The sequence below is a fragment of the Conger conger genome, chromosome 19 (assembly GCF_963514075.1).
Source record: "Conger conger chromosome 19, fConCon1.1, whole genome shotgun sequence".
In the NCBI taxonomy this organism is placed as follows: Eukaryota; Metazoa; Chordata; class Actinopteri; order Anguilliformes; family Congridae; genus Conger; species Conger conger.
The window spans coordinates 15,957,716-16,028,889 of NC_083778.1; the positions used below are offsets into that span (position 1 = coordinate 15,957,716).

At 45.7% G+C, this 71,174-nt stretch overlaps 5 protein-coding genes across 8 annotated transcripts in view; 2 read left to right on the forward strand and 3 right to left on the reverse strand.

Annotated features, from left to right (window-relative positions):
- Nucleotides 1-5,635: 5,635 nt before the first annotated feature.
- Nucleotides 5,636-24,523, reverse strand: ttll12 (tubulin tyrosine ligase-like family, member 12). The gene is made up of 14 exons (XM_061229548.1): nt 24,159-24,523; nt 23,570-23,736; nt 22,210-22,408; nt 21,430-21,589; nt 17,605-17,738; nt 16,341-16,417; nt 16,010-16,126; nt 15,439-15,633; nt 14,802-14,913; nt 13,225-13,376; nt 10,440-10,521; nt 7,422-7,490; nt 6,149-6,287; nt 5,636-5,852 (listed from the first exon to the last, which is right to left on the reverse strand). The coding sequence occupies exons 1-14, from the start codon at nt 24,312-24,314 to the stop codon at nt 5,701-5,703; spliced, it is 1,911 nt and encodes a 636-aa protein (XP_061085532.1). The 5' UTR covers nt 24,315-24,523; the 3' UTR covers nt 5,636-5,700.
- A 4,105-nt stretch (nt 24,524-28,628) lies between these two features.
- Nucleotides 28,629-40,600, reverse strand: lrrc10 (leucine rich repeat containing 10). The gene is made up of 3 exons (XM_061229088.1): nt 39,847-40,600; nt 37,520-37,621; nt 28,629-28,714 (listed from the first exon to the last, which is right to left on the reverse strand). The coding sequence occupies exons 1-3, from the start codon at nt 40,598-40,600 to the stop codon at nt 28,629-28,631; spliced, it is 942 nt and encodes a 313-aa protein (XP_061085072.1).
- Nucleotides 40,601-44,177: 3,577 nt separating this feature from the next.
- Nucleotides 44,178-53,271, forward strand: nots (nothepsin). Its single transcript, XM_061229089.1, has 9 exons — nt 44,178-44,236; nt 45,408-45,585; nt 47,110-47,227; nt 48,513-48,631; nt 49,052-49,251; nt 49,977-50,102; nt 50,479-50,623; nt 50,817-50,915; nt 52,983-53,271. Exons 1-9 carry the CDS (start codon nt 44,178-44,180, stop codon nt 53,142-53,144), a joined length of 1,206 nt encoding a protein of 401 aa, XP_061085073.1. The 3' UTR covers nt 53,145-53,271.
- A 496-nt stretch (nt 53,272-53,767) lies between these two features.
- LOC133118829 (bestrophin-3-like) lies at nt 53,768-62,491 on the reverse strand. The gene is made up of 10 exons (XM_061229090.1): nt 62,186-62,491; nt 61,841-62,001; nt 60,897-60,991; nt 59,793-60,026; nt 57,955-58,109; nt 57,383-57,460; nt 56,896-57,048; nt 55,276-55,356; nt 55,009-55,160; nt 53,768-54,524 (listed from the first exon to the last, which is right to left on the reverse strand). Exons 2-10 carry the CDS (start codon nt 61,990-61,992, stop codon nt 53,768-53,770), a joined length of 1,857 nt encoding a protein of 618 aa, XP_061085074.1. The 5' UTR covers nt 61,993-62,001; nt 62,186-62,491.
- Nucleotides 62,492-63,630: 1,139 nt separating this feature from the next.
- rab3ip (RAB3A interacting protein (rabin3)) overlaps nt 63,631-71,174 on the forward strand; it is a 30,582-nt gene continuing 23,038 nt past the window's right edge. For all 4 annotated transcript variants that reach the window (XR_009706503.1, XM_061229765.1, XM_061229767.1 and 1 more), the window contains exon 1: nt 63,631-63,873. The gene's annotated coding sequence lies outside the window, so the exon portion shown is untranslated. The remainder of the gene's footprint in view (nt 63,874-71,174) is intronic.

A 71,174-nucleotide genomic window follows, 5' to 3' on the forward strand; every position in this document is an offset into this window, starting at 1 on the left:
GACTGGAGTTAGTCTGCAGAGCAGCTGTCGTTCACATTTGCATCTGCAGATTTATATGCGGTGCCATTCGAGATTTTGACCGATTACAAAGGAGACTGAAACCCTACACATCAGTTTACACCAGACTCTGAAATCCACATTATTTATTGGTTGTTATGATCGCGCCCTCTTCACACATTTCAGACTATGCCCTGACAACATGGCAGTGTGTTTATCCTCAAGTCATGTTGTTGCATTAATAAATGTCAGCTTGGTGGCCATCATTATTTACTTGTACTTTGCCCATCCCTGAACTCTAGACAGCAGACTGCTCATGGCCTTCAAACAATATGCTAGTTTTTTAACAAGAATATATGAGACAACATTGAAATATAATTCATTCATTCATTCATTCATTATCCTAACCCACTTATCCTGAACAGAGTCGCAGGGGGCTGGAGCCTATCCCAGCATACATTGGGCGAAAGGCAGGAATACACCCTGGACAGGTCGCCAGTCCATCGCAGGGCACACACACCATTCACTCACACACTCATACCTATGGGCAATTTAGACTCTCCAATCAGCCTAACCTGCATGTCTTTAGACTGTGGGAGGAAACCAGAGTACCCGGAGGAAACCAACGCAAACACGGGGAGAACATGCAAACTCCACACAGAGAGGCCCCGGCCGACAGGGATTTGAACCCAGGACCTCCTTGCTGTGAGGCGGCAGTGCTACCCACTGCACCATCCGTGCCGCCCTGAAATATCATTGTTTGTGAATATATATGCAATTATGACTACAGATTTCAACCACACCTGTAAATATTTTTCAGAAAGGGCCTGAAAAACACCTCCAGGGCTGAATTTTGTGTAGGTATAGGTACTTGTATAGGTATTGTTGTTTTTATTGGCTGTTGTTGTATTCTAGCTGCCAACAGTGGTATGCTAGTTTGAATGTTGATTGTACTCTTCAAGGGTTCTGAATTTCTGTATGTTTACACTAGGACTCGGAACTGTACTGTCCTCTCAGGTCTACTTTTGCACTTGTTCTTGTGATTGATTTGCACTTTGTTGTACGTCGCTCTGGATAAGAGCGTCTGCTAAATACAACGTAATGTAATGTAATGCTAAAAACATGCGTCATTACCATGTCCACGGATGCTCGCGAGTTCTATTGATCGGAGCAATATCAACCGCGATCGCTGTCGCCGATATGAGTTGTCCGTAATGCATATCGGCGATATCGCTGCAGCCAACTGTGGAAGTTTAATTTCTTAGAATAACTCTGTATTAGTAATTCACTTATTATAAGTAAGGCAAGACGCTATGCCTTGTTCCACGTCGTTCATGCATTCATTGATAAGCACAGAGGTCAGCACTCGCACTCACCTCTCAGTGAGGTTAAAGTCAGCAAAGCTTTCCAATGGCCAGTGTGCAAATTTACTGCAAAGTGTTTATGTGGTGAGCTCCTATATTTCATTTGACTTCATGGCAAGAAGCTTGGATTGCTAACACTATTAAAAGAAAAAAAAAACTTTTGTGGATTGTACCTTCTGCTGAACCTGCATTTGACAAAGGGATTTAACAGTTTGACACCTTTTTTTTTTTTTTTGCAATGGCCAACAATTGGGGACTATTTGTGAGGAATTTCCTCGGTCTTGCACCGTTTTACAAGCTGATGGCCTTTCTAAAGAACAAGCGACTCCAACAATGGGATAATCTACGCCACAGGCTGTGTACTACACAAGTTAGTACTTGAAGATCAGAGTACCCTACCCAATATACATCTATTATGTGGTGGTTTTCACTTCCCACATAGTACATTCCTGTTAAATCTATTCCCCCTCCTTCACAGTTTAATTTTAGTCCTAGGGCCAGAATTGTAGAAGGCTTACGGGGGAATTTTTGCACACCACCACCTCTAATTTTGCTTCTTTTGCACCTATTTTTGTTAATACCGGTTTTGTGGTCGGGCTTAACATTGTTTTCCCCGAGAACCCTACTGTTATATAACGTCCCCCGACAGCGGTAGATGGGAGGCATATTCTTTCCGAATGCAAGTGCATGTTGCTCCAGTATTATCATCATGGGCACAATTATTCCTCTGATTTGTACATTTATTTTAGGTTCTTGTTCTGGCCTGTTTGTCTTGGTTCTCTGGGCACCCCTATTGGGCACCTTGGTAATTTACAGGTTCCCCCAGCCCGATATGGGGGCTGAGCTTGGGGAGGTGGGGCCAAGTGGGGGTAGCTTGGCAGTTGCTGGGGCTGAATCGAAACCCAGGTCCCCTGGTTACCTGGGTATATCCCTTGTGCGTTCGGACACTGTCTTTTTATGTGACCCTCCTGACCACATCCATAACAAACTATGGGACCCTGCCTCAGCTTTCTATTTTGCATGTTATTACTCTGATTCTGTTGTCCTTTCCACTGATTCTTTTGACTACCATTCCCTGGCCCTCCCTTCATTTGGTTCCCACCCATTTGTGGTCCCCCCCCTTGTATATTACCTTGCAGGGCCACTGGGTGAGGGATGCCGGAGAAGTTGTAGATCACTGTCGGCTGGGGCGCCATCGGGCTGCTCCATGGTTCGGGCGTGGGGGGGCGTTCAAAGTCAAAGAAACCATTGTCCATATTCTGTATTTCCACAGAAGCCACTTTTGCCTCTTTCTCTTTATCCTGCTCTTTTGTTTCTCACCTTTTTTCTTTGGCTTTCAGCTCCTCCAGCTGCAACTGCAGTAGTTTTCTTTGAATGCCTTTTGCTTGATCTTCCAGCTTTTTCCCCTCTTTTCGCTGCCTTTCTACAGCGTGCACCACATGATCCACAAACTCTCTGTGTGTCATGGTGTTCAGTCCCACCACCTCATCGAGGCGGCGCCCCACTTCTGGTGGCATCCCCTCCCGTATGGCTTTGCGGAAGAGGGCAGTCAATATGGGATCTGTCTGTACGTCTCTTTCGGTCATCAGCCTCCACCTGCCCAACTGCGTGGGGCGCACCTTCCCTAATCAATAATGGCGCTACGAATTTGGGAGGTTTCATTATTATCGCGATACCGTTTGGGTTTATATCTTATTCTTTTAGTCGTATCCAGCCCAGCTATGTCTGCCTTTACCCATGCTGACTCTGCCTTCTCTTGCAGTCGGAGGGTTGCCGGTTCGATCCCCCACCCGGGCTGTGTCGAAGTGTCCTTGAGCAGGACACCTAACCTGCTCAAGGTGCTAATGCTCCTGACGAGCTGGTTGGCGCCTTGCATGGCAGCCAATCGCCGTTGGTGTGTGAGTGTGTGAGTGTGTGTATGAATGGGTGAATGAGAAGCATCAATTGTACAGCGCTTTGGATAAAGGCGTGATATAAATGCCTGCCATTTACCATTTACCATTCTCCTCTGACCCCCCTCCTCCATGCTCTTCTCCTTCTTGGTCGCAACCACTTGCCTCTCACTGCCACTTCCCTTGCTTTTTTTTTTCTACTTGGAGGATCTCCTCCTCCCCTTCTTCATTACATTCCGATTGAGGGATTTGTCTGTTATTTTGCAGTGCTTTTTACTGAACTCGATTCATACTCATCCCGGCACTCTGTTTCCTTGGTACTTTTTGGCTCGGCCCTCTCCAACGGTTCCCACGTGTTAAACGGGAGTCTCTCCCATCCAGTGCTTCCTCGCCCCGTAGTCTCGCGTTTTTTTTAAACGTTTCCCCTTCCCTCTTTTTTGAACTGTTGGCACATTCTAAACGCTCTCTGTTTTCTCTCAGTGTCCTTAATCTCATTCACCTTTTTTTTACTAACCTACTATGGTAGTTATCATTCTGTTCACATTTTTCCTTTATCAATCTTTCCAACTCATCCGCCTCTTCGTATTCTTCCCTTAGCTCTTTCACCCTGCGTTCCATCTCCTCCTTTTTTCGATTGAGACGCTCTTTTTCTGCCCCCCACCTGTTCTTCACCCCCTTCAAGTTCTACCCACCCACTTATTTCAACCTGCCCTTTCACTACTGGACCATACCATCGTTGCAAGTGGCGCTTCAGATATTACTGGGCATTTTGGATACAAGCCCCTCTCCTTTACCTCCGCATGTCCCGGCGACTGTGGGGCATACGGAGGAATCATCATCATTTCGCTGTGGATCTCTACCCACCCCTATACCCTTTCCGAGGGAAAAGGATCTGAACCACCCTAGGATCGCTTTTTCCTGTTCCCGTTTTTGTTTTCTCATTTGCGTTTTTGTCTCCTGTTCTATCATTTGCGATTACTCCTCCCATCTGGTCACGTATTTCTCGATCAAATGTACCACCTTTAGGCCATTTTGTCGCCATTCTCTTAGTCTTTTTTGTCCATTTATCTGAGATAGTTTCTATCTCCTGTTTACATTTAGGATATACTCCCGTGATTATCTCAACCGGCGTTTTCTCTCCCCTTTCCATTATTTTATGCTTCCCTTAATACTTTTATATTTTTATCTATATTATTATATATTTAACCTTTATTTTCCGCTGGGGCCTGTATTTTCTCCCGTTTATACTTTATACACACTTTGCGTTTCTTAACTTAATGTAGTCTATGGTTGTACACATACATAAATCACGATTTTAGCGATTTTTTGCTTTGCCCCAATACAACTCTGCAGAATTGAACCTCCATTGTCAGTTTTGCACCCATTTTATACACCGTGTTCAACACAACTCCTCCTAAAACATTCTTAAAAACACCAGCTGGTCTCTGTTGCGCCACAATGATTTATCATCCTTGGGTGCCAACACCATTGTGGAAATTACCCAAATGACCTCTAAAAAATAAATGTTTTAATGACATTGTACAGGCATACAAGTAAAAGAGGAGTCATGCAAGATATGGTACTTTTCTGAACTTTCCAACTTCCCTCTGTCCGCGTGCAAGTCATTTTATTCAGCTCAGGTTACACATGGGTCACTGTATACTTCTAGCACAAATTTCTTGGTAGCGAATCAGTTTGAGAATGTACAGGCATACTAAATATTTGATTAATGTTCTCTTCTGAGTGAATAAGTGTGTCTTTTCAGCTTGATGCATTCCTTGGCCTTTTTCTACAGTTGACACTGTGGTTTCTTGCGTTTCCATAAGCTCAGCTGTAATGAATGATATAGGTTAATTGGATTACATATTCTACAGTTGACACTGTGGTTTCTTGCGTTTCCATAAGCTTAGCTGTAATTTATGATATAGGTTCATTGCATTATGTATTGAATAACAATCAGCATACATGTGATATATTGATTATAGGCCGCATATATATTGGTATACTTTTGGCATGAAGTGTTAGAGTTTGGAGGAACCAGCTTGCTCAACTCTAACATTTTGACAGTTTAGTCTGCTTTTGACGTGATTATCATGAACAGGAGGAAGAGCGTCTTGTTCTGTGAACTTTTCCTACAGTACTCAAAAACCACGCGTTGGTTAATGTTCGTTTTTCAGTAATAAACTCGATCGGCCCAGAGGCCTGGCCCCAGTCATGTGCGTTTTTTGTGACAATATTGCCGGATCAAAAACAATATAACCCACTATCAACCACTGTCATCCAAGACCCAGTGTCCTGGCAGCAAGTAATCGCTGCCACAAGCGGGATCCTCACAGTCTGTTTTGCTTTCAGACTCAAATCATCTTCACTGTGAAACAAAGAAATTGCAAAATGCATTTTATTTTCTTGCATTTTTTTTTTTCAGAATGCCCAGTGCGTCAGTGGGTTTATACCAGGCGGGTGATGGGGCAGCCCTCCGTCTGGTCCAAAAACAGGGTCTGGAACATGTGGTCGTAAAATTGGGGGTGGTACTTGCAGGCCCTGTTGCAGTCTGGGCTAAAATTTACTTCTAGAATCTGAGGCCTCATGACCCTCTGACCTGCAAGACAAGATAACATCAACAAGCCATCCTGGCCACCGGGTTTCTCATATTTCACACACAGTACTTGACGCATATTATCAGTTTATCCTAAATTAGTCAGAACGAGCGTAAATAAGCCAAAAAATATTTAGTCTACATAATCCACAAATATTGACAATGTGCTCTTACGAGCTGATATTTAATAGCATATATATTTTTTCCCCATAATCCCCCTCAGGAACACTTCACAGACCCCAATTTTGTATCCGACCTTATAGATTTGTGTTTTACAGATATGACATTTGAAATCTGACCGTGGTTGTCGGTGTCCCACTTGAGCATGAGGTCGATGGCGTAAATGGCTCTGGAAGAGGGGTACGCACAGACGCCGTAGGGAGCGGGGCGGGACGAGGCTGCCTGGAACAGCTCCGCGAAAGACCTGAACACCTCCGCCTGTAAAAGCACGGCAACCCACCCACACGCGCACGCACACACATATACACGCACGCATGTACACACACGCACACAAACACACGCACGCACTCACACAAACACACGCACAAACACACGCATGGACGCACGCACACACGCACAAACACACAGGCGCACGCACACACATGCACGCACGCACACACGCACACACACATACACACACGCACGCACACACACACACACGCACACACGCACACAAACACACGCACGCACACACGCACACGCACACACACACAAACACACACACAGGCGCACATACACACATACATACATACATACATACATACACACACACACACACAAACACACACAGGCGCACATACATACACGCATACACATACACACACACGCACACACGCATGGGCACACCCACAGACAAACGCATACACACATAAATACACATACACACACATACTTTATAAATGTTGATGTTATTAAGCGGGGTCATGGTTGAGCAGAGTCATCACAAGGGGACCACAACATAAGAGCGTCTGCCAAATGCCAATAATGTAATGTATATGTATATACTTAACATTACATTACAGTCCTGTCATTTGGCAGACGCTCTTATCCAATGTGCAAACTGCATACCCATAACCAGGGATAAGTGCCCTGAAAGACCCTCGAGGGAAGTGCAGTTCCAAGTGCTAAGAGTAGCCTAGAACAAAGATAAGGACTAGGGATTTCATAAATCTGACAATGGATACTATCTAAATCTAACACAGCACAGCAATGCAATAGAACGATAGGCCTGCTGCTATGAATAAATGCTGCTTGTGCTAATGAGGGACAGCAGCACTGAGAGCAATGAAAACCTTACAATTAGCCGCAAAGATTTGAACGTGTTTAATGTATTCACATGGCAAATATTTCCCTGGCAGGTTTAATGGGCAATGTTGGAATGCATCCACAGCAACCTGACAGCAACCAATGAAGCTTCACTTGACTTTGTTCTACAGAATCGACAGTAAGGAATTGTTTTTTCCTCATACAAAATACGAACAAACCGAACATCTAAAAAAATCAATGTACGGTCAGGTTTGCGTGGTTGGGCAGATGAACACGAGTGGCTTTGGTGCAGCGGCTTTGCTTTACCTGGACTTCTGCCCATGGGAACTGGGGATGTTGTTTCTCAAACATGGGGATGAACTCGTCGTAATGAACCTGGTGAGGAGGAGGGGGAAGAGAGAACCACATCCTTCCTTTTAGACTGGGCCCTTATTACATTACATTACATTATTGGCATTTGGCAGACGCTCTTATCCAGAGCGACGTACAACAAAGTGCATACCCATAACCAGGGATAAGTGCGCTGAAAGACCCTAGAGGGAAGTACAATTTCAATTGCTACCCGTACAACAAAGATAAGATAGACCAGGGCCTATCTTTTTATTATTATTATTATTATTTTATAACAAACAAACAAACAAACAAACTACAAAGCAAAAGTGACCAAACTTAACTATCCAAATACTGCTTACCTAGCCAACTAAAAATACCGAAACACAAAGTAAATCACAAAGACAACAATTAAGGTTCCCAGGGAGGTAGGGAGGGATGGGGAGAGGTGCTGCTTGAAGAGGTGCGTCTTCAGTTTGCGCTTGAAGGTGGGGAGAGATCATACATCACACACATGCACACAAACATGTACACACAAAGGTAGAATTTTGTTTTGTTTTGTTTTGTTTTGTTTCAATCACGGAAGCTGGTGCTGCCCAGACCACCGCTTCAACGTGGTAAATGGTACACGGTTGGCATTTATAGAGCGCCCATTCATACAAATGTCTTCGCGCTTAGCCCTGCGCCAAGTGCGAGTTTTGTACAGAGAATCTCAGTTCAAAATGTAATCCAGCCAAGGACCCAGCTCAATCGGCCCCCGGTGTTTACGGCCCTGCAGGCTGGAGACGGTCTTTATTATGGTTACAATACGCACAGTATGGACTTCCACCGCTGCGCCTCTGCCTCTCCAGACACCAAGCATTCCCAAGGGCAACAAGAGGTTGTTTTGTATGATGGGAGAGATATACACGTTTCTCTCTTTCACCCTTTCTGTCTCTCTCTTTCTCTCTCTCTCTCCCTCCCTCTCTCTCTCCCTTTCTGTCTCTCCCTCTCCCTTTCTGTCTCTCCCTTTCTCTCTCTTTAGTCCAGATGAGGGGGGGGGGGGTCTCCTTGAGCCTCCCACCCCATTGCCATATTGAGGAGGAACCTATTTTGTTCTCACTAGTTTAGAGCACTGATGTGCTATATATGGAAAAAAATAATAATAATCCCCGCCCAGAGTCAAAACAAGTCGAAAAACAAGAGCATCACACGCAGTTAGAAACAGCACAGGGGGTTAAGCATGGGCGGATAAGCAACAGAAGTTTCACTTATTTCTAAGAACACACACACACACGCACACATCTTTATTCGCTGTTCATCGAAAAGGACAGTGCTTTCTCTCCTCACCAACATTCAAGGGGTTAAAAAAGAAGAAAATATTTTTTTTCTCCCAAATCGTACGTAAGACAAAGACGGAATACTTTAGCATGTTTATATGGACCTAGAAAAGGTCAGAGGTCATTGGGGGGGTTTACTCAGTCTTCACGGTGTGTGTCAGACACGGTCCTGCCTCTGATAGATGATGTCTGAAGCACACTTGCATGCAAAACACGAAAAATCGCCAGTCTCGTTGTTTCGCCATTATATACATGAAAAATCTTTTGGTAAGATTCCAACGAATCTTGAGAATCGCATAAAAATATGTTTGGTAGTTTTTATTAAAAAGATGAGTGAAAATGTCCGCATTTTCGTAAGAGTTTTCTTTGCGCTCTTCTGCAAACTTTTAAAAGCATTTTACGGTTTCTCAGCCAATTTGCACACGTCCTACTTTTAAACGAACTAGTGCCTTTTCCTAAAAGCAGGTTTTCATGCGCTATGGTTGTTGTTAAAATTGACATTTCCCGAACAAGGCCCAAGATAATGGTCAAGATAATGTTCTCGGTGTTTCTGTGAATTTCCTGGCTCTTGCCAATCATTATCACTTCTTTAAAACGTAGTTTTCGGGTTGAATTTCCTGGCTTTTTCGGCTTTTGTAAACCATTATGACATTATCTCTCACTTCAAACACAGTTTTTGTGTTGAATAGCCAACTATTAGCTTGTTGAATTTATAATATGCTTATATAAACCACTTACTAATACGATTTATAATTATGCATATTATTGGTAAAACCGGTAAAGCTGTGACGCTCCGCTGCTCTCCCTGGTCACTACAAGGGGATAATTATCTCAGCCTAACAGTTATAACAGATGGCTTTTGGTCAAACAGGGCTTGGATCACATTAGTAAAGGCTTCAAAGGTAATGCCTTGTAATGTAATGTAATGTAATGCGCATTTGAATATACTCAAAAAGAACAACTGAAAGTAGTGCAAACTTCCCTAAAGCTACGAGTTCTGACGACGCGTTTGGTTAACTGCTTGTATGGTCCAAAAGGTGCTGATTGCCATGTGATGTTTTTATTGTTTATTGTTGTTATTGTTTAAGAGGGACATTTTCCAGATGGTGCTGGTATTTGCTTGTTGCCTTTTGCTCAAATGGGAGGGAAGGAAAAACGCAGGGAGGGATTTCAAAAGGGCGTAAAACAGGAATATTTAACCAAACTCACTGCTATGGGTTTTTTCAGAATTAAAAGACCTGTCGACCAGGTCGTGTGGAGGGGTGTTTAAAGGGGAAAGAAAATCTGTTTTGAAATCAGTTGAATAGAAAACAATTTTTTTTTTTTAACCGCAGGTTTAAACCTCTAGACCACAGATCTGCATTTCAACTGGAACAGCTAAATCTTAATCCACAGCTTTCGACACCTGAGGTTGAATCTCCACACTTCAATTGACCCAACGAGACCACAAAAAAATGAAGACAAAAGGGACGAGACTACCATTCCGGGGGACTAATATGTGGGCTCAGCAGGCTGCTTGAGAAGGTGTTTTGGGGGCGGGTCAAACAGATCACTGTGAGGAGGTGAGAATACAGGCTGTGTTTGTGCTCGTGTTTGCCCTCCGTTAACCAGTGAGCCCCCAGACGGGCAGGCGCAACGAGCCCACAGTCCCCAGCGTGTCCGCGGCTCTGCCCACCTGCTTCAGCTGCACTCCTGGCGCGTAGTTCATCACGGTGAAGTGCTTCTGGTAGTCATCAAAGTGGTCCAGAGAGAACGGCCTGCAGGAGGGAGGAGGAGACCGCTGAGGGCGTGGCAACCCCAACCCTCAACCCCACATCGCCTCCGACACCAACCCTCGACCCCACATCGCCCTCAACCCCACATCACCCTCAACCCCAACCCTCAACCCCACATCGCCCTCAACCCCAACCCTCAACCCCACATCGCCCTCAACCCCACATCACCCTCAACCCCAACCCTCAACCCCACATCGCCCTCAACCCCAACCCTCAACCCCACATCGCCCTCAACCTACAACCCTCAACCCCACATCGGCCTCAACCCCAACCCTCAACCCCACATCACCCTCAACCCCAACCCTCAACCACAACCCTCAACCCCACATTGCCAGGGGGGTTGAGGGGGGGTTGCCCCTGCTTAGTCGAATCGACTGTAAGTCTCTTTGGATTGAAACGCATGTAATGTAAATGTAATGTCATACGGTTTGCTGTCATAACCAACTGTCACTTCTGGGGAATGTAACTACAAGTCGACGGTCAGAAAAACTCATAATCAACTCATTATTTGCTGATGTGCTGTTTTAATGTGTTGTGTGGCCTGTAGCCTAATGGTTAAGGTACGTGACTGGGACCCGGTTTAGGCCTGATACGATCCGCAAAGCTGTCATAACCAACTTTCACTTCCGGAAATATTTAATTTCGTAAAAATGTGTCTCTTTCAGAGTTCTGCACATTTCAGTCTTTCAGGGACCTTCACTCCCGATGTGTTCGGCTCCCCAAGGTTATACTGTCGCAGCAAATACATTAATAGCCCGAGACAAGCTGGTCTGCACTCAAGGCGGCACAAGCAATGACCCGGCCTTGAATTCCCTGGGATAGCAGCACAGAAGCAGCTCCAAGGAGGTCAGAGATAGCCCCCCTGTGACTGCAGGGTGGCAGCCAAAATATCCTTTATTTTATTTTTTATTTTAAATTTTATTTTCTTTTCTTTTATTTTATTTTATTATTTTTTTTAAACCTCTTGCTCGGGGGTTGGGGGTTTAGGCCAGTGGTTCTGAAGCCCAGTCCTGGGGGACCCCTGTGTATGCAGGTTTTTTTGTTCCAACCACAGTTGAAATGCCAGGAATTTTTCTTAATTAAATGCTTTTCATGCATCAAGAGATCTTTTGCCACATAAAAAAAAAAAAATGCCGATGCATGCCATGAAGAATAAACAGCCCTTGTTCATATTGTGCTTATTGTGTTATTTTGCAAACGGCTGCATGAAAAGAGGTAAAAAATCGAATTAAAGACTTTAGGTGAATCAATAGGCTTCTAATTGATGAAAGTGTGGACACAAACAAACAATAATTTGTTTGATAATGAAGAATTAAAATATAAATTCAATGACAATGAGTCAAACCTGCATTGTGTTAATGAAGCGAAAGAAAGAAATACGAAAGCACCTAAACAGCTGGGTTCAGCAGCCTTATTGAGCGAGACATTGGCTGTACCAAAAGTCAGTGTACACAGAGGGGTTCCCCAGGATCGAGTTTGAGAACCACAGGTTTAGGATTCTCACCTACTACATTGGGACAATCTGTATCTTGCAGTTACACTTGAACTGAACTGCATACTCTACATCCCATCCACGTGGACTTTCTAGACTACCTTCTCGTCAGTGTTTGAGGGTTCTTCCTCCTACGAGGGGAGTCGTTTACCTCGTGCAATTTTGAGGGCTTAGGGCCGATATTTCCCCATTTTTCTTCCCTTCTGTTACCGTGTAAAGCGTCTTTGGGAACTGAATTGAATTACTGACACAGCAAACCAAAGAATTCAAAGGGTCGCACGTAAATCACGTTCCGTAATTCGTAAGCTCGACGGAAGCCACGTCCTCACCGTACCAGCGCTGTTGCTGTGCTTTATTATTTATATTAATTGTAGAAAAGATTTCTGTGTTAATCTTTTATTACTTGCTTTAAAAAACATATTGGCAAAGCTATTCTTATATATATATTACTTCAAGGCATCTAATGCCTTTGTATGACCCTGGAAACTGGTAGTAACCCCACAACCCACTTCCTGCCGAGCATTGGACCAGTCTAACCGCAGACCAAGGCATAAGCCTGTTAAAACCACTTTCCTAGCAGAACTGAGAATACTGTGCAGAAGTCTTAGGCACCTGCATGACTGCATTCTGTGCAGATAAGATTCTTTCAAAAACAAAAACCAGCGCACCGCACGGTGGAAACCTCTAGCTCATGTGGCAGATCAAAAAAATGATAAACAGAGGAGAAACGCGCCACTTTTGGTGACCGTTGCTAGGCGACCGTTGACCTTTGGAACAGTGGAATGTCGTTGGACGAAAGGCTGCAGCAAACTTTGGAAGAGTGTTTGGAAATAATTGTGTAATGCGCGTAGCTTACGATAGGACAAATTAGTGTTGTAAAAGTGGAGGGGAGAGAGAGTGCCTCCCTCTAGAAGAACAGGTATAAAGCCCTCTGTAGCCTTGTATTCAGCAAACTCTCTTGCTACTCTCCGAGGTGCGAAGAGATTTCCCAGGAATCTGCGCTCATCATCTCGGAACTCACCTCAAAAGAACCAGAGGATGAGAATTTATCCTCACCAGGGCCTTGGCTCGAGGGCCCGACAGCCCAGATGTTATCGTGGCTCCACCAGGAATTGAACCACCGGCCTTTTACGGGGTCCCAGTTATGCACCTTCACCACTACGCTGTTTTATTATGATGATTATTATTATTACCTGTTGGCAAAGCGAAGCCAGAACACGTTGTAGGCGTAGAGCTGCAGAGGACTGACGGAGCGCAGGAGCACCATGTAGCGGATGTCAAACTTCACCAGGCCCAGCTCCTCCCTCTGAAAGAGCACTGGGTCCTCCAGATACTTACACACCACCTGCAGGGAGGGGAGCCGGGTACATCACATTACATCTGGCAGACGCTCTTATCCAGAGCGACTTACAGTTGATTTAGACTAAGCAGGAGACAATCCTTCCCTGGAGCAATGCAGGGTTAAGGGCCTTGCTCGAGGGCCCGACGGCTGTGCGGATCTTATTGTGACTACACTGGGGATCAAACCACCGATCTTGCGGGTCCCAGTCATGTACCTTAACCACTACGCTACAGGCCACTACAGGGTAGAGGACAGGGGAACAGGTGGTGGTGGTGGTGGTGGTGGTGGTGGTGGTGGTGGGGGGGTGGTAAGGGTTGTGGGATGGGATAAAATGGGATGGGATGGGATGAGAGGAACAACCCATCCTTTGTTCTGTTCTGTTCTGTTCCTGCCCTCCTCCCCCTGCGCCGGGCTCAGGCCTGGAGCTGGAGCTGAAGCACTGACCACTGACCCCTGACCCCTGACCCCGGCATCGTAAGCGGACTCCCCCCTCTGAGCTTGGGTTCTGCTCAAGGTTAAAGGTACAATCGGTAAGATTTTTGTGTCAAAACATTGTTACAAGACAACTGTAACTCCCTTCCTATCATTGGAAAAGGCTCACTGACATGTTGACTCACCCTCTGTCCGTGTTTAAATTTGGGTTTGAAAATCAGAAAATTGGTTCCAATTGCCACAATCAATTGCTTTTCAACATCAGCGCGTTCACAGAGAAGGGGGAGGGATAAACAGTGGTTTGCAGGTGTTTGTTGTATTCCTCTCTTAGACCGTTAGAAGTCCGAAATGACCTATTGTACCTTAATATTTCCTTGCTACTGTTGCCCTAGACTTACTCTGACGGGAGTTCAGGCGTGGTTGTATTTGTGAAGCTGCTTTCGACAGTTTTACATCATAAAAATATTATAGCACCCCCCCACACACACACACACACTCCTTGAATACCATAGCACAGTTTGTGACTGTAGAAGGTAAGACAGGATGTATTTAGATTCCCTTACTTAAAGTTAACTCAACAATGGCTGAAAGCTGAAACAGTCCCAACAACTGAATTATGTTGAGGTAGACCAAGTCTTCGTAAGAGTCCTTGGCCCAACACTCCCAACCGATCCCATGTGTCCCCCATACCTGGGCAAGGGAAACCCTGGAGTGGGTAAACGGTAAACGGTTGGCATTTATATAGCGCCTTCATCCAAAGCGCTGTACAATTGACCCTTCTCATTCACCCATTCATACGCACACTCACACACCAACGGCGATTGGCTGCCATGCAAGGCGCCGACCAGCTCACCAGGAGCATTTGGGGGTTAGGTGTCTTGCTCAGGGACACTTTGACACAGCCCGGGCGGGGGATCGAACCGGCAACCCTCCGACTGCCAGACGACGGCTCTTACTGCCTGAGCCATGTCGCCCCTAGTGGGGGGGAGAGGTTACCTTCGGCGTGCTCTCCCTCTGTCTGATAATGTAGTTGAGGTTGTCGGTGATGTGGGTGTCCAGTCCGCGGGCCAGGTTCCAGGGTTTGCAGATCCAGAGATTATCACGTCCGCTGAGGAAGCACACACAGCCAGTGAGACCGAGCCGACTGTTCTGCACAATGGAAAATGCCGTCACAGGTCAACTTTTAACTTTTATACTCTTACCACCTCTTTATGTTGTGCTATGTCTTAACAGTTTTTTTACAGAATATACAGAATGTGTCCTGAAAGTCCTCCTGAGGGGCCTTTTTCCCAAACGATAATGTCTAGATTTTCATTAATCTCGCAATCTTTTGTTGATCATGCCTAGATTTTCATTCACGTCACTTAGTCCTGTTGGTCATGCCTAGACTTTCATTCACGTCTCTTAGTTCTGTTGGTCATGCCTAGACTTTCATTCATGTCTCTGAGTTCTGTTGGTCATGCCTAGTTCATTCACGTCTCTTAGTTCTGTTGGTCATGCCTAGACTTTCATTCACGTCTCTTAGTTCTGTTGGTCATGCCTAGACTTTCATTCACGTCTCTTACTTCTGTTGGTCATGCCTAGTCTTTCATTCACGCCTCTTAGTTCTGTTGGTCATGCCTGGTTCATTCACCTCTCCTTGTTCTCGTGGTAGTGGCTGATGAACTGGGGAAGCTCCGTCTGCAGGTTGAAGGTCCTGGGCAGCCAGGCCGCGGCCAGACCCCCGGCCCCTCTCCGGGCCAGAGCGGCCAGGCAGTCCTTCACCGTGAGGAGACACTCACTGGGGAACTGGTTCAACAGGACATGAGGACGCTCCTCACTCAGCTTCCTACAGGCAGGTCAATCAATCAGTTAATCGATCGATCGATCGATCAATCAGTCAATCGATCGATGGCATTAATTCTCTTAAGCTCCTGAAGTGCTGTCTGAGTCGTGACTCCAACCGGCCATTAGAGGCGGCCGTCCAATGGACTGAAATGAAATGCGGCATGAATGTGCCAGCAGAACCGGGCCCTGGGCTGAGCGCAGAACCGGGCCCTGGGCTGAGAGCAGAACCGGGCCCTGGGCCGAGAGCAGAACCGGGCCCTGGGCCGAGAGCAGAACCGGGCCCTGGGCCGAGAGCAGAACCGGGCCCTGGGCCGAGAGCAGAACCGGGCCCTGGGCTTAGAGCAGAACCGGGCCGTGGGCTGAGAGGGGGTGCTGACCTGAAGTCATGGATATGGGAGAACATCCACAGGATGTCTGCCTCCTCCTCGGTCTCCACAAACTCAAACCTGGGGTGTTTCAGGTGGCTCAGTACCTGCCGTACGTCAGTGTACACCCTGTGAGGGAGGGAAGGGGGGGAAAGGGAGGGGGGAGAAAGAACGTGTTCACCATGCCAACAAACCGAAATGTAAAAAAAAAAAAAAAAAAAGCACACTTGTGAAAGCCGACTGTCCAATTCCTTGTTACTGGTACTTGTGAAGCGCGTTTCGGAAATGAGGCATACCCAGAGGAAGCAGCAGGACAGGAAGCAACTTGAACAACTTGACTCACTTGAACACCTTATCTTCAGGATACACGTGGGGCTGGATTTCACAGGGAGGAATTTCTTTGCCTTCTTGTGAAATTACCTGATGAGGAGCGGACGTGCAGGAGAGGAGGAGCGGGGGGGGGGTTGAGCGAAAGTGAGAAAACGGAAAAATGTTACACAATCGTACTTTAAATTCAAATTTTATTTGTCACATACACAATATACAGGTACAATGTGCAGTGAAATGCTTACTGATGGAGTACTGGCCAAAGTATTTCCTTTCTACCAATGAATTCACATTTTTATAACACAGTGCTTTGTAAAGCTGTAGTTAAATTATCTTAATAAAATGAAGCCACAGTACCAGCTTAGGTGTATTACGTTATTTGAATTTAACGTAGTTTGTTTAAAATTTATTTGGAATCCATGAAAGGATCCATATACATATAGCGCTTAATAATATGCATACTTTTGCACTCAAAAGGAGGCTTTGGGAGAGCAGTCAAAAACCGAGGTCAGTCGGAGTGGAATTATATTTAATCGAAAGTAAGATAAAGAGTTAGAACAGACTTCTTTAAGAGAGTTAAGAGAGTCAGAGTGACTTCCTCACGGGATCAAGGACAGCAGAAGGCCCCCCTCACCCCTCATAACACCCCTCACGCTCTTCTGACAAACAGCTGTAAAATTTCAGCTGGAAGCACAAGGGAGACTCCCCTGCATGGAACTAAATTACCCCAAGGGCAACAGAACGGGGCTGTTAGTGCTTAGAAGTGGTCTTATCAATGGCACGTCGCATCTGTCCGCTTGCCACAGGAAGAAAGTAAAACAGGGAGAAGAAAAAAAAACAAACAAAAAAAAAAACAAAGGAAAAACAGGAATAACAACACAACCCTTTTCCAAACAAAAAGAGATATGGTTGATTTCAAACGTTGTGCACCGGGCTCGTAGCCAGCTGCAAGCTGCTTTAAAATAAATGAAACCATGGAAAGAGCAATCTGACAAGTCTCCCTGTCTTTCCCATTATTTTCCCCAACTGTACGAGTGTGTGTGCGTGCGTGTTTGTGTATGTGCGTGTGCGTGTGTGTGCGCGTGTATGTGTGTGTGTGCGTGCGCATGTGTGCATGCGTGTTTGTGTGTGTGTGCGTGTGTGTGCGCGTGTATGTGTGTGTGTGCGTGCGCATGTGTGTATGTGTGTGTGTGTGCGCGTGTGTGTGCGTGTGTGTGTATGTGTGTGTGAGTGTGTGAGTGTGTGCGTGTGCGTGTGTGTGTGTGTAGTTCCCCCTGTACCTCATAGTACTGATCAGAAGGCTCTGGCGTGAAAGAAGGCGTTCCCCGAATCTCAAACGGTTCCCAAGGTAACAGTCGACATTTCCTGACCAAGGGGTTCGTCTCGCCATACGCATAGTCCCGCGTCACCTCCTCTGTTTACAAAAAGGAGATTTACGGCAGTCTAGTGTTAATGCAATCATCCCACGGCGCAGTTCTGAAACGGTTTCATGTTCGGCAGATATCAGGAATAAGATAAGACTGACGGGGAACAATGGTCACAGTGATGCGGTGTGCTTGCCTTCCTGTTCGAGTGCTGAGGCACAGTTGCGTTACATTACATTACATTAATGCCATTTGGCAGACGCTCTTATCCAGAGCGACGTGCAGTTGATTAGACTAAGCAGCCGACAATCCTCCCCCGGAGCAATGCAGGGTTAGGGGCCTTGCTCAAGGGCCCAACGGCTGTCTTATTGTGGCTACACCGGGAATCGAACCAATGACCTTGCGGGTCCCAGTCCCATGTACTTTAACCTCAACGCTACAGGCCGCCCTAGTTGCTTATCAGTCATGTGAAGGTGAACCTTCACAAAACCATAAATCTGGCGTACCCCCAAGGAGCATCTGTCTTTTCTCTCAGGCATTGCATTCTTCACCCAACCCCCTTAAGTGTTATCTTACTCCTGACATCTGCTGTCTGATGAAAACACAATTGCACCCCAGGTGCTTAATAGCTTAATGCATTTTCTATCACACCAATTCGTTCGGCAAACAGAACACAACCTGAAGAATCTCCTCTAGTTCACTTTGTTAATCCCAATTATGAATTTAACAAATCACCCCTTAGCATCTTAAGCATCCTGCTTTTATCTTTTACAACGGGAATCTATCGATCCCGTTCCCCTTTGGGCCTTCTCCAGCAGCTCTGTGGCTTTCTTCTAGAAGCATTCTTAACTTTATTACCCTTTATACTCTGTAAGAGGGACTGTGCAAAAGTGTGCGCGTACCAATTCCAAGGACACCTTTTGTCCCTCTTGGCGCGCACAGTTGTCATCCACAACCGAGGGGCCAGAACAAACAGCAGTCATGACCGAGAAGTGCAAGTGTGGCGAGGATAAGGTGCCAGGCGTACCGAAGTAGCGGAACAGAGGGGTCTTGCTGGTGTATACGTCTTGATAAGTGATTGAATATATACGGGGGCTGATCCCTTAACTGCCTGGTACGCGAGCACCAAGGTTTTAAATTTGATGCGAGCCATAACAGGCAGCCAGTGGAGGTTGCTGAGCAGGGGGGTTACATTTTAAATCCAATGTGCTGGGAGTACAGAGAACATACTTTTGGAGTCAAAAGAACATACTTTTTTTTCCATTGTCCAAATACTTACAGACTACACGGTCTATTGGTGTTATATCACCTTGTTTCCTGTATCATCTGGTATTTCTCCAGTTTCTAGGCTGCCTAAAACAGATGATTTACAAATGATTTACAGATGATGCCATCAAGACCTGCTGCCTTTTTTCTTCACTTTATTTAATTGATCTAGTACTTCCTTATCCTCTATTTCAATAGCTGCTAAAACAGACTATAAAGCAATAAATCAGTAACTTCCTCTCTGGTAAAACTCAACAAAGTAGATAAGCAAGGCATCTGCAATACGCAAGTTTATGGACTTTACCTCTTCTTCAACTATCCCCTTTTCCCTACTGCAGTATTGAAAGGAAATGTTTAGGATCACTTTTCACATCTTCGGAAATTTTAGAGTCAAACGGGAAATGCCAGGTTAATGGTGAGTGCAGTGGAAAGGCCACATGCAAATGGCGCACAGAAGATTGTGCCGGTTGAGTCTCCTCAAACCACTCCACTCTTCCCCTTATAGACCCAAAGATCAAGGAAAGACACAGCCATAAAACAACAGTGACAACAATGACCCCTGTTAAAGTCTCCGTTTACCGCATTCAGGGGTGGCCTGACATGACTGGGACCTGCATTTCACCCAATTATTCGTGTGAGCATTTTGCATTTGCAGCAGAATGATCGTACCAGGGCAATAGAATCTCCTCTTTATCCATTTTTAGCCATGCTGGTTCCTGACACTGAGCAGGTTTGTGTTCTGGTGGCAATAAAACACTGACAGCTAATAAAACCCCCCAACCAAGGAGCCACCAGAGCCTTCCCCCGAGGCTTACATTTTACATTTCTGTCATTTAGCAGAAGCTTTTAATCCAAAGCGTTTTAAAGCACATAGGTTCTTCAGAAAGTTAAACTTCACATCCATAAATATTTTTTTTTTCCAGTTTGTGCTCATCGGTAAGCGTGCCCTGTAATTGCCTGTCGGAGACAGAGACAATTCATTTGCAATCTTGTTTCCACACAATATTACATTATTAAAGTAGCCAGCTCTGGTTGACCTGACAGTACAAATGCTGGCTGTTTCTCTCTCTCTCTCTCCCCTCCATAAGCATCAAGGGGAAGCCCTATGCACACAAATCCGGGGCGCCATGGTTTCTACTCTCCAAGAGAGTTTAATTACCTCTCAAGAGACACCAAAACACAAAGCTATTTATGGTGACCCGGAGGGTCCACGAAATACTGTGAGGACCATGGTTTCCTTTCTGATTTTATATTCGAAAGCCAATCTGTGACATTGAATTGAAACCATCAGTAGAAAGTCCAGTTTTCTGCGGTCACTGTGGTACGACTGGCCTTGCTACAAAGATAATATTTTGCCTAAAGGTAGCGATAACGATATTGGCTAGACTTAACAATTCTTGCCGACTACTGGAAAAGGCAGGAACTTCGTGTTTGGTCACGATGAAAAGAGTTTATTTTGATAATAACAGCACGGAGATTAGGCCTGCTTTCAACAATGAAGGGTCACTTTTTTAATTCTTAAGTATACAGATTTTAGATCGGTCAGTCCTTGTTATAAATGAACCAAATGAACCAAACACACCCCACCCCCCCCCCCCCCCCCCCCCCGCCCTCAGAATTAACTTGGCATCACCTTATCAGGACAAGCATCGGCAGGCCCTGCCAAAGGTATTGATTCCAGGGAAATTCCTGGAAAATTTCTGGAAAATTCACGGCCAAGTTAACCAGAGCATGGCCCTTGGGGGGGCAAAAAAAAATGGAACGTGGCAATTCCAAGGTTCCACTGAACTACTCTGAGTTTGGAGTGTGTGGGTCAGAGGTCACTCATCCCTGCACACATGAGACTTCTAATAACAAACAAAGTGACATTTTTGACTTAAATTCCGTGACATGGTCACATGACATAACGGTGAGAACATTCAGCCCAGCGATGCTTGCCTTTTCCATCGACTAAAGTGTACCTACTGCTTAGTTTGCCTCAAAGCTAAATGGTATCTAGCACCGTATCAAGCCTGGTCTTGACACCACTACTTTTTACCTCCACTACATGTCCTGGCAAGCTCCACACAGTGACCACTCTCTGTGAAAAAAATAATTGAATTTTTTATCCTTCGCTTTCCATTTATGCCCCTCGTTCTGCAAATCTAATTCACCTTGAAGAATCGGCTGTAGTTCACTTTGTTAATCCCTTTAATGGATTTAAAAGCCTCATCCCTGAATCTCCTTTTACCGAGCTTAAAGAGATTAAGCATCTTAAATATTTCCTTTTACACATGGAAAAAATGTGGTTGCCCTTCTTTGAACCTTCTCCAGCACTTCTCATTCACCCATTCATACACACACTCACACACCGACGGTGATTGGCTGCCATGCAAGGCACTGACCAGCTCGTCAGGAGCATTTAGGGGCTAGGTATAATAGGAATAGGAAGAATAGGAACCCAGGGGGTCAGGGAATGAAGCGATGGGTCCATACCTCCGCTGTCCAGGTCCTGCAGGGGCCACAGGACCGTGTAGGCTATCTGCTGGGGCCCGTAGAAGAAGGGGGCCATGCAGCAGGTCGGCAGGTCAGAGTGCTGCACCTGGGAGCCGAACTCGTCCATGATGTACCAGACTGGCACCTTCTCCTCCGCAGACTGTGGATTCAAAGCAGAATTTTTACTCAACTCCAGGCGTGGCGTGGATAGAATGATCAATTTCTAAGAAGAAATCACCAAAATAAGCCACATAACCAACTCCCGGCTTCTTTCTCTTTGAGGCAACCATTAGCTTAATCACACAAAGATGATTCATAATTAATTACACAGGTAAATTATTCATCGTGGTGCCATTTATTCAGTAGTTAAAGGTACAATAGGTAATTTCGGACTGCTAACGGACAAGAGAGGAATAGCAGCAACAAACACCTTCAAACTACAAGCACTGTTTCGTCCTCCCCCGTCTCTGTAAACACGCTGACATTGAAACGCCATTGGCTGTGACAATTACAATCAATTTTCAACCAATGAGTTTGAATTATTGTACAGCTATATGTAATGTTTTGGTACAGTGCCGGCCGCCAACTGTATATTTTGAAACCCGAATTTAAGGACTACAAACACAGGCAAGAGGGTAAGTCAACAGTAGTTGACGTGAGCTTTTTTTTCAAGGATAGGAAGGGATGTACAATGGTCCAATGTTTTAACACAAAAACCTGGCCTATTGTACCTTTAAAGGCAACTGCAGAGCGGTAGGACTCGGTGGACCGTGGACTCACCCCCTGAGAGAGCTGGTAGGTTTGGTTGTACCTCCACATCTCGGCGAGCACCTCCTCCACGGTCTCCTCGTCGGGCACCTCCCCATGGAACGGCACGCCCATGAGGTTGGCCATGCGGTGCAGGAGGCCTGGGATCTCCTCCAGCTGCTGCCGGGCGTTCTCCGCACGGTACGTCCACGCGTGGTCCACCAGGAACACGCTGGGCACGCAACCAGAGCGGGGAGGACCAGCAGGTTACGTCAGGGACGTCAAACTCAATTCCCAGGGGGCCGGCAGTGTCTGCAGGCTTTTGTGGTCATCAATGACTTCAATGAACCACAGGTGCTCAGAACACCCCGCCCTGGGTGTGTCAAAGTCTCCCTGAGCAGGACACATAACCCCTATGCTCCTGACGAGCCAATCACCGTTGGTGTGTGTGTGTGTGTGTGAATGAGAAGCATCAACTGTACAGCGCTTTGGATAAAGGTGCTATATAAATGCCATTTACCATTTACCATTTACATTACATGATAGTCATTTGGCACAGATGCTCTTACCAGGAACTGTGTACAATCAAGTGCAAATCATAACCAGGGGCAAGTGCGTGGGGCAGGACAGGGTAGGAGGGCAGTACGGTTCCAAGTGCTAGAGCAGGGGTGTCAATCTCCAGTCCTGGAGGGCCACAGTTTCTGCTTGTATTTCTGGTTTCCTTTCAATCAGCAGCCAATTAAGGCCTTGAACACAAGGTGTGTGGACTCTTTAGCCAATAAAAGACTTTGAAATGTATCTCTTGTGCTGAAACACACCAAAAGCCCGCCGGGACTTGAGCCCTTGTGGAATAATCGGATAAACTGACCAAGACGTAGCAGTACCACAGTTTTGGCAACTCGAATGCTAAGAATAGTGAAATAATTAATGTTGTAGCCATACGTTAAGGGTACAAAAATGTATCAAGAGTACCTCAAGTTTTCAGTGATGATAATTACATTCCATTTTATTTTATTTTGCAGACGCTTTTATTCTGAAGCGACGTACAGAAAAGTGCGTGTCGAGGTCATCAGAACAACCTACCGAACAGGTCACATGAGGTACAATTCGCAAAGAATCAAGGGTACAGCCATGCAAGTTAAGTCTTGTACACGTGGCAAATAGGCCAAGTCGGGATGTACCAAGATAAATACAAATGCAAATACAATATGAATACAAATACAACTAGTCCTGAAATACAAAGGCACTATACAAACTTTTCAGGTGATTGAACAGTTCTTGTGCGGCAATCTTATGAGTATGCCTGTGTCCTATATGTGCAGCGTGCAGACTGAAGACCGAAATCCCTAACACAGGAAAGGATTGTGGTGTTTTAGGTACAATAAATTATCACCTGGTGGGCTCGCTGGCCTGCAGACCACTCTCTGAAGTCACCACGACCTTGCTGGTGATCCCGGCCCCTGGGTTCTTCCTCTTGGACTCATCCACCTGCTCTTCCTCCTCCTGCTCTTCCTCCTCCTCCACCTGCATGATACCGAAAACCTCCCCTGCATCAAACACCTGGGAGTGGGAGAGATGGAGGAGAGAATATCATTTTTGGGTCTATCTAACCAGGTGTGTGGTGGGGGGGGGGGGGCTGCTACTTAGCAAAAAACCCTGGGCCAGTCATCAGTTGTCAGACCAAATGGGCTAAACTGAGATCTCACAAATGCAATACATCGTTAGAATTATAACCAATATGCCAATTTTACTACTGTCCAGTAGCCTTTTCTTGCACTGGACATATACTCCGGGACTGATGACCTAAGCTGCGCAAAACTAGTGACATGGAGGCGATAATCTATTTTCCACACCTAACTAGAGAGAACATTGTTGAAAAACGGAATCAAACAAATCGTGTTTTCAGCCTTTTATATATTCTTAAAAGTCCAGCTGTCAGAATTGCGTTAAATGCATGATCAATTCAACAGTATTGTCCGCACCTCATTGGCAAGTTTGTAAAACAGGCTCTTCCAATATAACGGTGGTATTTTCGAAGACTTTAAAGCAGCAGAGTGCAAAGAAATAAAGCCTTCAAACTCTTCCTCGTACTTCAGAGATGTGTCATTCCTGCCTATTTCCTGATCCGTATGCTCCATAACTAAACACGTGTGTCACGTTTTCCTGCTCCAACCGTTTCCAAATGGTGCTTTCTAGCTCTTATCAGTTCAACTTGTGACTCCGGAGTCTGTAATCTACGGACACGGCGTATTTTCAAGAACAAATGCGTTATAACGTATTTGTGTAAAGTTACTGTTGTGCTGCCAGGTTGCAGAACAGGCTCAAAAATACCATCGAGGTGCAAGGCTATGACGACTTCCGGTGTAAGATAACGTCAGTGTCTGTGACCACTGGGGAAAAATAATTCAAAATAAAAGCAAAGGCTTGGAGTTTATGGTGTTTAGTTATTCGGTTGTTCTCATTATTTCTGCGAAAGACATTACATTACATTATTGCCATTTGGCAGTCGCTCTTATCCAGAGCGACGTACAGTTGAACAGACAAAGCAGGAGACAATCCTCCCCTGGAGCAATGCAGGGTTAAGGGCCTTGCTCAAGGGCCCAACGTCTGTGCATGCCAGGCTGGTTGAAGATGACAGAGCCTGCGGTTAAAGCAGGGAGAATGGCAATCGTCAAAGCAAATTAGATTATTATTTATTTATTTTATTTATTTATTATTATTATTATAATTAGGCATTATAGGATCCCAACAGTTACTATGCACATACACTACACATGGAAGGATTGACTAAAGAATTATGTAAATGACTTCATCATTTATAGTAAGTCAGGGGCGAACAGTGTCCCTACAGTGGTGAGTAATGTCCCTATACTAATACGGTGATGAGGAGTGTCCTGAAAGTAACACTGTGGTGAGCAATGTCCCTGTAGTAATACAGTGGTGAGTAGTGTCCCTGTCGTAACACGCTTGGTGGCACAGTTCACAAATACAACTGGAATGAAAGGTAAGCTGCCTTTGCTGGGATATCGTTTAATTCTGAATACATACGAATAAATGCAACTGAAGAAATGAAATAAAACAGTTGGTCACAAATCTTTTTTTCATATATTCAATTTTGAAGTTAGGCAACTTAAAATACATAGCGCGGATAAACAGTAAAGCGAATATAAAATTTAATAATTCCACCCCCGTTTACTGCAATTAAAATGGTTCGGCCAACCGTGACTCAATGTTTATGTTTTTGAATCATGTGTGGGATATGTCAATAAAGAGACGCGATTGCTGAAGCTTATGAGACTTGAGAACTACATTTCCCAAATAAACCCTTGTCGAAAAGCCATGTGGTGCTCACCTGAAACTCGTAAATAATCACACAGCGACAGTGCGACAGAAAGGTAAATGCATGTTTTAGCGGTTGTGCACCATATGTCACATTAAGGTAATGGCTGTTCGCTAACTTCGGCTTTATTTCGAAAATAGCACTTAGTGTTGTTATCTGACGATGCAGTTTAAATCCCGTTTACGAGACACCGTTTGCATAAATACACGAAAAAGCTTTCTTGTGAACTAGCCGGCTAACGTTAGCGAGATTATTGTAAGCAAGGATGTAACATGACATTTGCGGTAGAATAATTTCCCGAGTTAGGTCCTGTCTTCTCTACACTTTTCTCCAGACTTCTTCTTAAAACCTTAAATCATACATAACTGGAACAGAGTCTAGTGCAATTGGGTTTATTGTATATGACTCAAGAGTAACACACAAGAACTCGGTCTGGTCTGCATACATGCTTACATACAAACCGTTTCTTATGTATTCACAAGACAGACAAGGCAGACTGAGATCAAAAACAAATCCGTCTTTTATCCTATTTCTGTACCATCTTTATTTCTTCATAAAAAATGAACAGTTCACTATCACTGTTCACCCCCCCCCCCCCCCCCCCCCAGCCTCTGTTGGCAGTCGTGTATTACATAATATACACTCAGTGAGCACTTTCATAGGTATTTATTAGCCTGTCAACTTAGTTATGATGTGTTGTGTGATTCAAAGATGCTCTTCTGCATACCACTGTTGTAATGTGTGGTTATTTGCATTACTGTCACCTTCCTGTCAGCTTTGACAAGTCTGGCCATTCTCCTCTGATGTCTCATTAACAAGGCTTTTCTGTCTGTAGAACAGTTGCTCACTGTGTTTTTTCGTTTGTTTTGTTTTTTTGCACCATTGTTTGCAAACTCTAGAGACTAGTGTGTGTGGAAATCCCAGGAGATCAGCAGTTTCTGAGATACTCAAACCACCAAACAATCATTCCACGGTCAAAGATCGGTCACTTAGGTCACATTTTTCCCCCATTCTGATGGTTGATCTGAACATTAACTGAAGCTCCTGACCCGTATCTACATGATTGTATGCATTGCACTGCTGCCACACAATTGACTGATTAGATAATCGAAGAAGTAGGTGCAATAAAGTAAAAGTGTTCCTATTAAAGTGCTCGGTGAGTGTATGTTTTACCTATAGCATACATTTGCTTGACAACTATAATTCGGTTATTATAGAATGGACTTGTTTTGACTGCAGTAGTTTAATAAGTGACTGTTATTATCGTGATAAGACGAACCTCACCTTTCTTACCCAACTCCCACATCTGGCTTTCTTTAAACAGAAATGTACTACTCTTTATTATATATATGTTTCTTTTTTTGTGTGTGTTAGTACAAAAGAACACATTTGAGATTTCCAAATACTAATTTTCCAAAAGATTTAATTTTACAGAGACATTTTTGTATTTAATTTTAAAAAGTAACATAGTACTGTAAGCAATTGACTACTTTTTACATAAAAACTTGATCAAGGCTGTCTGAGATCAGAAGCAAGTAGCCAACCAAAGTCTGCAGAAGAACTGTGGCAAGTTCTCCAACATGCTTGGAACAACCTCCCTGCAGATGGTCTATAGAACTGCAGGACAGCATTGGCTCAGAAAAGTGATGCAGTTTTAACGCCGAAGGGTGGTCACAAAAAATATAGATTTGATTCAGTTTTTAACTATTCTGCCAAATGACTGAAATGTAATGTAAAATGTATAGTATGTTAATTTAGAACCTTTCATTGAATTATTTTTGAAAGAATCTTATCTGTACAGAATGTTATACAGGTGCCTAATGTACAACCCCACGCTAACCCAACCACAGAATTTAGCGAGGGCCGAAGGTATCAGCATGCTTGTCCTTCTGGTGTTGCTGAAAGAATAGTAGTTTGGTTAAATATTAATGGCCCCTATGCGGAGAGTCTAGATCAGCCAATAAATAAACCGCGATACGAAGACAGTAGTACCACTCTGCCTTCCGCTCTTTACTGGTCCGGGCTGACCAAGAATCTCCACAATAGGGCCAATACATTCACCTTCGTTATATCTGACTCCATTTAGAATAATAATTTTGATTAGTTTTCTACCTTTGGTAGATGTCTTATTTATAATTTTGACTTGATCGCTATAGGAATCCTGTTCTGAGATTTACTCTTCTGAACAGTCCTCTGCTGGTTTCACCGCATGTCACATCGGCCGCTATGTGCACGTCTCACGAGCTGGCAAGACATCTGCAGTCATTTCAGAGGTCGCAGGAATAGCTACTTTTGGGTATATCTGTTTACAGCCTAGGGACCCAAGAAGGCCAACATTAGCTACGGCTGTTCTCGACATGATTTAACTACCACGTGGAGGCGAGTGATTTACCATCAGAGGTCTACGGGTGCTATACGCCGTGATGCATTCAGCGTAAATTTACCTCAACCTCGAGTCGAGGTCGAGTGGGTAACCAAGCATTCCCTGTGTAACATTGAGTGTCAGTAAGTGAAACCACACAGATCAAGTCTTAACAATTTATTTTACCAGGCAGGTTACATACGTGATTACACTCTAGTTCCAAATAAAATATACATAAAAGTATTACAAAGGAAACCAAATTACGGAGTCTTAAAAGTCATACCTGGTAATAAAAGCTACATACGGGAGTCTGGCTACAGACACCCTGTACGTAGAAGTGACGTGCACGGTGTGCACGGGAGTCTGATTGCATCCTCCCCGATTGCTTGGTTTGGTTTCCTTAAATCCCAAATCAGGTCTTTGATGTTGACCACTCAAATAGGTCTGCAATGAACCATCTGGCATTTATAACCCTTTGGAATTTGGAGCCAGGCTTCCCCAGGAAACGAGATTTGATCAGGGGGGTTGAGGCACATGGCTTTCACTGGGGCAGAGCTCCATACAGTTTCTCCTTGGTTCCTGGTTGGTTATGATGTTGCAGAAATGAAACCATTGCACCGGTCGCACTGAAACAATCAGAATAATACCAAACATGAATATTATCTAAACTGACTTTGTCATGAAACATCCAATGCTTTACGCATACATTCAGGGAAACTGAGGAATGGGGGAGATGTGAGAGGGAGGGAGTCAGGAAGGGGGGTCCAAGAGAATAGTCTGGAGCCCAGCAGGCGGTGCTTGCTGAAACCTTCCCGTGCCGTAAAGGATGTCGTACCCTGATCGAAATGTACGAGGAGGGGGATTTACAGGGGGTTCAGGAAGACAGCTGCTTTCCCCCACAGGCTCCCGCCCGTATGGGTGCAGAGAAGATAGGGGCTAACGGTGTATGCTCCTGGGGTTAAATTACTTTACATATTGCCACCGTACCAGAGGAAGCCAGCAAGCTGACCAGCACACTGCCAGAGTGACAATGCCAGATTTTAATCATTTCCGCCTCACACTAAGACTTTTGCACAGTACTGTATAAACTGTGTGTAGGAAAAATTCACAGAACAAGATGTTCTTCCCCCGTTTTATGACAATCGATCGCAAGTCAAAATCAGACTAAAACATCAAACTGTTAGAGTTGAGCAAGCTGGTTCCTCCAAAACTCTCAAAGCTTCATGCCAAAAAATATACCAATATGTATGCAGCCTATAATCAATGTATATCACATGTATGCTGCCTATTTATTCATATAATCAAGATGTAATCCAATGAACCTATATCATTAAAGCTTATGGAAACGCAAGAAACCACAGTGTCAACTGTAGAAAATGTAATCCAATGAACCTATGTCATTCATTACAGATGAGCTTATAAATCAAATGTTAAAGTACGATTAAGTATGCCTATATATTTATAACTGATTAACTGCTAATTTGTGCTGGAAGTATAGTGACCCATATGTAACCTGAATTGAATAAAATAATGTGTATGCTTCAGAAAAGTTGGAAAATACCGAATAACACCATGTTTTGCATGATTCACTTTTTATGATTCCTCTGTGTTAGAAAACTGCTTGCAGGGCAGGATGCTTGGACAAATTAGAGATTGGACTTAGAATTCTGTCGTTTCCTAGACATGACGTGTTCCTGGTACATTGAGGCATTGTGCAAACCTGCTGTGATAAGTTCCTGCTCGGGAAGGGGAGACGTCTGTGAGTCTTCCCCTTTCACACTGCTGCATCTGTCCCGAACACACGATACGCTGAGTTTCGAGTTTCGAAATACAATTAGAAGCGAGGTATTGCTGACTGAGAAAGAGAGATATTGAAATGGGGAATAACATGTGTACAAGAAAGATAAGATATGATATTAAGTCCTGGCTTTTTTTTGTTCACTGTCACCTTTGACCAGTCTGGCCATTTTCCTCTGGCATCTGTCAATCACAGACAGGCGTTTCGGTCTGCAGAACTGCTGCTCACTGGATTTTTTGTTTTTGTTTTTTTTTGCACCATTCTTTGTAAACTAGCGTGCGTGAAAATCCCAGGAGAGCAGCAGTTTCTGAGATACTCAAATCACCCTGTCTGTGTCCACATGACTTGGTCATTGCAAAACTAATAATGCTTAACAACTTGACACCCTCTGCTGAAGTAGGAATAAAGGATATTTTCCATGACAACTTCCACACATTTGTACTGGTAAGACGTGAGCTGATGCTTGTATAGCTTCTTGGATCTTGTTGCGTTGTAACTGCCCTAGTCTGGGCCAGAAGGGCTCCACATTAAATGAAAACTTCTTCAAAATAAAACTCAAAGAGAACCGAGTCTGATGCAAGTGGGTTTATTGTATACGACTCGTAAGTGACATAAAATAACCTGAGCTGGTCTGCACTGAACAATTACGTATGAACAGTTTCTCATCCATTCCTAAGACGGACAAGGCAGACTGAGATCTTCCCAAAACAAATCCGTCTTTTATCCTATTTCTGTAGCATCTTTATTTCTTGATTCCATAACAAATGAACAGTTCACTACTTGTTTTTTTTTTTTTCCATGCACAACACATGATTGTTTTCTGACAATGCTCAGCGCTTGGCACATTGCCTACAACACTGTCTGGGACGCAGTCTGGGACGCCAATATGGCCACGGCTTGGCCTTGTTCAGGCCACAGTTAGTTCAGTGACTGCTGCTTCAATGGATATTTTTGGGCTGTGTCGAAGTGTCCCTGAGCAAGACACCTGACCCCCCAAATGCTCCTGACGAGCTGGCTTGTTGTTGAGTTTGCTGGCAAAAGGTAGTATCTGGGGGGCCGCAGTGGCACTAAGACGCAGCGGACCTGCTCACTGCAGTTGCACACCGGGGACCGGGGTTCGATTCCCGGTCCTGCCAAAAAGCCAAGCTTGGCCGGCTCACGTGGAGCAGCATAATTGGCTCGCTGCTCCAGAGGGAGGGACTTGGCAGGGTTAGTAGATCGCCGCACAAACAAGCACCTCGGGCGCCTCGGAATCACGGAAGACGAGCATGAGACGAGACGGCTTGAAGAAGGCGTGTCGCTCTCCCTCGGGACACTACCAAATTGGGAGAAAAAGGGAAAACATTTGAAAATAAAACTTTAGTAGTATCTGCAATATGTGGTGTTAGGTCATCATAATGTTCCAGACTTTCAAAAATCTAAACAACTCAGAGAATTACATATAATGTGTAATATATTATATACATATACATGTATGCACCCCCCTGAAAGGTGGTGGAGTCTCCTACAGTCAGGACAGGAGTGGGTTCAGTCACAGTGGGCTCCAGAATTATTGGCACCCCTGACGGGCAATGCCCAAAAAAATAAATGGAATTAAAACTGCCCAAAAACACCACTGACCCACCAGCATATTTCACTGTGGGTATGAGGTGTTTCTCCTTTTATGCATCTATGTTTTGATGCCAATGAACCACCATGAAATTGTATGGTGACAATTAATACACGGCACTCTTCAAGTCATTCCATAGATGTTCAATAGGGTTTAGGTCTGGGCTCTAATTGGGCCACTCAAGGACTTCAGCTTTTTTGTTTTTGAGTCACTCCTACTTGCTTTGGCTGTGTGCATTGGGTTGTTATGCTACAACGTGGACTTTTCTTCTTTGTTTAAGTTTTCTTGCAGAGCGCAGCTGGTTTTTATCAATGTTTTTTTGTGTTTCTCCATTCATTCGTCTGGTCTTCAACCTTCAACACTCACACGTCACCCCCCTGCTTACTTCCCTCCACTGGCTGCCTGTCATGGCTCGCATCAAATTCAAAACATTGGTGCTAGCCTTCCAAGCAGTTCAGAGGCCGGCCCCAGCTTACCTCCAAAAAATCATCAGACCCTACACCCCTGCCAGACCTCTTCGTTCAGCCTCCACAGGCCGCTTGGCGCCTCCCCCTCTCCGAACCTCCACCTCCTGCTCACAACTACTGTCTGTTCTGGCTCCACGGTGGTGGCCCCGTTGAGGTCAGAACTGTAGAATCTCTTCCCATCTTCAAGCGCAGACTGAAGACGCACCTCTTCAAGCAGCACCTCTCCCTGTCCCTCCCTACCTCCCTGTGAACCTTAATTGTTGTATTTCTGTGATTTACTTTCTGTGTATCAGCATGTTTTAGTTTGGCTAGGTAAGCAGTGTTTGGCTAGGTAAGGGGTTTGTTCATACATTTGTGTGTTGCAGTATTACGATAAACCTTTGTTTTTTATTTTTTTATAAAATCAAATCAAATAGGCCCTGGTCCTTATCTTTGTTGTGCAGGTAGCAGTTGAAATTGTACTTCCCTCCAGGGTCTTTCAACGCACTTATCCCTGGTTATGGGTATGCACTTTGCACTTTGTTTTACGTCGCTCTGGATAAGACCGTCTGCCAAATGCCATTAATGTAATGTAATGTAATGTTAATACAGTGCTACAGTACCTGTTGTAATAGTGGTGGACAGTGTCCCGATAGTAACACAGTGGTGAGTATTGTCCTTGTAGTAAAACAGTGGTGAGGAGTGTCCCAATAGTAACACAATGGTCAACAATGTCCCTGTAATAACGCAGAGGTGAGTATTGTCCTTGTAGTAACACAGTGATGAGGAGTGTCCCTATAGTAACAGTGGTCAACAATGTCCTTGTAGTAACAGAGGTGAGGAGTGTCCTTGTAGTAACACAGTGGTGAGGAGTGTCCTTTGGGAAGCAGAAGTGTCCCTGTAATAACTCAAGGATTGTGTCGCTCTGCTGTAATGACACTGATTGTCCAGGAGAGGGAGGCATATGCCTCACTGAATTTTTATTTATTTTATTTCATTGAGATTTGGATTTTATTTCATTTATTACCTTGAAAGTTGTATTGTGCTGTCATTGCTCAATAAAATTCATATTCAATAAAAACAGTTTTAGTCTTTATTAAACGACAGAGTGTAATTATTATCCGACTGCTGTTAACTGCAGTAGTCACATATTATTTCCAGCAGAGGGAGGCAAATTTCATTTGAAGCGACTATAGTTAAATTATTGTCAAAACAAGCAAACAGGACACGTTTTACTCGTTTTTAGGATTTGCAAACAAACACGTCAAATGAAAAACACGACCAATAATCATGAAAAACACGAGTATCAAACACAATTAGTTTTTGAAAAGACAAAACGTGCATATGAAACAAACAACCGTTTATCAATGCAAGACGTGTGTACTGTACGTGTGGAAAGCAGGCCTACGAAACATGTTTTACAAGCACGAAGTACGTCTTTCACATTTGCGAATCTTCACTGTGAAAAAAATCACACAAAAGTCACATGATTCGCAAATGTGAAGAACATTTTCATACGCGCTTTCCTTCCACAACAGCAGGTGGGCGCCATCGGTCCATTTAAAAGACCCATGAGTATCCCTCTGATGCGTTCAACTCGGAAGTGACAAGGAGGAGAATTACTGCTCTGGTTCTGAAACACCGACATTTACAGCTACAGCCCTTTCATCATGCTATAACACCAGTACAATAGTCATTCCCATATTGATATATTATGTGAATAGACATGTAAAATATTAATTCCCATATTGTTATAATCTGAACACCTGTAACACATTCCCATATCTTACGAGACAGTGGAGTCCATCCATCCATAATCTTAAAAGATACATTTTCAACTAAATATTATAGGAATATGAACTGCAACACTGCGTATCTTGTCAGTTCATTGACTTTGTTCATTGTGTCCTACGTGTGTTTTGAGCATCTATCCTCTCTGTCTTCAAATAAATGTTCCTTCATACACTCACACAACATTGTGTAAAATGAGATGTAGTTTGTTGGGATAGTCCTTCAGGACTAATTTCCTGAGTGTTATAAGGGCAGGGGCGTGGCCTTCCTCCATCCACCAATCACAGCATTTTCCCCCTCCCCTCATGGTTACTTCTCAAATTCCGTGCAGCGATACTTTAGGAATTTTTTCCATTCTTGATCACCACTGTCCCCCTTCACGGAAATGATAATGCCAAATGATGAAGTGGAATGAAGCTCTGTCACATAACAGCATAATTCCAAGTGTTAAATCAACTCTGAGGGTGTTAATATGGTGCCAGAATGGAGCAATTGTACATTAGAGTTAAACGTACTGTGTTAGTGTTGATATCATGGCCTCTTCCATCCACTCTCTTCTGTACGGAATTTTGCCCGGGAATGCTGCTGCTCGCTCCGGAGAAAAGAGACGGGATCAGAAGCTCCACCGCGGAGAGACAGGGTGGGGAGAAATCATTTTTACACACTTTCCAGGAAACCTGGAGAAAAAGTGCACCACGGCCAATTGTTCCGTTGAAGTGCAAATTAACTCGAGCCGTCCACATCAACTCGCAATCGCGCTTTACTGCAGGTTTCCCAAACCGCACATAAAGACTTTTCTAACAAAGGTTAGAACTTTAGCTTCTAAAGTTCTCACTTGCATTGGATTTTCTTGTTTAAGATTTGACATTAAGGTAGAATTTTACTGCTTTTCTACAATTCTGTTATAGATGCAAATATTATGGGCAAAGTGTTAGAAAAGGGAAACCGAATTATTTTGGCAGAAAACATCTTTGTTATTGAGCAGGGAAAGCTTATGTTAATAACGCTCTTTTGCATATACATTATGCATATCCTTTTTTCCTTTCAAATGTGTGTTTGGGGTTGTGTAATGAATCTGTTCTGCAGGAAGTGTTGCCTGATTTCAGCTCTGATCCTTTTCCTGTCTGCAGGGAGCTCCGCCCCTCCTCTCTCAGCTTAATCTACTGGTTTGTCAGAGTCGATGTTGAGCTCATCTCTTTGGCCACAACAGCTCTCTCAGCCCCTCAATCCGCCTGGCCTCTCTCCTGCTCCCCGCCTGCCTGCGTGCGTGTGCGTGTGTATGAGTATGAGTATGAGTGTGTGTGTGTATGTGTGTGCGTGTATGAGTGTGTGTGTGTGTGTATGTGCGTGTAGGTGTGTGTGTATGAGTATGTGTGTATGTGTGTGTGTGTGCATGTATGAGTGTGTATGTGTGTGTGTGTGTGCGTGTATGAGTGTGTGTGTGTGTATGCGTGCGTGTATGAGTGTGTGTGTGTGTGTGAGTGTGTATATGAGTATGTGTGTGTGTGTATGTGTGCGCATGAGTATGTGCGTGTGTGTATGAGTGTGTGTGCGCATGAGTATATGTGTGTGTGTGTGTGTGTGTGTATGAGTGTGTGTGTGCGCTTATGGGCTGAGTGATGCAGGGGGAGGCTGTGGGTGTGTGCGTGTATGAGTGTGTGTGCGTGTATGAGAGTGTGTGTATGCGCATGCGTGCGTGTATGAGTGTGTGTGTGTGCGTGCGTGTGTGAGTGTGTGTGTGTGCTTATGGGCTGAGTGATGCAGGGGGAGGCTGTGGGTGTTACGGCTGGGAGCCTCTTCTGAACCCATAAAAACAACCCAGATCCCAGCTACTGTTATTTTTCTTCAGCGTAAAAACGTCCTCTGAACACAATAAAGGGCTTGTGGAGTTCCTGTTGAGAGGCAGTCTGACTCATCAGTCAGCTCACATTACCTCTGGCCATCACAACAACAAAATGTGAGAAATTCACATGATAAACACATAAGCAGGGACCTTAACCAGTGAACCACACATCAGATACTGCCCACAACTCCACAGCTTGGCCTTAACTCTGACATGCAAAGCATTGTGGGTGAAGTTTTGTATTGGCTGGAGCAGTGTTTGTGAAGGGAGAGACACTGCACTTGTCATTTAACGAGACCAAACAACCCTACCGTTTCCAACTGTTTTTGGTTACAAAATTAAAAACAGGTCAGAAAATCGTATGAATGCTGAAACGGGGGCGGCCTGTAGCGTAGTGGTTAAGGTAAATGACTGGGACACGCAAGGTCGGTGGTTCTAATCCCGGTCTAAGATCCGCACAGCCGTTGGGCCCTTGAGCAAGGCCCTTAACCCTGCATTGCTCCAGGGGAGGATTGTCTCCTGCTTAGTCTAATCAACTGTACGTCGCTCTGGCTAAGAGCGTCTGCCAAATGCCAATAATGTAATGTAATGTAATGAAACGTGGAATATAATCCACAAAGCACAAAAACCTGGAGTATAATAAAACAGAATGGCAATGTGGAGCAGTTTCCATTTTGAACAGGAGAGGGCAGCATTTACCAATAAATTTAAACCCTCGACAGCATAGACCAGCGATATGTGTTGTTCTACACTTTCCCCACTAGATGGAGTCCGAGTATAACGTCCAACGACTCGTTCCCATCGACCGCGTGCCTATTGTATTTCCTATTTTATGCCACTAGAGGGTGCGCTCGACCACACAGGTTCAGCCTACAGTTGGATCTGCAAGTGCACACCACAAACCTGGAGCAAGCAATGTCCTAAGCACACCTCGTCCATCGACATCGACCCTTGGGTGATCTGTTAAATTGATAAAATTGTGGCTCCCTTGAAAAAAAAAAAAAAAAACTCCCACAAATTTCCGATCTGTTTAGCTAAATTATTTCTGTTATTTCCCAGACCGTACAGTATGCTAATAAGTGGTATTATTTTTCGTGAATATTAAGACGAACACAGAGAGAAGTTGCAATACAGCACACGTATTTACCAATATGATCGTAACAAATACACTTACTTGGTCTGTTTAGCTACGTTATTTTTTCAGCTATTCTGCTACTCTACCACACATCACGTACGTATTATTTTGAGATGCAATGGTAAGAGTGTTGGAATTTAAAAACATGCAGTTCGTCCTCTGCAGGGTCCTCAGCTGGATCCTTTCGCAGTTCGAAATGGCACCGCTCTTCGTCAGTGTTCCCTTCAGTGTCGGTACCAGATGAGTTGTTCGCGTCTTCTTCATCTCCGCTCTCCCACAAGGCATGCAAAACCTGAAATCCAGTCATTCGTGCCATTTTCCGTAATGACATGTGTTCCGTGATGAAAAATGTTTACCTCAAATGAAGTGAATAGCCTATGCTTCTGTATGTAATTTTAGTTATTAAACGGCCTACTGACATCAGAGTTCATTCCCGTAATCACCTTTTATTTTCCGATGCTGCACCTCGGGGGCTCAGCTTTTTGTTTCCTGTTCGTGTGTTGCTCTGAGGTGCCATTTTGTTTTTTCTTTTGTATGTTTGTCGCTACGTTTTGTAATTAAAGGCTCGACGGTTTTTGTGTTTTTCTTTGTTGTATCTGCACGTCAGAACCATGGGTTTTTGTTTTTTTTATATTTATGTTTTGTACTCCGTAACCACAGAAAGCATCCCTTTAAAGATAGGAAAAATACACATAATGTTAGGTCAGTGGTGTCCAATCTTATCCATAAAGGGCCGGCGTGGGTGCAGTTTTTTTGTTTTAACCCAGCAGTAACACACCTGATTATACTAATGAACTAATCGTGGTCTTTAATCAAGACCTTGATGAGTAGAATCAGCTGTCTTAATTGTCCTGTGCTAAAACAACAACCTGCCCACACACCGGCCCTTTCTGGATAAGATTGGACACCCCTGTGTTTGGTCTTACCTCGTGCTTCGACGCCAACTTGTGGAGAAGGTGCTAGAACACAGTTCACGATCCACATTTTGTATTGATGCAGTAATTTTATAATTGCGTTGCCGTTGCTCTGCTGGTGTCTAGCAAATATACAGGACATTTTATGTGATCTTGGGATGCCAGTTCGTAAACTACTTCTGCCGTTTGCTGAAATTACTTTAGCATTGAGCAAATAGGAAAGGTCGTTCGAAGAAAAAAAATGTCAACACAAATGAGTTATTCGCGTAAATACACTTGCTAAGATATGTTTGCCTACCCAGTTCGCTGAGAAGGTCCAGCTGGGTTGTATTTGGGATTTTTAGGACGAAACGTTGTTTTAATGATTTTAATTTGAAAGAGGAAAGTGCTGTCTGCTTGAAAACGAATAGCTTTGAGCGTAGTTTCATCTTGGAAGTTGTCCAAATTCGATTTCCGGTTTAGAAAATAGTTATGCAAATAATGCAGCCAGTTGACAAACATTTTGACCCACCTTGAACAGAAAACGACATAATAACCGCGCTTACTAAACACGAATAACAGCACAAACAAACCCGAGACTGATTTTCTCATTTAAAAACAAACGGATACGGTGAAAATTCTCTTGAATTGCTGCATTTTGTATTCATTTTATATTTTCTTCTGCAATGAGAGAGGCAGTGCAGTCATTTATGTGTACATAGGCAAGGCATTTATATAGCCTACTCTCTGTAGACAGATTGGAGGTCAGTAGATAAAATATGAGTAGACAGATTTGCTTTGGTTCTCTATAGTATTTTTCCATATAGTTTATTATATTACAATATTCCAAGTCCAGGAAAACAATATGCTGTCAAAATTAGTACATTTGATTTGTTGATTGTAGTGTGCAGTTTGAAAAACATTGCAAAAACACTTTGTGCCCACATGTTTAACTATGTATTCATTTACAGATTCTGTTTTTAAAAAAAACGGTTTCTTTTATATGATACAGTTCTGAAAGAATTCACTTGAATATTCTGAATATGAAACTGAATATTCATAACATTGTAACAAAAGGCAGGGGAGACTTTTCAAATTGCAGTCCATTTCCAAGGGGGTGCTTTAAACAAGAGAAACAAGGAAATGTGTTCATTTTGAACACACACTCAACAAACCCCCTCCTTATTTTCTCAAGTCTACATTTCTTGAGGTTTTACCAAACAATTGTTTTGGCTGCAGAAAGTATTTCAGCCATTTTCAGGAACTGCATTAGCTAATACAGAATGCTAAAATAACCATGGAGGCCTACTGTACTTACAAAGCAGAATCAAACCATAACACGTGTGTGTGTGTGTGTGTGTGTGTGTGTGTGTGTGTGTTTGTAGACCAAGCTCACCTGCATTTCACACACCCCAGGGCAAAGATCCCCCTCCACCTGTATTCTGTTGAGTCATATCTTTCTTAACAGTAGAACTAGCAACATTAAGCGGTCTCCATTCTTCACTCACAGTAGATATAATAATTATGAAAACTAGCTATAAATGAACACGTTGTCATAATGACACTAGACCTCATTACAGCCTCTCATTAGCTCCGAAAGACCCCAGAAGGATTATACATAATTCAGTGCAGGAGGTGAGACGGTGGAATTTTGCACATCTATCAAAAGCTTTTACCACCGCGCTGAATTAAAACAGCCTCTCCGGGTGGGAACAGTCTGCCCCCGACGGAGAGAGCCCCGAACGCGCCTTATCGCTGCCCGTGGGTGCGTGGCCTGCTCAACCCCGAAAGCGTCTGGTGTCGCCCTCCTCCCGCTGACAGGGAGGTCGTGCAGCCATGACAACACGACTCCTTCTCACCCTGCAGTGCCGACATTCCCACTCTAATCTCTCCCTGCTTTTTCCATCTGGAAAACACACAGTCAGGAGCAGCAACATTCCCCGTTACCCCGTCGACAGTCCGCTGTCGTCCCTGTGCGGCACCTCGCTCTGCTGGCAGTAAGGAAGGGAGTCACTAAAGCATTTTTCAGCGCTAGTCTGCTCTGGGTTGGGACACTGGAATCAATAGATTTATCTGGAGATTTATCTACCTTATAAACTCTCAGAAATAAAGAGACAGTGGAGGTACACTTTTGTTGTTCAAGGATCACATTTCCCAGATGTACACTGAAAGTACAGTGCAAGCTCTTTTTGGGTACAAATGAGGACATTCTCCAAGCAAAAAAAAAAAGAGATACAAACTATTTATATATCGCTGGATAGGGGTACAATTCTACCCTACTGTATAGGGTACCACCCCAGCGACAAGCACTTGTACCGTTTTAGGCCCTTTCCCGTACCTCTATGTCTGACACCACCACCCCTACTCTCCCTCTCCACACCGCTCTCCCTTCCTCTCCTCCTCCTCCTCCTCCTCCGCCCGCTCCTCCCTGTTCTTCCTCCTCTCCCGCAGCTCCTCCTCCTCCTCCTCCTCGTCGGGGCAGTCGGCCCAGCGGCCCACGCGGCGGACCCCGGGGCCCACGGCGGGCGCGTTGACGCAGGGGTTGTGGTCGTACACCACCAGCCTCAGGCCGCGCAGGTGCGTGAGCGGGGGGAACCGCCGGATGCGGTTGCGGTCCACGTCGACCACGCCCAGCTGGTGCATCTCCAGCAGCACCGGCGGGAAGTCCGCCAGCTGGTTCCCGGCGAGCCACAGGCTGTGCAGCTCCCCCAGCCCGGCCAGCTCGGGGGGCAGGGCGCGCAGCTGGTTGTAGCCCGCGTGCAGGGTGCGCAGGGCGGGCAGGCGGCACAGCACCGGGGGGAAGTCGGAGAAGCAGTTGGTCTCCAGCCACAGCGTGCGGAGCTCGGTGAGCAGGGCCAGCTCCGGGGGCAGCCGGTGCAGCCGGTTGTTGCTGAGGTACAGGGTGTTGAGCTGGGGCAGGCCGCAGACGCACACGGGCAGCTCCTCCAGGCTGTTGAAGTCCAGGGCCAGGAGCTGCAGGCTGGCCAGGCCGCCCAGCTCGGGGGGCAGGCTGCCCAGACGGTTGTTGCTGAGGTAGAGCTTGACCAGCTGGCCGAAGGCGCAGGCCGCCAGCGGGAGCCTGCGCAGGTGGAGGCCGCTCAGGTCCAGCGTGCGGTCCAGAGGCATCTCGCTCAGGTCCCCCACCAGGAGGCGCTGGCAGCGCTCCGACGGGATGAAGGCCACCAGGCTACGCAGCACGTTCCCCATCCTCCCCCCTCCACCCTCTCTCCTGCCCTCACCTCCTTTTCTCCTCCCCCCTCCTCCCTCTCTCCTGCCCTCACCTCCCTCTCTCCTGCCTTCACCTCCCTCTCTCCTGCCCTCACCTCCCTCTCTCCTGCCTTCACCTCCCTCTCTCCTGCCCTCACCTCCCTCTCTCCTGCCTTCACCTCCCTGTCTCCTCCCCCCTCCTCCCGCGCTCCTCCTCGCACCCCCCTCTCTCTGCTCCTCTGTCCCACAGCCCAGTGGTCCAGCCAAAATCATGCAGCTGTGGATGAAGCCCCTGTCTATCAGGTCATCATCACACCAACTCACTCTCTCTGTCTCTCCCTCTCTCAGTCTCTCTCTCCCTCTCTCCCTCTCTCAGTCTCTCCCTCCCTCACTCTCTCAGTCTCTCACTCTCTCCCACTCTCTCTCTCTCTCTCACTCCCTCACACTTGCCCTCGCTCAGTCTCACTCACTCTCTCAGTCTCTCCCTCTCTCTCTCTCTCAGTCTCTCTCTGTCTCTCCCTCCCACTCTCTCTCTCTCACTCCCTCACACTTGCCCTCACTCAGTCTCTCGGTCTCTCTCTCAGTCTCTCAGTCTCTCTCTCTCTCTCAGTCTCTCCCACTCTCAGTCCTTCAGCCAGGGCTGGCTGATGCAGGAGAGGCTGCAGAAGTCACACACGAGTCCTCCTTCGAGAAGCAGCCGGCAGTTAAATCGGAGGGTCTTTCAGCGCCGAAGCCATGACTCTGGGTCTGAAGATCTCCAGCACACAGCTCTCCTGAGCGTCCAGGAGCGGTCGCTGGTCCCAGGCACGTCTCACGGCGACCCTTCCCCTCTGCCTGGCCTTCGAGCCTCAGTCCGTTATCCTCGACACCAACACCAGACCACTGTCTTCAGCTCCCAAGAGCCCAGGGACAAAAAAAGAGCGGAAAGAGAGAGAGAGGGGGGCGATGGCACCGTTCCCGTATCCTCACCCTCTGAAAAACTCCCTCTCTCTCTCCCAAAGCCGGAGCCTTTACTATAACTCATCCGCCACAAAGATGATGAACTGTCCCCCCGGCCCTGCCCTCCCAACCTCCTCCCCTCTCTCTCTCCCCCTCTCGCGCGGGCGGGGGGGGCGAGGAATGCTGCTGATAGCTGCACAAGTGTCTGCTGACGGAGGGCCAAGGGGTCCGGCCGCAATACTGCCATTTCGTGCGACCTTTTATCAGGGCCGATGGCCTGACCCCGGCCTGTGGAGGAACTCCCAGAATGCACGGCGGCCGCCAGGAGCTGTCAGTGTCCTAGGGGTGCCGCAAGCACCCGGGAGGGGACCAGGGGGCGGTGGGACCTGCACTCTACAAAAAGTGCCTAAAAACACATAGTTATATAATATACAATATAGAATTCATTTGTACCTGAAAATGTACTCATTTGTACCCAAAGGGAACATACTTTCTGTACTTTCAGGGTACATTTGGGAGATTCTCCTTGAAGAGCGGACATTGACCTCCACTGTGCCAGAGAGTGCCTGGGAATGATCAGTCCCACTCCGAAATGGCTTTCCCCTTCCCTCCCGCCTCAGAACGCCCTGACAGATACCTGCTCCACAAATGCACCCCACAGCAGGATGACTGGATAACAGCATCCAGAGTACAAACCCAGAACTTAACTTCAGTCCATGTTCCAGATTTGGGAGGGTTTTACTCTTGAAATGCCCCCCAACTCTCAATCTGGAGGGCCCTGCATAATCAGCGACACAAATGTAGCCAAATACACAAAATGTTCAAATATGTAATTCAAATTTAAGTTATTTAACACCAACAGTTTTTGGTAAATTATTTACTGTGCCTATATTTCATTTTACAGTCCCCTGAAAGGTGCGTTTCACACATTCACACACACACACACACACACACACACACACATTCGTAACTGAAGCCACTGCCTTTATGGTCGAACACGGCATTATACTGTGTGTGCAGCCAGATGGGAATATAAACACAATGACAAAGTTAAGTGGCATTTCCTCTTCACGTCCACGAAACTGGACAGGGAAGTTTAATGTGCTTTTATTTATGATAGTTGTATCGCTTGCTTGCTACTGTATAAATAAATATAAATGAATAAATAAAATTCCAGTACACAAAAATTTAAATTCTGGGATATTTTGTTAGATTAGCAGATTAATTCACATACAATTAATTTCCTTGTCATTATGTTTCTACCTCAGTTATTGCCTCAAAATGCACAGTCTATGCACAGTTTATATTACACTGAAAATGGCAATCAGCAGATCAGTAATAATTTGATAAAGTTTCCACATGATTACAGCAGAGTCTTTTCTGAAAATGCTTTGAGTATATTTGGAGTTGTTATCGCCAGATGAAAAGCGGTTGATTATTAATGTTTACTAAAGAGAATGTGCCAGAATGGGTCATTCTGACCTCACCAGGTCCAGGGTAGGTCAGTGTTTCATAAGAACAACATGAATATATTTATCAAAGATATATGTTCAGACAGGGTTTCATACAATGTCTAAAAATATAGGAGCTTTTTGCATACTGCTCACCTGGGGTGTAGGTTTCAATGTACTACATTTTATTTTTGATTACTACATTTTATAGGGATTATAGCTGTGCAGGTTGGTTTTAAATATTTGGTTTCTGTGGATATTTGTTGCATACATGCCCACAGACAAATTCAGATCAGGTCAGGTCAAACCTATCTACTCGCCTATTCTCCTGAAATTCTCTGTTTCTCTGTTTGCGATGAAGTCCATTTAAGGACGGCAATTCAAAATGTGCGCAGAACCTTTGACCTCAGATATCAGGAGATCATTCATTCTAGCATGGGAGGCTAGATATGACTGTCTGAAATTACTGCCAAAAATCATAGTTATTAAGAGCGGAGAATGTAGTGTCAGGAAACGTAGTGTTAGGAACACTCTCTCACACATACACTCACACACACACTCAGAAACTAAAAAGGTCCAGATTTGTGTCCCTGAGGTGGTACCCAATAGGTACATAAAATTGTACCCTTAGCCAGAAATATATAATGAATTTGTACCTTTTTTTTCTTGGGAAGCATACTCATTTGTACCCAAAGAGAACATGACGATATGTTTAGGGTACATTCGGTTAATTTGACCCTTGAAGAACAAAAATGTGCCTCCACTGTTACTTTATCTCTGAGAGTGCATACACACACACGCACACACACACACGCACACACACACAGACACACACGCACACACACACACACACGCGCACACACACACAGACACACGCACACACACACAGACACACGCACACACACACGCACACACACACACACACACACACGCGCACACACACACAGACACACGCACACACACACGCACACACACACACACATGCGCACACACACACAGACACACGCGCACACACACGCACACACACACACACACACGCGCGCACACACACACACACACACACACACTGTTGTACTACAACTGTCTCAGTGGGGAGTAAACTCTGCCCTCGATCATGGGCAGAGGCCTTGCCCCCATCGGCTGTTGTCAAGACGGTCTGACAGTCGAAGGTGGACAGACAAACCAGGATGAGGTGGACAGTGGTGCTTCTGCTCTGCATGGCCCGGCCGGCCCAGGGGCTGCTCAGGTAAGCCGAGCGTCTCTTCTAGAACATTCTCACCACTCTGCCCCTTCAGTGTCACATCTACATCATTCATATTATTTGATCATTAGGTTTATTTTTATTTTTTAACCATTTTTAATACAGATATTGTAGGTCAGGAGATAATTATTTGTTGTGTAGTCAAGTGTTACTTTTTACTTTAGTCCGCGTTCCAGATTTGGGAGGGTTCTGGGTTTTATTCGGTGTGGTTATCCAGCTAACCCAGTAATCCTGCTTCATGATACAGGACACCTGTGTTTCCATGTTGTGGCACACAGGCCCATGGAAACTTTAATAACACCACATTATCTTTTCAGGTTTATTTTGAACCTTCAAAATGTATTTTTTAGTGGTTTAAATAGTTAGGGCACCTTGCCCTGGTCTGAATGTGCCCTTTGTACTCATTGGATTTCACCATCAGGTGTCTGAATCCCCCCGAAGCTCACCCTTACAAAAAAGAACTGGCATGTAACCGCCATTTTAACAACTGTAATTCTGACAGTACTACTGCAGTGTGACGCATTATTTTAACTGCAGTGTTCCTGAATGCAGTTTCACTCCTTCATGTGCGGCGCCCATAAAGTAGAACTCTATTGTGCTGTGGCGCTCTGCATTGTACTTCAGTTAAATAGTATAACTTCACAGCTGCTGCAGTTATTTTTTTGTACTGTGTGCTTGGAAAACGTGCTCATGAATGCATCCTCGCTTCCTCCACTTGTCTCCTCCTCCTATGTGGAAGTATGCGGGGGGAGGAGACGAGTGAAGGAAAGGATTCAGCATTTTACTGGGAAATGATTTGGGAAATTACATTACATTAATGGCATTTGGCAAACGCTCTTATCCAGAGCGACGTACAGTTGATTAGACTAAGCAGGAGACAATCCTCCCCTGGAGCAATGCAGGGTTAAGGGCCTTGCTCGAGGGCCCAACGGCTGTGCGGATCTTATTGTGGCTACACCGGGATTAGAACCTTAGAACCACCATCCTTGCGAGTCCCAGTCATGCACCTTAACCACCACTGCTACAGGCCGCCCTCGGAATCACGATTCTCGGAAAATGATTCGGGATTTTTTTTTGTGAATCTGTGCCCTCCCCTCCCCTCCACCCCTCCCCTCCCCTCCACCCCCCCCCCCGCTGTGTCGCGTGGCCGTCCCAGAATCCCCCTGCGGCGCTTCACCCCGCTGCGCTCAGCGCTGCGCTCCGCCCAGACGCTGGAGGCCTTCCTGCAGGAGCGGCGGCCCGACGCCTACAGCCGCCGGTACTCCCAGTGCCTCCCGCGGAGCTCCGCCGTCAGGCTCGGCACCAGCACCGAGAGGCTCTACAACTTCATGGACGTGAGTGTGAGGCGCGAAAAAATACGCACGCGGGCCTTTAAACGGGCGTCAGGGCCAGGTGCGGAAAAATATTAATGAACAAATATTAATCACATATAAATATATCTTTATGTTTGATCAAATATAAATATAAATGTATAATGGTATATTTATAAGGGATTCATATTTGTTCAGTGATATTTACATTAATATATACCCAGTTGCATTATGCAGTCCAAGCTGTGAGATGAGCTTTGTGTTATTGAGGGTTGGGGGCTGCGATTTTTTGGCCAATGCTGCCACCTCCTGGCCGAAACTAAAAACTAAAAATGGCAAGATGTTCAGGGATTTAAAAGAAACTCACTTAAAGTTGCAACTTTTAGGGCAAATTATTTACCAAACACTTAACATTGTCAAAATATTATTAAGTAATTCCCATTTGCTCATGACTATGTTTATTTGTTCATGACTGCGCCCAATTAAAGCATTAGTGGTGTTCGTGGTTGTGAGATTAACTTTGTGTTATTGAGGGTTGGGGGCTGCGATTTTCAGGCCAATGCTGCCACCTCCTGGCCAAAACTAAAAATGGCAGGCTGTTCAGGGATTACAAAAAACCTCACTTATGGCAAATAATTTACCAAACACTTAACATTATCAAAATATTATAAAGCAATTCCCATTATTTCACATGTATTGCATTAATCCAATGCAAGGCTAGGAGATAGAAGCTTTGGTTATGAAGAGTATAGAGCAGCCAGCACATGCATCAAGAGAAACAATGGTAAGCTCTGGGGTCAATCCAGTGTGGCCCCCTCCTTCGTGGTTAGGTGGGCTCCTGTTTTTCTGCAAGCTCGTGATGATATTTGAAACGAATGTTTCTGCTTCTCTTATCTTACTGGTATTCATGCCCTATGACACATAGTTGCTTGCGTCGCTACAGTTCAGTGGAAATTTCCACTGGTAGACAGCTTCTCTCTGCACATTGGTAGAAGTGGGCACATGTTAATGCACAAATTACAGTTAATGCCATATGAGCTATATTTCGTGAGCCAATTAAAACTTTCCCACAATCCCACTTATCGTTCAAACTACCCCACATTGCTGTTATTATTGTCCTGTGAACTTGGTGTGCTCTGCATTGTTGTTTGTTTAAAACAGGGCTGCTGGGGTTGGAGTGAAAACTTACAGAACGGTAGATCTCCATGAACAGGGTTGGGCAGCCCTGCTCTAGCTGTTGAATGAGGTGTGCTTTGTTGGGGTTGGAGTGAAAACCTACAAGATGGTAGATCTCCAGGAGCAGGGTTGGGCAGCCCTGCCTTAAACACTATTCCCAGAGCACAATGAGCACCATAGCTAACCCCTCACTGCTTCTGGTGTTGAATGCACACAGTAACTACATTCACATTGTCCCTGTAAGTGTTTGCTTGTTATGTGAGTCTCAGCAGAGATTGATACTCACATAGCAGCTATAAACCAGCGTAAGTGGATTCAGTGGCAGGGGGAAGAATGGGAATTCTCTGGTTCTGATCCGGCTGTGATCTCCAGGCTCAGTATTACGGAGAGATAAGCCTGGGAACGCCGCCGCAGAACTTCACCGTAGTGTTCGACACGGGATCGACGGATCTGTGGATCCCCTCCTCCTACTGCATCAGCGAGGCCTGCCGTGAGCTCCGAGCCTTGGGAATCACCAGGCTAACGTCACCGTAATGACACACACACAACACACCGTACGAAACACACTGTACAACATGTTACACTGCAACATTACACACAGAGCTAACGTCACCGTAATGACACACACACAACACACCGTACGAAACACACTGTACAACATGTTACACTGCAACATTACACACAGAGCTAACGTCACCGTAATGACACACACACAACACACCGTACGAAACACACTGTACAACATGTTACACTGCAACATTACACACAGAGCTAACGTCACCGTAATGACACACACACAACACACAGTACGAAACACACTGTACAACACGTTACACTGCAAAATTACACACAGAGCTAACGTCACCGTAATGACACACACACAACACACAGTACGAAACACACTGTACAACACGTTACACTGCAAAATTACACACAGAGCTAACGTTACCGTAATGACACACACACAACACACAGTACGAAACACACTGTACAACACGTTTCACTGCAACATTACACACAGAGCTAACGTCACTGTATGACACACACACACACACACAACACACAGTACGAAACACACTGTACAACACGTTTCACTGCAACATTACACACACAGCTAATGTCACTGTATGACACACACACACAACACACCGTATGAAACACTGTACAACACGTTACACTGCAACATAACACACAGAGCTAACATCACTGTATGACATACACACACAACACACCGTATGAAACACTGTACAACACGTTACACACAGAGCTAACGTCACTGTATGAAACACTGTACAACACGTTACACTGCAACATTACACACAGAGCTAACGTCACTGTATGACACACACACACACACACACACAACACACCATACGAAACACACTGTACAACACGTTACACTGCAACATTACACATGAAACTAACATTACATTACATTACATTATAGGCATTTGGCAGACGCTCTTATCCAGAGCGACGTACAAAAAAGTGCATACCCATAACCAGGGATAACATCACTGTATGACACACACACACACACACATGACACACGTTACACTGCACCATAACACATTGGTAGTCTCTAACATCCTGTGTTGGCACCAGGGTGTGAGCATCTCGGTTACTGAATTTCAAACAGGTCAGTTATTTAAAGATTTTGAATCTTGATGGTAATTTTTCTCAGGCTAAGAATAGTAAAAATGTATTTTAAGCAGCATCAATAAATTAACAGCCAATCCATCTTCATTCCCGCTGCGGTCTCTCTGTCTGAACAGTCATGCACCACAGATTCAAGGCCTTCAAGTCCACTACCTACTCCCATGACGGCAGGGTGTTCTCCATCTACTACGGGTCTGGCCACCTGCTGGGTGTCATGGCCAAGGACACGCTGAAGGTAACCTCCATGCTGTAAAATCCAGCTACACCAGCTTGGCCAGCCTGAAGATTACACTGGTCAAACTGGTCATGAAGCTGGTCTAGCTGGGTATGAGCTGGTGAACCAGCATGGTCAAACTGGTCATACGCTGGTCTAGCTGGGTATGAGCTGGTCAACCAGCATGGCCAAGCTGGTCATAAGCTGGTCTAGCTGGGTATGAGCTGGTCAACCAGCATGGCCAAGTTCGTCATAAAGCTGGTCTAGCTGGGTATGAGCTGGTCAACCAGCATGGTCAAACTGGTCATAAGCTGGTCTAGCTGGGCATGAGCTGGTCAACCAGCATGGTCAAGCTGGTCATAAAGCTGGTCTAGCTGGGTATGAGCTGGTCCAGCAAATGCGTGCCAAATGTAATATCTGCCGTTTTTCTCCCTTGTTGAGGTTGGAAACATGTCCGTGGTGAATCAGGAGTTTGGGGAGTCTGTGTACGAGCCAGGCTTCGTCTTCGTCATTGTGCGGTTCGACGGGATCTTGGGCCTGGGGTACCCCTCCCTGTCCGAGGAGATGGGCACCCCTGTTTTCGACAACCTGGTGGCCCAGAAGCTGGTGGAGAAGCCCATGTTCTCCTTCTACCTCAGCAGGTGGGCAGGACCACGCGGGCGCAGGGCAGGCTGGGATTGGCCACTCACAGGACGATGTGTGTTCATCATCCACAAATGAGCCAATCAGAGTGGGCCAGTGGTCAACTGCATCACAGGGCGACGATTTTGAGTCATGGGCACAATGCTGATATTTTATCCTCCATATACAGTAGATTTCTTTCTATTAGCATTGAAGTTTGAATAGGTGTAGAAAGTAACACTGTTTTATTTGTTGCGGGAGGGTGTCATAAGTCCTCCTCACAATTTGAAAGAGCATTATTCCTCTCTGATTATTCCTCACTGATGCCTTTGAATCAGCCCTTACCAAGCTTCCACAGTGTTGAACTGAGCGCAGACACCAACACACAGGCAGAACTGCACCTGCACTCTCAGTAATAAAGGTACCAAAAAGTGCCTAAAAAGGTACACATGCTTGTCACTAGGACGGTAAAACATTTTACCCATAGTCAGCAATATATTGTATAAGTAATTCGTACCAGCTTTTTTGCTTGGGAAATGTACTCATTTGTACCTGAAGAGAACACTGGTATACTTTCAGGGTATATTTGAGGACATTTGAAGAACACAAAAATGTACCTCTACTGTCACTGAGAGTGGGGGGGGGTTTACAGAAGTGGACATGGACTGTGTGGGCCCCCCCCGTAACTGTGTGCTAAGCAGGTGACCGTGGCAGAGAGCCGTGATGATTGGCTGCTTCTCCGCAGGAAGGAGAACACCATGGAGCCCCAGGCACAGCTGCTGCTGGGGGGGGTGGACCCAGCCCTGTACACGGGCCCCCTCACCTGGGTCCCCGTCACCAAGAAGGGCTACTGGCAGATCCTGGTGGACAAGTGAGAGCGTGGCCGTAGCAACAGGGTCATGGCCTGGTTCTGTGTTTGTGGGCCGGGTGGTGTGCAGAAGATGGTTACCCTACTCTCGCTCTCGTAGTATTTACTGATGACAAGTAAATTAAAGTCTAAAATCTGTATGTTCCCTCATCTGCAGTTTATGATCAAATGTGAGATATGCAGAGAAAATGCAGTTTCACAACCACAGCAAAGAAAACTAAATTCAACTTCGAGTCGCTCATTGTCACTCTCAGCAGTGCTAAACTCATCCTCTCTGTAACTCCGGGACTAAACCCATGTCCTCTCTGTGACTCTGGCACGAAACCCATATCCTCTCTGTGACTGTGGCACTAAACTCACATCCTCCCTCTGACTGCAGCATTAAGGTGCAGGGCACCATAGCCTTCTGCCCCCAGGGCTGCCAGGCCATCGTGGACACGGGGACGTCGTTCATCAGCGGGCCCTCCAGCGACATCCTGCTGCTGCAGCAGTTCATCGGAGCCACGCCCACCTCCATCGGAGAAGTGAGAACGCCTCCCGTCCAATCAAAACTCAACTTACTGTCTGCTCAGATCCACCATTCTGTCCTATCAGCACTAAACTCACCATCTGTACAGATCTACTAGTCTATTCTACCTGCATTTTGTAGCTTAACAGCAGTGTGTTCAGGTGTGCGTGTGCAGGTGCTCAGTGTGTTGGCTCTCTCTCCTCTCTCAGTACCTGGTTGACTGTGCCAGGCTCTCCAGCCTGCCCCAGGTAGCCTTCACCATTGGCGGGGTGGAATTCACCCTCTCTGCCGAGTCCTACGTGCGGAAGGTCAGTTCTCTTAGCTCCCTGCTCTCAGTCACCTAACATGGAACGCATTGAACATATTTCGGAAAATACGTATTTCTATATACAGTACTGTGCAAAAGTGTTAGACACCTGTATAATATTCTGTACGGATAAGATTCTTTCAAAAATAATTCAATGAAAGGTCCTAAATAAACGCACTATACATTTTACATTACATTTTACTAATTTGGCAGAATAGTTAAAAACTGAATCAAATCAATATTCTTTGTGACCACCCTTCGGCGTTAAAACTGCATCACTTCTCTGAGATAGCCAACGCTGTCCTGCAGTTCTATAAGACAATCAGCAGGGAGGTTGTTCCAAGCATGTTGGAGAACTTGCCACAGTTCTTCTGCAGACTTTGGTTGGCTACTTGCTTCTGATATCAGACAGCCTTGATCAAGTTTTTATGTAAAAAGTAGTCAATTGCTTACGGTACTATGTTACTTTTAAAAATTAAATACAAAAATGTCTCTGCAAAATTAAATCTTTTGGAAAAGGAATATTTGGAAATCGCAAATGTGTTCTTTTATACTAACACACACAAAAAATAAACATACATATAAAGCCTACCGCCACATATTAAATCTGCCCAAAACATAGATGTTTTTAAATCCTTGTTAAAAACCCACCTTTTTAGTGAGGCCTTTATGTCAGACATAAATGGGAAATCAAGATAATATACATGTATTTCATTTTATTTCATTTTATCTTATTTTATTTCATTTTATCTTTAATTTTATTGCCTGGTTTTGTACAGCACTTTGGTCAACCATGGTTGTTTTAAATGTGCTTTATAAATAAAGTTTATTATTATTATTATAATAAAGTCTAGGGTGCCTAAGAATTCTGCACAGTACTGTACCTTTTATGAAAGCTGAATCAACTTTGCCACGAGTGTCCAAACTACAGCCCAAAAGCCAAATAAGTCTATGTTATACAAACTAATAGTGCCCTGTAAATGCAAACTGCTCAGATTTACGTAGTCAAATTGTCAATATAGTGCAGTTTTGTGCTTTGAACTGAAGGTGGCGGCATTTACCAATATATCTCTTCCTTCACTTTTAAGCCTTGGTCCTAAACTAGAGAACAAAGGGCATGTTTACACAATATCACATTTCAAAACAACAAAAATTTTTGCATACCCCACGTCAGCAGTAAGTTTAAGGCTAATATGGACACATTTAATACACAGATGTTTTTTGTTCTTGTTGTTTCCGTCTGGTCTAACTGAATGATTTATGAGTGAGTGAGTGAGTGAGTGTGGTCTGAGTGACATGGTACATTCTCAGAGATAAAGTGACAGAGGAGGTACATTTTTGTTCATCAAGTAATGTTCTCCTTGGGTACAAATGAGCACGTTCTCCAAGCAAAAAAGGTCCAAATCACTTAAATACGTATTGCTGGCGAGGGGTACAATTTTATGTATCTATAGGGTGCCACCCTAAACAGCGACAATCATTTGTCCCTTTTTAGGCACCTTTTCTACGGTTATTGCTGTGTTCAAAATGCCTACTAGCATCCTACTCGTACTAAATTTCAGGCTGATTGTAGTATGAGTAGTATGTGGTTGATATGATTGACGTTGTAGGAAATATGCTTCATAAATAAAGTTTGATTGATTGATATGATTGACATGTCCCTGACTGACAGCTTGTCCCCCCTCGGTAGGAGACGGTGGGCAGTATGTGGTTGATGTGATTGACAGGTGGCTCAGTGTGACTGAAAGGTCGTCTCTCCTCTGTAGGAGACGGTGGGCAGTATGTGGTTGATGTGATTGACAGGTGGCGCAGTGTGTCTGACAGGTTGATGTGATTGACACGTGGCTCAGTGTGACTGACAGGTTGGTGTGATTGACAGGTGGCTCAGTGTGACTGACAGGTTGATGTGATTGACAGGTGGCTCAGTGTGACTGAAAGGTCGTCTCTCCTCGGTAGGAGACGGTGGGCAGTATGTGGTTGATGTGATTGACAGGTGGTCAGTGTGACTGACAGGTTGATGTGATTGACAGGTGGCTCAGTGTGACTGACAGGTTGATGTGATTGACAGGAGACGGTGGGCGGGCGGCAGTCCTGCTTCACCGGGTTCCAGGCGATGGACATCCCCTCCCCTGCCGGGCCCTTCTGGATCCTGGGCGACGTGTTCATCGCCGAGTTCTACACCGTCTTCGACCGCGCCCAGGACCGGGTGGGCTTCGCGCGGGCTGTCTGAACCCAAATCTCTCCTGTCCCACCGGGGGAACATCACCAACGTGCACCGAACAGCCTCTCCCACACGTACAAATAATGTGCTGTTTACAGCCTTTAAGGGAGTATTTTCAACATATTTTCAACATATGTTCCCCCAATAATCAAGAAGATTTTAATAAAACAAACCCTTCAATGTGGCTACAGCTACAAGCTGCTATTCTTTTCTTGTTCAGCAAGATTTTATTTATTAATAATTATTTAAAAAAAACAGTTTGACATTAAGCATTATTCTAATTTCACCTAATAATCAAACTTTTGTAGCAGAGCAATATTGTTCCTTGGCTGTTGTGTCGAATTACCCTGCGGTATTATTACAGTGAGTTCCTCCTAAACGTGACTGGGATGTCCTGAAACTGTATTTTACCATCACACCTCTGAAAAGAAAGACACCATACCCTACAAACATAGGGCTGAGAGAGTAATGCTGGAACAGCAAATTAAAAACAGAACAATAATAATAATAATAATAAAATAATAATAATAATAATAATAATAAAAATAAAAAAAGCTACAAAGTTCTTTTCTTAAAAGGATGAAAAGGGGTCTGCTGTGATACAGCCACGGCTGGCGGTGTTGGTGTTGAGGTTAAGGGGTGAGGGAGGGCTCTTCGTTGGCCTGGTGGTTGCCGCACGAGTCCAGGACGTCGGCCTCCGGCACCCCCGGCTGCAGGGCCTCGGGCTGGGCCGCCGTGTCAGGAAAGTGGGGGGCTGCGGCCAGGCCTCTCTTCCGCACCGGGCCCTTGGGGCTGGGCAGGCCGTGCAGGGAGCCGCAGGACGGCTGCCAGGAGAACTGGCGGCGGGGGGGCTTGCCCTGCTCCCCGGGGACCGTCCAGCGGAACCTGCGGGGGCCCGTTTCAGTGAGGGCGGGGCTCTGCGGGGCTTCCGTTTGGGCTGTGTCCGGGGCCCGGGCGGGCTCCGGGGAGGCCGCGGGCTTGGCGGTACCGTTGGGGCCCGGTTTGGGCTCCTGGCTGAAGTAGGGCGGGTCGGGCTGGGCGGTACTGTTGGGGCCTGGTTTGGGCTCCTGGCTGAAGGAGGGCGGGTCGGGCTGGGCGTCGGGGGAGGGGGGGCCCACGCTGACCTCCCGCACGGGGGCCAGGGCGTCGAGCGGGGCGTGGTGGAGGCGGCCGTGCCCGTGCCCGTGCCCGTGGTCCTCGGGGCAGAAGGGGTAGAAGACGCTGGAGACGTCGCTGCTGTGGCGCTTGAAGCCGGGCCGGGAGGAAGTGGGGAACTCGGGCACTTCCTGTACGCTCAGCAGCCGCCGCACGCGGCCCAGGACCGACGCCTGGCGGCGGGGCCGGAGGTCATGTGACTCCACGTCCTCATGCTGCAGGACCTCCGAGAGGCTGGGGCAGCACAGGGCGACACAGGGCAGCTGTGTTATAGCACAGGGGCTTCTGTGAGCCAGGACTGTGTGTGTGTGTGTGTGTGTGTGTACGTGTGTGTGTGTGTGTGTGAGTGTGTGTGTGTGAAATATGAGTGTGTGAGTGTGCGAATGTGTGTGTACATGTGTGTGTAATATGAGTGTAAGAGTGTGTGACTGTGTGTGTACGTGTGTGTGTAATATGATTGTGAGTGTGAATGTGTGTGATATGAGTAAGTGCGTGTGTATGATATGAGTGATTGTGTGTGTGTGTGTGAGTGTGTGTGTGTGTGTGTGTGATATGAGTGAGTGTCTGTGAGTGAGTGATTGTGTGTGTGTGTGTGTGTGTGATATGAGTGAGCGTGTGTGAGTGAGTGATTGTGTGTGTGTGTGTGTGAGTGAGTGTGTGTGTGTGTGTGATATGAATGAGTGTGTGTGAGTGAGTGTGTGTGTGTGCGTCTCCTCACCCCATGTCGGTGGTGGAGCCCAGGAAGGAGGGGATGCAATAGTCGGCTGCAGCCACCGTGTAAGGAGGTCGGAGGTCAGAGTCGTTCCAGTAGATGTCTTTGGTCATGCGCGGGATGTTCATGTGCATCTCGTCCACCGCCATCATGGACACCTGACGCAGAGGGGGCGGGGTTACGGCTGTACACCAATCGCATGCAGCTCTGAGAGTACAGGCACACGGTGAGTGAGTGCGGTCGGGATAGTGGCACTCCGGTACGTTCGCAAACCTGCAGGTTCCTGTCGATGCACCAGTTCACCTCGAAGTCGTCGTCGTCCTCGCCGAAGGGGTTGATCAGCTGCTCCGCCACCTGCGAGACACAGACGCAAGGGATTATGGGAATTATATTTCCGTGACACAAACTCACACACGGAGGCTCAAACATGTAACATGAAAAAACATCTTATTTGAATGTAGTTATAAGTGATAAGAGGATTGCATGGAATTATTTAACATGTAAACATGTAACCACTGTACAAACTATAAGTGACATGGAAATTTAAACGTTTATTTAACTATCTAGGGGGAGATCGGGGTCTGTTGTGACACGGGGTTGATTGCTACGTGATGTTTTCCGAGTGTGAAATTGACAGGAAACTGGTCTGTTGAAATCTGAGGTGAAAGAGGATGAATATGGAACAGTGCAATGTGATTTACAGCAGGCTAGCTTGTTTCTGATCGGGGATAAAAACATTGAGTAACAATGGACCCCTGTGTCACAACAGACCCCGATCTCCCCTATACTGCCTATTTGTGAGTGGAGCTAATGCACGGTGTAATACTGGGCAATATCCCAGTGCATGTAACTGTAGCTTTGGAGATGCTGGACAGCTTTGCGTGTGAAGTTTATTTGTTTCGACTGGCTTGCAATGTGCCGGGTTGTTAAGCACACACCTACTTACAGGAGCGAGGCTGGTTATTTGGCGCGTGTATAATTTCTGCGGGTGGTTGTTTCCGAGTCTGTTTGTGTGCCTCTGGGCGGTGTTTCTGTCTGGCCTCTCTGCAGAGTTTGTGCTTTCCTACAGTCTCTGGATAGAGCGTCTCATTATCCTGCTCCAGATCGTGTTTGTGTGTTATCGTTTAGCTCAGGTTTGTGGTTGTTTCTGTCTGATCCAGTGCTGGGTGTGTCTCAGTCATTATTCTGTGAGTGTGTGTGTGTGTGTGTGTGTGTGTGTGCGGTACGTGTGGTTATATTTAAACATAATGAGACTCTTGCTGATGCCGGTGGTGGTAAAGGTCACTCAGTAGCAGGAATGTGTTGGGTCCCAATAGGCCCTGTGCTAATGCTAACACTAATGCTAAGTGTATGATGGAGATATGAAACACATCCTAGCAGTTCACCTGTACTCAGACTACAAGGTGTGAGATCACAAAGGATTAGAATGCTCTAATCCGAACACTCTATTCTAATGCTTATGCAACAATCGCTAATGGTGACTGACAGCAACTGACAGAGTTCTATAACGCTGACTTAAGAGAAATAAAGTTGAATTAAATTAAATTGTCAGGAATCAAGAGTGGTTTTCCTCTCTCAGATGGAAAGATTTTGGGTGCGTCTCAATCAAAATAGTCCGAATTCAACAAAGACACCTTTGCTCACCAAAAATGCAATGTTTGTAATTAAGCAGTAACTAATTAAGTGGTGAATAGTAATGGGACAGACAAGCACCTGCAAATGCTAGTTAAGGGAGGGTACAAAAACGAGGTTGGTTTGCGGTCACGTCGTGGGCTGAAATGCCTGCGTTTAATTAATTTAAGATATACAAAATTCGAAGAAAGCTTTACGCTGCATTTCTGGTGGTGTGTGAAACCCTAAAATGAAAGGAGATGAAGCAGGAGGTTGAAGCACCTTGAGCCAGCCGGAGTAGAAGAAGAACTGCAGCAGCGTGAAGACCGGCACGTACAGGTCCAGGTCGTGACCCGGGTAGCCCAGCTGCGGGTCCAGGAACTGCCTGCCGATAATGCAGGCGAAGAAGAAGGTGTAGACCGCCAGAGTCACCACCTGTGCGGACAGGTGAGCACGTTAACCCTTTGAAGGGTGGGGCTTCTGGAATGTTTTTCAAAATTCAGTCAGTGGTCCTGCCCTGACCCGCCCCTGAAGTCAGGCAGTTCTTCTTCTGTGAATTTTTACTCTCCTTTCCTTGACTCGTCTCCTCCTTTCCTTGACTCGTCTCCTCCTTTCCTTGACTCGTCTCCTTCTCCTGGAAGTGTGGGCCGGGAGAAGAGCGGAGGAAAGGAGGATGCCTTTTTTGAGCATTGGGACAAACCCTCGCTTGACCCTTGACCTGCTCTTGACCTTTGACAGTTTGCCTCTGACCCGCGGGCCGGATTCTTACCTGCGTGTAGACCAGCGGGATCCCCACCCAGTCGTAGCCGAACAGAGTCGAGCACCAGGTCCTGAAATGGTTCATTTCCTGAATCGTCACGAAACAAAATGGAGGCATAATGAAATAAATGATCAGTCCGGCCCTATTCCTCAAACCTTCTGTCTTAAATTAAGCATGAAATTAGAATTGTGACTGGCTGTGCTGAAGCTGAATGTGATTGGCTGTGCTATAGCAGACGGAGATTGGCTGTGCTGTCGCGAAAGGTGATTGGCTGTGCTATAGCTTAGCAGAACGTGATTGGCTGTGCTGTAGGCTAGCAGAAGGTGATTGGCTGTGCTCTAGGCTAGCAGAAGGTGATTGGCTGTGCTCTAGGCTAGCAGAAGGTGATTCGCTGTGCTGTAGGTGAGCAGAAGGTGATTGGCTGTGTTGCAGGCTAGCAGAAGGTGATTGGCTGTGCTGTAGGTTAGCAGAAGGTGATTCGCTGTGCTGTAGGTGAGCAGAAGGTGATTGGCTGTGTTGCAGGCTAGCAGAAGGTGATTGGCTGTGCTGTAGGTTAGCAGAAGGTGATTGGCTGTGCTCACTCTGAGAATGGTCTGCAGATCCACGCTGTCCTTGATGCGGCCCTCCTTCCTGGCTTTGGAGGCCAGGTTGGTGAACCACACCACAGGCACCCAGTACTTGAGGTGAGGGGACTGGAGGTTTTCAAAGATCTTCCTCTCCTCTGCAGTCATGAAGCCTGTGTGGACACGAGAGTGGGGCATTTTTCTATGGGACCTGTCACTGAGCTGTTTCCATGGGACCTGTCACTCACTGAGCTGTTTCCATGGGACCTGTCACTCACAGAGCTGTTTCCATGGGACCTGTCACTCACTGAGCTGTTTCCATGGGCCTGTTAATCACATAACTGTTTCCACGGAGAACATTCCATTTCAGTATAGTTCCAACGTTCATTTCTATCCCCAGAATTTACAGTTTAGAATGCCATATGAATGTATCCATTTGGCTGTCCTACCCAGCATCCTCTGTCACTCTGGAGGAGTCTCCTCGTGTGTTTTGCCAGCCACCTTTGACCAATCATTTCTGATGGACACAAAATGGCGTCTTGCAATGCAAAGGGAAGAACTGTCCAACGATAAAAAATTTAAAAAATTGCTGTGTTGCTAACTCTGGCTATTTAGCTACACAGCTCAATTCTGCCACAGGTAACATTCACACAAATCAGGTTCTATTGCACCAATAGGTGCCGGCCACTGTACATCGTCCTGTTTAAGTAAACAGAGAAAAAACCAATAAAAATCAAACAACATTCCTCAGGGGAGGAACACGGGGGAGCGAGTGCCCGTGGTTATACTTGATATGGGTTGCCATGGACGACTGGATAGCCATTAAACAGCGGTGAGCTGGAAATAGTGATGTCACCTGCATGTCATCTGGCCCCTGGCGGATTAGCGTGTATCCCAGGTGTTATTTATAGGTAATCCCGCCACATGACTGGGAGGGTGCGATCGAGACAACCCAGAACAGCCTGCCAGTGTAATACCCCAGGCGAGGGCCCAACGGGAACTGGGGTAGGAGAATACTCACTGGGCAGTACGCGATTATGCGGCGACTCCCCAAAGGGTGACAGTGACCTCGGTTTAGCTGTGCGCGGTGGAAGGCTTTTCTCTCTGTCCCCAACTACCCCCGTTCCTCGAATCACGGTCCCTGAGGGACTAGAACTGAAGCTTTTCCACCCTCCCTTTACCTGGGAGGTTAGGTATGAAGGCAGTCTGGCCAGTCAGTAGCACTAATTGCTCAGTTAATTGCTAAGGAGAAAAATAAAACCAGGCCCGGATTTGGATTCAAGAGGATTCAAGATTTTAAAGTGGGGAAAGTATGAGCCAACATTACTTTACAGTGCAGTTATTTAGCTTCTGCTTTTAGCCAAAGCGACTTACAGTTGATTAGACTAAGCAGGAGACAATCCTCCCCTGGAACAATGCAGGGTTAAGGGCCTTGCTCAAGGGCCCGACGGCTGTGCGGATCTTATTCTGGCTACACCGGGGATCGAACTACCGACCTTGCAGGTGCCAGTCATGCACCTGAACCACCCAGGGCGTTATCAGGGCGACCCTCCGACTGCCAGATGACCGCTCATTACATTACATTATTGGCATTTGGCAGACGCTCTTATCCAGAGCGACGTACCGTTGATTAGACTAAGCAGGAGACAATCCTCCCCTGGAGCAATGCAGGGTTAAGGGCCCAACGGCTGTGCGGATCTTATTGTGGCTACACCGGGGATCGAACCACCGACCTTGCGTGCCCCAGTCATTTACCTCAACCACTACACTACAGGCCGCTCTTAACCCCCCCCCCCATCAGAGCACTCCCCAGCGGCCACCATCTCAAACCGACCCCTGACCCCCCCGGAGCCCACCTGCCTCCACCACGTGCTCCATGGTGGGGAAGCGCTTGCAGACGGCGGTGCTGACGGAGCGCAGGATGAGCAGCGAGGTGAGGTTGACGTAGCGCATCAGCGTGCGCCGGAGCAGGCGGCCCTGCTCGTCCTCGCCCTGCACGCAGCTGGAGATCAGGAACATCAGCCGGTCCGGCCACGGCAGGTTCACGAACTGCGTCCACCAGCGGTTCACCACCAGTGTCACGTAGAAGCCTGCGGGAGGAGGGAGATGGGGGGGGGGTGGGGGGTGGGCTCAGCTTCTGTCGCCAAAGGTGGAAAGTCCAGGGGGGGTCAGAAAGTCAAAGTCCCGCCGTGTGTTTCTTCCGCCCGCAAACGTCGCTAGCGGAAGAGTTGTGCTAATTGGCGAATCCAGGTGATTTGACACAAAATACTTTTACAAAACAAAACACAATGACTTTCACTTTCTGAAGCTGGATGTTCCACCACTGTTTTCTTTGTTGTGCAGAATAGTTGGGGTTGAGATTAGGATAAAAGGGGTCCTAGATCCTTGGACATAGGTTTGGAGCACATTACAGTGCAATGTGCAGGATTACATGCACGTCTGTTCACCGCATACTACAACATGCAAAACCCAACCCAAAAGCCCAGTCCACCAAGCTTCGAAGCATATTTAACTTTTAGAGACCATTTAAGATAGCTACTAAACCTAACTATTTGGTTTAGACATTGAAGAACCGAAAGGCAAATCAAATGGCAGTGAGCCAAGCCTGTATTTTGAAGTTTAACATCAGATTGGATGTAACAAAAAGCAGCATGCACAAGGGTCCCCAGGACCTAGAATGAGAACCAGTGCCCCAACCGAATGTCGCACCCATACTGACGACAGTGTGTGCGTGCAGAAGGCCTGATACTCTGGCACAGGCCGATAAGAGGAGGTTTCAAACGGGAAGGCACTGTAAAGAAGACACAACAGCTGTGGGAAATCCTGATTGGACAGACGCCAAAGCAGCCATGCGCATCCGCCACAGGTCGCGGACGCGCGCAGCGTCATCGAGCTTGGTCGGCTGGCTGGCAGCACGCGACAGTCTTTGCATGCCTCGGCCTTTGAGAGCGTCGACTTACCCAGCACGAACGTCACCGGAATTTGCTCGGCATATCTATCGCAATATAGCGACAACTTTTCAAAGTATCGTTTCTGTGTGTCTGAAAGAAAGAGCCTTTGAGGAAGAGAGATAAGGGGAATGTTTGTCAATTTGTTTTCTCATGTGTCTCTGCTTATTTTCAAAATAGCAGACAATAGCAATACATTGAAAAAGGTTTGTCGCAATTTAAATAAAATTTACCCCAACGGAAACCTGCATATTATATGCCAAAATGATTAGCTTAGAGGTTTCCATTATTTTTACCCATCAGGAAGCACTTCAGCTGGTTAATTGCAAACCCATATTGGCATGTATGCTGCGACATTAGTATGCAGAGGCCTTTTAAAATGTGATTTTACTACATTTGCCAGTCCCCTCACCACGAAATGTTACATTTTGTATAAGAAGGCTAATGGTGGAAATGAATTAATTCCTCCTATCTGAACCAAAGTTTTCTAAACTTATGCAAGTAATAATCTTGAAGTGAATCTCATTGAAGTGTCAGTGAATGACACACTCAGTTTCATTCCACAACAAAACCGCAATGCCACAATCAATTTGATATCACTCGACACATAAATATATATTTTTCAATGGCAATGAAAACAATTCTCACAGAATGCCCAATGGTGGTATAGGTAATATCAGAATTTAGTCAATAAAGTAAGGATGCAAAATTCAGCTGCAAAATAAAGTAGGCCTGAATACAAACCATTATGTCACAGACGAATCAAATAGATTAAAAAAAACAAAAAAAACCCCAACATTTTAGAATAAATCAGATGTATTTTAACATAGTGCAGCATGATAACCACAGTCTTGCGCTCATATGGGCAATTGTAATGGACATGCGTCATCTGTGTTATGATAACCATGACAGCTCTGTAAAACACAGACATATAGATAAGATAAATTGTGCGCTACCTGTATACGACGCTTAGCAGGCTGTATAAAACGGCGAAAACAATAAACTCTCGGTAGAGAAGTTTGTAGATACTGCCTCTCCAGCGGAGCAATAATCTATGGAAACCGAAGAAGGTAGCGTTGGCAACCTTATTGGAGTAAGTCACCGTCATCTTCAGTTACTGTAAAAAAAACAAGGCAGTTTGAAACACTTGGACGCAGTTATTGTAGGCTATTATTTTAGGCTACCGGATATCAACCCAACGCGTTTTGATGCTTATTCTATCTGAAAATCAATTGGCACTTACACTGAGTTGTGTGTATCATTTATATTACATATATTTAAATATATATATTTCCCCTTACCTTGAGCACCTACATCACAAAGCGCACGTTGCTGTATTTCCAAGGTGATGAGTCAAGTGTGAAACCTCAACAGTGACGACTTTCTGGATTTAGGGTTCTGTTTTTGCCATCATTACGAGCGTGAAGAGTTGTGTGCCCATGCCGTGAAACGAACACACAAAACATTTGCTGAGATAGCTCCTGCTAAATTTACTTGTGACTACTTGTTGACCTTGGACACACGATAGTAAACTACAAGGTCTTCCAGTGGACTTACCGCAACATATTATAGGCTACACATACGGAATGACGTCTGGTCACCGAAACTACAACCGCTGAACCGTTATACTCGCACGCACACGCTCACACCAACGCGCGCGCGCACACACACACATACATCACACACACACACACAAACACACACACACGCAGAATGGGCAGATACAAAATAGGTTTTAATTCAAACGTCATCATTGGATTGGATTATAGATTTCACAACTTCAAAAATTCAATGACAAAAACGACATTACTACATGTATTGTTTGACCTTATTCGTTTGAATAACGAATATGAATTCACCCATTCATACACACACTCACACACCAACGGCGATTGGCTGCCATGCAAGGCGCCGACCAGCTCGTCAGGAGCATTTGGGGGTTAGGTGTCTCGCTCAGGGACACTTCGACACAGCCCGGGCGGGGGATCGAACCGGAAACCCTCCGACTGCCAGACGACTGCTCTTACTGCCTGAGCCATGTCGCCCAAATAATCAATTATTTGAATAATCATACCAAAATGGAAAACTACACACAAAATGTTTGTACAAAGGAACAACAAACTGATTCTCAAACAAATGTATTCCTATTGAGTTGTCACTTTTTATGAGAAAAAAAAGAGAAAAGTTTTAATTACAGGTTGGGAAATGGCATCAACTCTGGTCGAGCTGAGGGGACCATCATTTTCTTGCGATTTTTTTCTTATAGCAAGGGTTTCGATTTATTTTCTCACTTTTGCGCACCAGACGCACTCTCCAGGAAAATATACGCACATATATGTATTGTCCTGTAGTCGGCGCTGTAACGCAAATAATGTGCATCAATGTAAAAAATCATTGAATAATGTATGTATTGGGAAAGAAACTGCAAGCCTCTTGTCACGTATAATAATGAATGCGTTCCTTGTTGGGAACTAGTAGCATCATCGAATGAGAGCATAAATTCATAACATTTTGATCAGTAGGGTTTATATTCGTTTGGACAGTATGGTCTATATTCGTTTCAAGGCCAAAGCTACTACTAATTCCAATAGCTGTTACTAATACAACTGCCACAGCTGGCTCGTAACTGGGGTAACTACCAATGTTGCAAATGCGCTTTTACGCGTCAGACAGCGCCATCAAGCCGTTGAGTTTAGGGTAAAATGAAGTGTGTACGCATGCGTGAGTAAGCCGGTGTCGCTCTGGATCTAGCCTGCTGGCTAGCTCTAGTGGCTAGAGGGGAAATGCAGGTGTGGCGGAGTAGGCAGGCGCTTGTTTCATTCGGGAGAGCTCTCGCTGCGAGCCGTAGCGACAAGCCCTTCCACTCTCGGCGAGCCACAGGAAGAACAGCCGGTGGTAACGCTGAATATCAGTTGGGACCTTTCGCTTGTGATTTCTAGCTAATACTTCCAGGAGGCTGTAGCGTGATTTAATACCTGGGTCATAGTCGGTGAGTTAACATGCTCAATTTCTAGCTTTTAGAGTTTGCCAGCGACAGCTAAACAACTAGCAAGATAGTTTACAACATATTCCAGGATGCGATTCAGGATATGGAGAGAAAATTAATGTATATATATTTTTTTTGCAAGCATAAATTAGCTACATATAGCAGTTTGTCAGCGGGTGGTATTTTTAGCAGGCTATGTATACATATATTAGCTGAATGTAATATTGCGTTAAATTTGAATACTGAAGATCCTAGAACTATTTGAATATTGTGGCATATATTGGCTAGCGTTAACGTTACTTCTGATTCTGACATTTAGATTTAGATTTAGATTTAGATTGAGATTTAGATTAGATTTAGTGGCGTGTAGCGATCTAGCTAGCTTTACGTAGCTCCAGTTAGGGGCAGCTAGCTGGCTTGCTAACGTTGGCATGGTAGCTCTAGTTATATTTTCATGCTGTTGTTTTACTTGTACAACCAAAGTGACTCCTTTCTGATTTTGAGGTGGCGTGGCTACAAATGTCTATCTTTGTAAATTGGGATTCAAACGAGATACGTGAAGACGCATCTTCCCGTGTTTATGAAATAAACTTGAATAGTAAAAGGATTAGCTTGCTAAGTGCCTAAATTTTTAATGTGACATTGAATAGTCTGATCGAGGCGACAGGTTATCTGTGTCAGGATTCTGTTACCAGACTACGCTCTGCCTAATCAACACTATTGTAAAAACTTGTATTGTAAAAAAAAAACTTAGGTGCAAACGTAGGCCATACCACTGGGCTAGATCAAGTCCGTGGGATATACAAATGGCAGGTAAATAAACCAAGGTATGACTGACATACGAAGGCGTGGCAGCTCTTTAAAAATCCACCGATTGAACGTACTGGAGACGCTGACGTTTGAGGGCCAGCGATAGGGTCTTGTTGAACTGCTGCAAAGCCATATAGCATACATTCATCGTTTATTGATTAGTTGTTAAATTCAACGTATAAATCGTGTTTTAATTTAAGAGGCATTTTCTGGCTTAAAGCCACATTTAAAAAATTCCCTTTATTCAGAGTAAGGTATATGTATCTACTGTGGACATTGCATTCTGTACCGAAGCCAATTCGTACACAGCCTTTGCATTTTCAACATAACCCATTTCATGCACAGTATTGAATGTTTTGTGAATATATTTTGCATACAGCAAAATGCACATTCTGCTGAATATATACTGCACGCATGCTTCAATTGTTGGTTCATTTTGAATTTAGACCCAAGCCAATGTGGATGCTGTGCACTTAATCTTGTGGGGTTGTGAACAATGCAGTGGTCTGTGTGGTCCAAATAAATAAACCTCAGATACCTCACCATCATCGAGCGAGACCTGGCCAATATTTAACCACAGTGGGTCGAGCTGTTGTGCGTGAAAAGATTGTGTGTGTCGTTCCAGTGAACTGCTAAATTCAATGAATGACTTCTTCCATTGTAACTGCCACTGCCACATACTGCTGTAGGAGTGTGACAGAATCATGGCGTCGGTCGTCAAAAAGTGATAATGGTGTCCGGCTCCCAAGACGTTGCCTTGATGCTCAGTTTCGAAGAGGTGTCCGAACCACAAGTGGGGCGTGTTGGGTTTTTTGTGACAGTGGCTGTTCCATTGCTTGCACCCCCTCCCCCCTTGGGGACGGGACGGATGATGGTGAAATGTGGGAACGGCCCACTGTTATGGCAGAGGGAGGCACTGTGCTCCTCTTGCACCGGTGTGCCAATTGGGGCTGTGCGATATATCGCCAAAGACTGCTCGAACTGCGATGAATAGTGTCCATTTAATCTCATGTTCTGTTAAATTGATTGGCTGTTCATGTACAATGTATTCGAGCATGTTGGAAATAATGCTTTGAATTATGTTATTGAGTGGGCAGAGGCTATTCGTCGGTCTATGTTATCAGTGTACTTAACGCCGAAAGGCATGAGAAATGTGCACGCTTCAGTATTTGTTTATCGCAAGCCATCATCACCGTCACAATATTCAACAATGTTATCGCATATCGCATCTTTTCCCTCATATTGTGCAGCCCTAGTGCCTATCGCCTCTTCGTCTTCATCACGGGGGGCGGAGGGGTGGAGGTCGACAGGGGAGCTGTTGGGGGCAGGTGGTCGATGGGGAGGTGGATGTTTACAGGGCTGAGGTATTGGAGCCAGGTGTGTGTGTATGCACCCTCAGAAACAGTGGAGGAACATTTTTGTTCTTCAAGGATCCAATTTCCCCACTGTACCCTGGAAGTGCAGTTACGTTGTCTTATATATATCCTTTTATGTAGGCTACCTATTGGGTACCACCCCAGCAACAAGCATTTGTACCCGTTTGGGCACTTTTCATACGTTTATTTCTGTAATGTGTAAGTGCTGAGGTGTAATGAATATTGTTTGAATTTCATAGCACATCCGTTGTCTTGGCCGGGCCTTCCCCCGTCTCTGCCCTGCAGTGTGATTGCAGTCAGTACGTGTCATAATTACGTACGTTCTGTCTGACGGGGCGCGTTCGGCGAGCGCTGACTAACCAGATCAGCCTTCATCGCGTGCTTCTCGTGATTTCCGCTCAATTGCATTATCCAATCTGCCTTCGGTCGGGAACGCTTGGCATCCAGTCTGACCGACTCGGGTGGAAACGATCCAGACGACTCCTGGGTTACGATCGCGAATTGTGATATTTAAAAAAAAAAAGAAAAAAGAAAAAGAAAAAAAGCAAGCTGACTTTATGCCATTGTTGTTCAGTCCGTAATAACAGGCTGCCGGATTTAGACCAAGTTATACAGTCTATCCGTGACATGGGCGTGATTTAGCCGGGGAATGAACTGCTCATTGTTTGCAACTGGCATTCTTTGCATTCCTCTGCCCTGCCGTTTCGTACAATTTGCTGTAGGTCTGCTGGCCTATGTAATGCTGTGTTTCATAAGAGCACTGCGACCTGTTCTCTGCCCGGTTATCCACAGTTTATCATGCTTGTGAAATACCCCATATGCTAAGGCAGTTTGCTGAATTATACTTTAGTGTAAATGCAGTAATACATTTTATTTATGAAGTGCTTTTCCCGGGCTCAAAGCGCTGCTTATATAAAGCATAATTCATGTTTATGTAATTGTGCTTCAAGAATGCTGAAGTATACTGGCTTTTTTTCACATCGGATGTCCACTTGGATGGAGCTTGAACTGAATTTAAATTTATCCAAAGGAAAAAAAAAAAAAAAGTCAACAAGGGAAAGCGTTTGTTTGAGAAAACCAAGAAGCCATCAGACCAGTATGTATTGAAAGCAGCAGTGCCTCAAAAGCAAACTAAGCAGTTAATTGGTCAGAAGCAGTTGGCTTCTCTGTTAACTCGCCTCACCTGGTGTAATCGTTAACTCACCTGAACTGGTTGCTAAGAGACACAGAAAAAAAAAGAACAGCACCCCCGCAAGAATTGGGGGCAGATTAGAGCCAGAATGCATCTCCCACACAGTGCAGATGTGCTGGGGTGACCTGGGGCCTGTTCCGCAGAAGTAGCGTGACTCAGTTAGCCAGATAACTGTACGGAGTAAAACCCGGAGCCCATCTAAATCTGGAACACGGACTGAAGTGAAAAGAGTTGTTTTGGGTTTTACTTTGTGCTTTTATTTCGGATAACTTGTAATCCTGCTTTGTGGAACAGACCTCTGGAATGGTTCAGACTGCTCTGGACTGGGAGTGTTGCAGTAGTTTCATCCCTGTTGTAGTACATAACCTTTTACTTTTATGTTAGATTTTTACAGAATGGAATCTTACATTCTCGCATCCTAATTTCACCCCAAAAAAAAAGGCAAGCTACTCAGAGTCAGAAACTCAAGGTGTACGCTCTTGATACATTTGCAAAAAATGGCAATTCAAATGAAAATGACATCAACTCACAATTAGTCTATGATCTTTTCCACTGAAACTAAACCTCATCCCAAAGCAATGGTGGAAAGCCACATCCCAAAGCAACGCTTCCCTGCTTTCTAACATCCTACTTCCAAGTAGCTCTGCACCTGTGTGGTTCTGTGATCTGTTAGCAGAGGCGCCGTGATTGTGCAGATTCCAGCCTGCTGTCGGCCTCGAGCAGCAGAGCGGCAACACTGGCGTGTTGAAAGCACCTGACCTGTGTCAATGTGAATAATGGCTTGTGGTTATTTTTTGTCCAACCTCTGCATGATTGAGCGTTGTTGACACAAAGGCGAGAGCAGCGTCCTTTATAAGGAGCTGCGGTCTTGCCCTTCCCCTCTCCTATGCCACTTCCCCCCTTCCCTCCCCCCTCAATCTGAGCAGTAACAGCCTACTCATGGAAGAAGACGAAGACGAAGATTCGCTACTCCACCCCCCCCCCCCCCATCTCATATCCCATCCCCATATGCCTAAATAAAGTATGAAATAAGCAACAGGGGGGAACGTCTGACACCTCTGGAAGAATACAAGGGTACCAATACTCCCCTGTTACAGATCAAACTGGCCCCAAAACACACGGCACCCGGATCAATCATACTGCTTGCCTAAGATACCGGGGACACAAAAAATAAAAAATAAAAAGGAGCTGCGGTTGTCCCGGACTCCCGGGCGCTTGGAGAGTGAGTGGCCCACGTGTGGCGGAGGTGACGGTATTAACACGCCACTGTGAGGGGGGTGGGAGTGCAGCTACAGGGGGGAGGCTCTGCAATGAGAGGAAGGTGTGCTGTGTGACAGCGCAGGGCTAGCGCAGTGCTAGGGCAGAGCTAGAACTGGGCCAGTGCGGCGCTCACACAGGGCTAGTGAAGTGTTAGCACAGAGCTAGTGAAGCGTTACAGTAGGGCTAGCGGAGGGTTTGCGCAGGGTTTAGTGGAATGCTAGCACGGAGATAGTGAACTGCTATAGCGCAAGGCTAGTAAAGTATTACCGCAGGGCTAGCACAGGGCTACTGAAGTGTTAGTGCAGGGCTAGCACGGGGCTAGTAAATTGCAAGCACATAGCTATCACAGGGTTAATGAAGTGCTAGCACAGGGCAAGTGAATGTTAGCGCAGGGTTAGCACAGGGCTAGTGAAGTGTTAGCGCAGGGTTAGCACAGGGCTAGTTAAGTGCAAGAGCAGGTCTAGCGGTATTTATTATTGAGGAGTAAGGCCTCTAGCAGACCTGCTTTAGCAACTCCCAGTCCTGCATTCCTGCTATAAACACATCCCTGCTAGAATTCACAAAATCCTCTCATGTAATGACATCCTTTTAATGCTTTTTATTTTTAAAGTGAAAAAAAAAAAAAACTTCAGAAGACATTTTGTTACAGCTCCGCACTGTTTTCGTCAGGGTTCTCTTGAAGGCTCGGGACCAAATGTTCTTCAGCTTTAATAAGCTGTGCTATCTGATTTGAATGTGAGTTCCTCCTCACACCGTCACGCCTGCTTGGGCCTGCCACGAGCCACACTCAGCTCACACTCTCAGCTCACACACGCAAGGCAGGCAGAACAGGTCTCCTCCAACCTAACACTCCCAATCCGGAGCACCTGCAGCCATTTCAGGTTTTACTGGAAGCCTGCTTGTTCACTGGCTGCCCGGAAGACCTGGAGCGGCTTCTGTGCTGTGATATGTGTTGAGATATGTATGACAATAACATAATTAGCATGAATCATAAGTTTACCCGACAGAGTTTTTTCCATAAATATGCCGTCGGGACGTTTCAGACTAATTTTCCATTCCGTGGGATTGCATTCGTTTTGCTGGCACGTGCTGCTGCTTGACTGTAGTGATGAATTATGAATGAGCAGCACGTGTCTCTGCTCGACTCCCCAGACATCGCTGTAAGTTAAGGCCGTTCAGTCCACACAAACCCTGCTGTCCCCAGAAGACTGGTATAAACGGGGGGGGGGTGTAACACACAGCTGGGTAACCGCCCTTCAGCGAGGGGCCAAGAACTCTTTCTCTCCTCACCCCGAGTCACGTGACGCTCCGAGAACAGTCCACCCACTGTCTGTGAGCGTAATCTCCTTACCCTTGCTCCGAGGCAAGCCAAACACATTAAGCGCCGTTTGAAGTGTTATCGTCGGACTGGTTTACTCGCACAGGTTCTCCGGGCTCGGTTGTCACCCACTCTTCGCCGTGTTCTTCTGAGTTTACAGTACGCCGCTGTTTATCCTAACAACAAAAAACAAAAAAAAGAAATCCCTCAGCTGGTTTGGTTACTCGTGTGCTCATAGTTGACACGGGACACTGTCAAGGCTGATGGTTGAACCTGAACTTGTAGGTCTCTAGGCTAACATTTTTTCCAAGTTCGCATATTTGCTTAGGAGCGCCACACTACTGCATTCAAATTAGTAGACGTGCTTCAAAAGAATGTTCCCAGTTTGCACACATCAGATTTCAGAAGCAAATTCTCCTAAAATGGGAGCACTGTAGATTAGAACGCAGAGATCCTTGGACAGTGTAGTTTTTGGAAGTGGTCTCGGCAAGGGTTGGGGCAGTATATTCCCATTCCCCAATGGCCAGGAGAAGTTTTAATCTGCAGTACGATTTTAAGGATCTTGTTCATGTTGGTCAGGTAGAAATGCAGGCTGAATTTGTGATAGAGTCATCCTTCACACTGCACTAAACACATTTGCTATTGCCGGTCTGCATGCGTGCCCATGCACACAATTCAAATTATATCCAAATCTGGCGCTGGTTTTCTTTCCTCCCACATAATTAACTGAACCTTTTATGCTACTGATTAGCCAGACTGTCTTAGCACCCCCTGGAATCAAAGTTCTGATGAATTCCAGCCCTGGTTTTCTCCTGGGTAATTACTGCTACCAATTGGCCAGACTGCGCATATGACTCCAGGAAAAGGGAGGGTGGTACCAGCAGTTCTCAGCCCTTGAGGACCGATTTTAAAGAACAGGGCTTCAAGCTGTCGGCTGTTTGAAAAAACGGCCATCTTGCGCTCGGAAGATCGCAGTGGCGTTTCAGGAATGCGGTGCGGTGGGCTGGCCGTTGGACGCCCTTCCGAAGACCCCGTCAGGAGACCGACTGTAATTTATCATCGCCTCTGCTCAGGGTTAAATCACGTTCACCGATGCTTCCAATAGAGGACAAGAGCCAAAGGGTTTGTAGCGAGACCTGTGCGTAAGGGATGGACTGATAAAATATGGCAAATCAATGGCGTATAATTTCCTATGGATTTGCCATTGATTTTTTTGGGCAGATCCATTATCCGCTCCATTCCTCACCCAGGAAAGCCTTTAATCTGGGGTGGAAGGAGGCCTTGGTGCTCTGGTGGTTTCTGGGATAGTGGAGGACCAGGAACCCATGATCATCCATCATTATAGAGT

Coding starts and splice junctions, on each gene's coding strand:
- ttll12 (XM_061229548.1), bottom strand. CDS start 24,314: ATGGAGCATACGGATCAGGAAATAGGCAGGAATGACACATCTCTGAAG. Junction 16,127..16,340: donor CCTGAAGATAAGGTGTTCAA/GTGAGTCAAGTT, acceptor CCTCCCTCACAG/GGTGTACACTGACGTACGGC. Junction 7,491..10,439: donor CAGGAGTGCAGCTGAAGCAG/GTGGGCAGAGCC, acceptor CCTCCTCACCAG/GTTCATTACGACGAGTTCAT.
- nots (XM_061229089.1), top strand. CDS start 44,178: ATGAGGTGGACAGTGGTGCTTCTGCTCTGCATGGCCCGGCCGGCCCAG. Junction 49,252..49,976: donor TTCTCCTTCTACCTCAGCAG/GTGGGCAGGACC, acceptor GCTTCTCCGCAG/GAAGGAGAACACCATGGAGC. Junction 50,916..52,982: donor CCGAGTCCTACGTGCGGAAG/GTCAGTTCTCTT, acceptor TGTGATTGACAG/GAGACGGTGGGCGGGCGGCA.
- LOC133118829 (XM_061229090.1), bottom strand. CDS start 61,992: ATGACGGTGACTTACTCCAATAAGGTTGCCAACGCTACCTTCTTCGGT. Junction 60,992..61,840: donor CTGCTAAGCGTCGTATACAG/GTAGCGCACAAT, acceptor TCTTCCTCAAAG/GCTCTTTCTTTCAGACACAC. Junction 58,110..59,792: donor GGAGCACGTGGTGGAGGCAG/GTGGGCTCCGGG, acceptor GTGTCCACACAG/GCTTCATGACTGCAGAGGAG.
- lrrc10 (XM_061229088.1), bottom strand. CDS start 40,600: ATGGGGAACGTGCTGCGTAGCCTGGTGGCCTTCATCCCGTCGGAGCGC. Junction 37,622..39,846: donor CGAGGAGGAGGAGGAGGAGG/AGCTGCGGGAGA, acceptor CCTATTTGCTCA/ATGCTAAAGTAATTTCAGCA. Junction 28,715..37,519: donor TAGACACCAGCAGAGCAACG/GCAACGCAATTA, acceptor CATTTCGATCAG/GGTACGACATCCTTTACGGC.